Source organism: Engystomops pustulosus, chromosome 6 (genome assembly GCF_040894005.1).
Source record: "Engystomops pustulosus chromosome 6, aEngPut4.maternal, whole genome shotgun sequence".
NCBI lineage: Eukaryota > Metazoa > Chordata > Amphibia > Anura > Leptodactylidae > Engystomops > Engystomops pustulosus.
The window spans coordinates 13,514,784-13,586,872 of record NC_092416.1 but is presented as its reverse complement, the minus strand read 5'-3'; the positions used below and the strand labels follow the sequence as shown (position 1 = coordinate 13,586,872).

Genomic DNA, 72,089 nt, shown 5'->3' with positions numbered 1-72,089 from the left:
GACCGCTGTGTTTTGCGCTTAGTGACGCACATATCCATTGCAAAGACCGAAGTGGGAAAATTTATTAGGGGTTGGATTTCAATTAGGCACAGTCTGCCATTTCCTTTTTTATTTTACGTTTATTTTTTTAATAACTCAGCGTCATCTCATCTGGCATAGTAGTGTGCTTTCATACTTGGCTAGAAAATAGCCATAGCAATAGGATAGCATCGTTTGGTTTTAAAAACTCAAAAACACAAAAAAAAACAAAAAACACAAAAAAAAGTTAAAAAAAAATTAAAGTTATAACTCTCATTTTAAAAATGTTTAACCCGAGGGCTAGGGGTAGAGGACGAGGGCGGGGACGTGGGCGTCCAACTACTGCAGGGGTCAGAGGCCGTGGTCCTGGCCGGGGTGAGACACCACCTGCTTATGAGGGAGCAGGGGAACGCCGCAGAGCTACACTCCCTAGGTTCATGTCTGAAGTTACTGGGACTCGTGGTAGAGCACTGTTGAGGCCAGAACAGTGCGAACAGGTGATGTCGTGGATTGCCGACAATGCTTCGAGCAATTTGTCCACCAGTCAGTCTTCCACGCAGTCCACCCATGTCACCGAAATCGCCACTCCTCCAGCTCCTGCACCTCAGCCTCCTCCCCCCCAATCTGCCCCCTCCCAGGAAAATTTGGCATTTGAACCGGCATACTTTGAGGAACTGTTTTCTGGACCCTTCCCACACTCACAAACCACTTGTCCGGTTGCTGCTGAGCAATTTTCCGATGCCCAGGTTTTCCACCAGTCACAGTCTGTGGGTGATGATGACCTTCTTGACGTAGTGGAAGAAGTGTGTAAAGAGGTGTCCGACGATGAGGAGACACGGTTGTCAGACAGTGGGGAAGTTGTTGTCAGGGCAGGAAGTCCGAGGGGGGAGCAGACTGAGGGATCGGAGGATGATGAGGTGACAGACCCAAGCTGGGTTGATAGGCCGGGTGAACACAGTGCTTCTGAGACGTAGGAGAGTCCTCGACCAGAACAGGTTGGAAGAGGCAGTGGTGGGGCCAGACGGAGAGGCAGGGCCAGAGCCGGTGCATCAGCGCCAAATGTGTCAACTAGTGAAGCTCCCGTGGCGAGGGCTCTTGCGACGAGGGCTAGATTTTCAGAAGTCTGGAGGTTCTTTAACCCCTTCCCGGTCCCGGTGCGGGCCGAGCCCTCTCCATAGCCGGTAAGTCTTTGCTGCATATTGCAGCAAAGGCTTACCGGTAACACCCGCGATCGGTGCTAGCACTGATCGCGGGTGCTTTCACCGCGATCACCTCCGGCAATGCTGCCGGAGGCTTCAAAAAGATGGCGCCGCATGGGCGCCGCCATCTTGGCGCGGATCTTCGCTCCCCGATGACGTCACGGGGAGCGGTGATCCGTTGCCATGACAGCATCGGGCCTCACGAAGGCCCGAAGCTGTCTCGTTTTAACCTATTCATTACAATGTGCTATCAGCACATTGTAATGAATGAGGAGTAAAATCCCCATATACTGCCATATTGCAGTATGGCAGTATATAGTAGGATCGATCAGACAACCTAGGGTTAAAGTACCCTAGGGAGTCTGAAAAATAGTTAAAGTAAAAGTAAAAAAAAGTAAAAAAAAAAATATATATATTAAAAAAACCTAAAAATTCAAATCACCCCCCTTTCCCTAGAACTGATATTAATATTAATAAACAGTAAAAATCATAAACACATCAGGTATCACCGCGTCCGAAAATGTCCGATCTATCAAAATATAATAACGGTTTTTCACTGCGTTTAACCCCGTAACGGAAAATAGCGTCCAAAGTCAAAAATGACATTTTTTTGCAATTTTGGAAAATATAAAAAAATTAATAAAAAGTGATCAAAAGGTAGCACAGTCCTAACAATGATAGCAATGAAAATGCCATCAAAAGTCGCAAAAAATGACACCACCCACAGCTTCGTACACCAAAGTATGAAAAAGTTATTAGCGCCAGAAGATGACAAAATCAAAAAAAGAATTTTTGTACAGGAGGTTTTAATTTTTTTAAATGTATGAAATCATTATAAAACCTGTACAAATGTGGTATCCCTGTAATCGTAGCAACCCAAAGAATAAAGCAGACATGTCATTTGGGGCGCTCAGTGAAAGCTGTAAAATCCAAGCCCACAAGAAAACGTCGCAAATGTGTTTTTTCACCATTTTCACTGCATTTGGAATTTTTTTCCCGCTTCCCAGTACGCGCCATGGAACATTAAATACCGTCACTACGAAGTGCAATTTGTTACGCAGAAAATAAGCCATAACAGAGCTCTTTATGTGGAAAAATAAAAAAGTTATAGATTATTGAAGGTGGGGTGTGAAAAATGGAAGTGAAAAAACTAAAAAAGGCCAAGTCGTTAAGGGGTTAAGGAAACACCGGATGACCGACGGACTGTGGTGTGCAACATTTGCCAAACCAGGATCAGCAGGGGTTCCACCACTACTAGCTTAACTACCACCAGTATGCGCAGGCATATGAATGCTAAACACCCCACTCAGTGGCAACAAGCCCGTTCACCTCCGGCCGTGCACACCACTGCTCCTTCCCCTGTGTCAGCCCCCTGCCCAGGACCCTGCCACAAAAACCCCATCGTCGCCTCCACGATCCTCCACAGCATCCACCAGCGTTCAGCTCTCCATACCCCAGACGCTGGAGCGGAAACGCAAATATAGTGCAACCCACCCGCACGCCCAAGCCCTTAATGTCCACATCTCCAGATTGCTTAGCATGGAGATGCTGCCCTATAGGCTAGTAGAGACCGAGGCCTTTCGCAACCTCATGGCGGCGGCCGCCCCTCGGTATTCGGTCCCCAGCCGCCACTACTTTTCCCGATGTGCCGTCCCAGCCCTGCACCAGCACGTGTCAGACAACATCATCCGTGCCCTGACCAACGCCGTTTCTGACAAGGTCCACCTGACCACGGACACGTGGGCGAGTGCTGTCGGGCAGGGCCACTATATATCGCTGACGGCACATTGGGTTAACTTGGTGGAGGCTGGGACCGAGTCTGACCCTGCGGCTGGTCATATACTGCCGACGCCGAGGATTGCGGGGCCTACCTCGGTCCAGGTCTTTCAGGCCTACTATGCCTCCTCCTCCTCCCACCCCTCCTCCACCTCCTCCTCCGAACTACCATCCGTGGGCATGGCGCCATCAGTCGCTAGCTCTAGGCACAGCAGCAGTGCCGTCGCTAAGCGACAGCAGGCGGTGCTCAAACTGCTGATCCTAGGCGATAAAAGGCACACCGCCCAAGAGCTATTACAGGGCATCACGGCGCAGACTGATCTGTGGCTGGCACCGCTGAACCTGAAGCCAGGCATGGTTGTGTGTGACAACGGCCGTAACCTGGTGGCGGCTCTGCAACTCGGCAGACTGACACATGTGCCATGCCTGGCCCATGTGTTAAATCTGATAGTTCAGCGTTTCCTCAAGACATAACCCAATCTGTCTGATTTGCTCACGAAGGTGCGCCGCATCTGTGCGCATTTCAGGAAGTCCAGCACAGATGCTGCCACTCTCAGGGCAGCGCAGCGCCGCCTCCAACTGCCCGCTCACCAACTGTTGTGCGACGTGCCCACGAGGTGGAATTCAACATTAACCATGTTATCCAGAGTTTACCAGCAGCGCCGAGCGATTGTAGACTGCCAGATGTCAACTTCCACCAGAACTGGTAGTCAGGTCAGTCAGCTTCCTCAAGTCTACAATGAGGAGTGGACGTGGATGTCTGATATCTGTCAGGTGCTGAGTAACTTTGAGGAGTCAACACAGATGGTCAGTGGCGATGCCGCCATCATCAGCCTCACCATCCCGCTGCTTGGCCTGTTGAAAAACTCTCTGATCAGCATGAAGTCGGAAGCTTTGCGCTCGTCACAAGAGACGGGGGAAGAAGATTCCCTTGTTGATAGCCAAAGCACCCTTAGGTCTGTTTCTCAGCGCATATCGGAGGAGGTGGAGGTGGAGGAGGATGAGGGGGAAGAGGAGGAGAATGTTGGCGAGACACAAGAGGGGACCATTGTTGAGTCCTTCACTGTTCAGCGTGTATGGGCAGAAGAAGAGGAGTTGGAGGAGTTGGAGGAGGAGGAAATGGACAGTCAGGCCAGTGAGGGGAGTGAATTCTTGCGCGTTGGGACTCTGGCGCATATGGCAGATTTCATGCTAGGCTGCCTATCCCGTGACCCTCGCGTTCAAAGAATTTATTCCAGCACCGATTACTGGGTGTTCACTCTCCTGGACCCACGGTACAAGCAAAATCTTTCCACTCTCATCCCTGGAGAGGAAAGGAGTGTGAGAATGCATGAATACCAGCAGGCCCTGGTTCACAAGCTGAAACAGTATTTCCCTTCTGACAGCGCTAGCGGCAGAGTGCGTAGTTCTGCGGGACAAGTAGCGAGGGAGAGTAGGCGAGCAGGCAGCTTGTCCAGCACTGGCAAGGGTACGCTTTACAAGGCTTTTGCCAGCTTTATGTCACCCCAGCAAGACACTGTCACCTGTCCCCAGTCTCGGCAGAGTAGGGCTGATCTTTACAGAAAGATGGTGAGGGAGTACGTAGCTGACCATACCATCGTCCTAAATGATCACACAGCTCCCTACATCTACTGGGTTTCAAAGCTGGACATGTGGCACGAACTGGCGCTGTACGCCTTGGAGGTTCTTGCCTGCCCTGCCGCTAGCGTCTTGTCCGAGCGGGTTTTCAGTGCAGCTGGTGGCATCATCACCGATAAGCGTACACGCCTGTCGACTGACAGCGCTGACAGGCTGACGCTTATTAAGATGAATAAAGCATGGATTTCTCATAATTTCCAATCTCCACCAGGTGAAGGAAGCTCAACCTGAATAATTTATCCACTCCTCCTCCTCCTCATTTTCCTCCTTCTCCTCCTCTTTGTACAGTAAAGCAGAGGAAACTGGCTATTTTTTGACAGGGCCCACTGGCTCTAGCTATAGTACTTTATGCATTTAATTTTTCTGGAGGGCCACCGACCCGGTCCTCTGTTTTAAACAATTTTTGGGAGTGCCACATACAGGCACTCAATCTATTCCATTTTTCTGGAGGGCCACCTACCTGCTCCTCTGGTTTGAAAACTTTTTTGGACTGCCACATACAGGCACTCAATCTATTCCATTTTTCTGGAGGGCCACCTACCTGCTCCTCTGGTTTGAAAACTTTTTTGGACTGCCACATACAGGCACTCAATCTATTCCATTTTTCTGGAGGGCCACCTACCTGCTCCTCTGGTTTGAAAACTTTTTGGGACTGCCACATACAGGCACTCAATCTATTTCATTTTTCTGGAGGGCCACCTACCTGCTCCTCTGGTTTGAAAACTTTTTGGGACTGCCACATACAGGCACTATCCAAATTAAATTGTCTCCATAGCAGCCTCCACACGTTGTCTCCATTGCTACCTCCAAAAGTCGTCCATATAGCTGCCTCCATACATCGTCCCTTTATCAAACGAGGTGTGTCAGGCAGAAATTTGGGTTGTTTTCATGGATTCCACATCAAAGTTGTTAACTTTGTCGCCACCCAGCTGTGTTATCCACAAAATATACTGGCAAACTTTTATCATTTACCAATATTATTTCAGCGCTTCTTGCGCATCTGTTTACATTCCCCTCACCCGCCATATCCCAAACTTATAAGAACGCTACTACACTTGATCTTATACAAAAGGTTCTTAGAAGTGCTGTTTGGGGAGTAGCCTAGAGACAGGGGCTTGGATTGGCGAAAGCTCGCCTGGCAGCGGAGCGCCAGCTCCATGCCAAGATCCAACTAACATAGTTTTAACTGCAGCACCTTTAATCTACTACTAGTTCACTGCCTCCATACATGGTCCCCTTATCAAACGAGCTGTGTCAGGCAGAATTTTGGGTTGTTTTCATGGCTTCCATGTTAACTTTGTCGCCACCCTGCTGTGTAATCCACAAAATATACTGGCAAACTTTGATCATGTACCGATATTATTTGAGCGCTTCTTGCTAACCTCCTCTCTGCCACCCATTGGTTTGAAGCCTGAGTCCATTTGGGGTATGTCGCCATGCCACTCTCTAGCCTGCCGCTGCTGCCGCTGCCTCTGCATGCCGTCCCCTATAGTGTCATGGTCAATTATTGGATGTTTTAGATGCTATCTAGCTTCATTCTGTCACTCTGTCATGGCCATGCTGTTGCCCATAATTTTGGCATAATGGTGCGATTATGCAGCCTCAGAGGCATCCATGCATGCTGCCCCTGCTGTTTCCTGTCCATTTCCGTGGTGTTTCCATCCTTTTCTGAGGTTCCCAGGTGTTTGGCCAAGCTTCCCTGTGCAGAGCCTTGGTCCCCTTGAAAAATGCTCGAGTCTCCCATTGACTTCAATGGGGCTCGTTATTGGAGACGAGCACTCGAGCATCGGGAAAAGTTCGTCTCGAATAACGAGTACCCGAGCATTTTAGTGCTCGCTCATCTCTATCAATGTTACCTATTTTATTAAATGGTGGAAAATGAAAATAAATTAATGAGGTTCAAAGAGGTAAAAGGAAAGAAAAGGATGGTTCATCTTACTGTTAGGATATCAGTAGTATAGCGTACATACCTTGGTTACAGGCCTCCACCTTTTGCAATCATCCCCCACATAACCACATAACCCTGCCCCCTTCTGGTATAGCTTGATCATGTGAAATTTTCGTACTGGGCTGTTCATTATACAGGACCGGAACCCCTTTATTTCAGGGGTCCCCCAAATCAGCTTGTTCTGAGCAGTGATGTTTTGACTTTTCTCCAACTGATTTCTATCCTTTTATACAAGTTGTAATTGGCTACAAAGTCCCCCAAATCAGCAAAATTCTTACTTTTATTTTATATTTTTTATAAACTAGCTGTAGCTTCTGGCTTTGCCTGGAATAGTAAATAACTGCTCTTAGCTATAACAAAATAGAATTGGTCAACCAAAAATATTTTATATCTATCTATAGATTGTCTCAGGCTATCTCTGACCGTCCCTTTTTAATAAAGTCTTTTGACCGTCTCTGGTAGTCTGTTTCAGTTACTGTCTGTCTGTGGTAGCCTCTTGCAGTGACTGTCTTTCTCTGGCAGTCTTTTAGTGACTGTTTGTCTCTGTTAGTCTCTTTCAGTGACTGTCTGTCTCTAGCAGTCTCTTTCAGTGACTGTCTCTGTCAGTCTCTTTCAGTGACTGTCTTTGGCAGTCTCTTTCAGTGACTGTCTCTGACACTCTCATATGAGTGACGGTCTCTGACACTGCCATTCAAGTGACTGTCTCTGACACTCTCATTTGAGTGACTGTCTCTGAACCTCTAATTTGAGTCACCGTCTCTGACACTCTCATTCTAGTGACTGTCTTTGTCTCCAAATGTCACTTCGTCTATGGGGAGATTTTTCAGAAGTATCCAAGAGCAAAACTGCCCACGGCAACCAATCATAGCTCAAGTTTCATTTTTGCACAGTTGTTTATAAAATTACAGCTGATCTCTGATTGGTTTCCATGGGCAACTTGAACAGTTATACCTCAGACATTTCTGATAAATCCTTCCCCCTTTCTTTGTATCCCTATCTATCTTACCTCACACATAAGCGTCTTATACTCACTGCCTAAAGTAACCAATGAAAGCTCAGAGCTCATATTAATGACCTGTGGCAGAACAGCAACCAATCATGGCTCAGCTTCCAACTGCCACAGAAGCAGCAGATAATGTCTCCTGTATATGATGGTTAATAAGTGGATTTTGGAAAGCGTGGGGTGAAAATTTTGGCTCAAAACTGAATCTATGGTGTTCCCTAAGTCATAGAGAGCAGCTGTGCATACACACATATGCAATACACACATGCATGCATACATACATACATACACACACACATATATATATATATACACACACACATACATACATACACACATACACACATATGCAATGCACACATACATGCTTACATACATACATACACACATATATATATATATATATATATATATATATATATATACACACACATACATACACACATACACACATATGCAATACACACATACATACATACACTCAGCTTTATATATTAGATATTTATTTTATTTTATTAAATTTTTTAAACTTATTTAATGGTCATTTACATCAGATTCTATAAACCCCTTTGATGCATTATAAAATATGTTTTATATAATTTTTATACCACACCTAATATGTGGTTTTATTTAATGATAGTAATTGATTTAATATAGAATAATGACAGCACTAAATGATTTTTTGTTTTCCGTCTATAATTATTGTAGGTGATCAGCAGAGGGTTTTCAATAAAGTAAGCAATTCTATTTATTCCAAAATCACAATACAGGCCGTCCCCGGGTTACATACAAGATAGGCTCCATAGGTTTGTTCTTAAGTTGAATTTGTATGTAAGTTGAAACTGTGTATTTTATCATTGTGGTTCCAGACAAATTTATTTTTTGCCCCAGTGACGATTGTAGTTTCAATTTTTTTTGCTGTAATTGTACCAAGGATTATCCATAAAGCTTCATTACAGACACCTTACAGCTGATCAGTGCAGCCTGGGACTATAGTAACATCCAGAGAGGTCACCAGAGGTCACAGGGGGCAGAAGGGTCCGTCTGTAACTAGGGGTCATCTGTAAGTCAGGTGTCCTTGAGTAAGGGGCCACCTGTACATAATATAATATGTTACACAGCGTATAGCTGTATATAATAGTAAGAAAAATAATAAAATAGCGGCACTCCAAGGATGTAACGTGATCAGGTGGATTTATTCCATGTCAGCAGCAACGTTTCGGGCTTTGTCAACATGTTTGAGAGAGTCTCAACACTAAAGCCGAAACGCTGCTACTAACATGAAATAAATCCCCCTGATCACTTTACAGTAATAAATTGTGCTGCTATTTTTTCTTTTTCTTATATTTGGAGGACCCGTCTCCTGGCCTTGAATAGGGTGCACCTATCTTTTTCTTGCATTTGTGCTGTAGAAGATTTTCCTTTTGTATATACTGTATTTTTTGGACTATGAGGCACACCAGATTATTGGGCGCACCATCAATAAATGCCTGCTAAAACATTTAGGATCATATATAAGGCACACCGGATTGTAAAGTGTATCAGATTATAAGGCGCAGTGCAATAAATGATCAGCAGGTGGCAGACCTGTGCACAGTTCAAGACACTGGGGCAGATTTACATACTCGGTCCATTTGCGATCCATGTGTCGCGGAAATTACACTTACCTTCACTCAGCCCGGTTCGGTGTATTCCAGTGCGTTCCGGGGAACTTCAGCGCAGCAGCGCCACCTGGTGGACATCGGAGGAACTGCCTTAATGAATCCCGGCCGGACCCGAATCCACCGCAGAGAACGCCCGCGAATGGACCGGGTAAGTAAATCTGCCCCATTATCCAAGCGTTGTCACACAAGTACATAAAATGTCACCTCTTCAATTTCAATCCCCTTAATCTTATCCAAAAAAAATCATCAGTATCAGTATCAAAAGCAACATGGTCGACATCTAACCACTTTTTGCAGAAAAGAATCAGTATATATCGCTCTATGCTGCAAAATGGAATTAACCCCAGAGGTGATAGATCTTCTCAAAGGGTTACACATATTTTTCTGAATCTTAAGAAGGAGGTATAGAATGGGGATCAGAGGGCATCTGTTAAACCCTTATAATTCTTTGGATATGAGACCTTCATTATGTGCATTGGTCAAAGCTTGTTCTACTTCTCTGGCAACAAACACTGTCGAGACGAGAATGAATGTCGGGACTGAGACACAGGCGCACACAGGCTGCAACAACCAACTTCCGGGACTCACCACAAGCTGCTGGTAGGAAGCCCGGTAATGTGAAATAAAGTTTTATAAAGTCGTAACATAGCACAGGCTGTTGGAATTTTTGACAAGCTAAAAATGATGTTCCTGCTGATAGGTTCACTTCAAGGTTTTCACTGTGCACTTCAAATATGAGATGCAATAAGGTAGTGCATTAAATAACTAGTGGCTTTTCGCTGTATTACACAATATGGACGACTGAGTTATGACATGTGCTACATGATATCGCCGACTTACAGATCTCTGAAGGCAAAATTATGAAATGTCCAACATTTAACTCCGAGATGATATCGGTTGTAATTGGAGGAAACCAGAAACAGACAAGGCAGAGATAAAATCGGCGCCTCCTCAGTCGCGAGCTACAAACCACGTATGGCGCTGACACGGATGTTACAGCGGTTCAGCGTTGTGTTTTGATCTGTTCTTTTATTGAGTTTCTTTTTTGAATGTTCTCATAGACATTATATGTAGCTTCTTCTCCTCCTCTTCTCATGGGGAAATGTGTGGAGATCCCAGGCTGTAAGAGAAGATCAATGATCAATACACAAGGACAACAGCTCCGGTACATGTCACTATAAGGAGCGACAGCAGAGATATCATAAGTAAATGGTGGACATTTAAAGGGGTATTTCCATTTCAGCAAATAAATGCTATTGGTTTTACAATGAAAAGTTATGCAATTTTTAAATATACTCTCTGTATCGGTTCATGGGTTTCTAGATCTCTGCTTGCTGTCATTCTATAGAAAGCTTCTATGTTACTTCCAGTGGACAGAAATCTGACCGTGGTCAAAAAGGTGAGCTCTGCCTATTCTCTAATACTAAGAAGCCATGCACTGGAGTGACCATGGTCACATTTCTGTCCACTGGAAGTAAACATAGAGGCTTTCTATAGAATGACAGCAAGCAGAGATCTAGAAAACCGGGAATTGATACAGAAAGTATATTGGAAAATTGCATAACTTTCATTAAACAAACAATAACACTAATAACACTGAAATGAGAAAACCCCTTTAATTCCTTTAAGAAGTCTATAGGCAATAATTCTAAGTGCACAGTTTGGATTGACAGTCAAAACCCAAAGAGTTTCTACACCAGAATGACCACTGTGGTGAGGAGCAGCTTTATAAATGCACATAATATGGGGAAATGAAATTCAGTTTTGGGGTTCTACTTTTAAAATGGAGAGCGAGAAAGAGTTCAATCATGTGTTTTTCTTTATTATAACTTTATTTATCAAATTTTCACTTACCAGAACAAGTAAACATAATATACCATATATAATCAGGCGTAAAGTAACCTGCAAATATAATCCCTAACTCCACCCCTGAACTTAAAGGAGTTTTCCCACGAAAGAAAATTCTCAAATCTCAATTCCCCAGTGATAAAATAAAGATCATTTCAACCCATTACTTAACAATGTCAGTTTTATTTCTGTTTTAGCTTCTATCACTCCCTAGGCTGGTCAGTGCTAAATTTCTGGGTGTAAGCGAGGACACTCTAAGCAGACACATTATCATCCATCTAGTTCTGTGAGCTGACAATGTGCTTAGATTATCAGGGTACAAGGTTTATATACACTTTCATTTAACTTCTGAACATTGTACTTGTATCCGACACATAGAAAGAGAGATGAGACAGAACAAAGATAATGAGATGTATGAAATGCCTATTACACACTGTCAGCCCTGCTACATCTCACAGATATGTGCCTGCCTCCCCCTTCCCCCGGATAACTTATTTTCCTGTAGCTTGCAGCTTGTCTCTCCTCATGATGTGTTTGCTTGCATGAAATGAGTGAGTGTCTGTGAGCTGCATCCTGGACTGCAGGAGGCGGGGCTAGAGTGCAGGAGGCGGGGCTAGAGGCACAGAGCTGAGAGAGAAACTCGGCAGCATGGCTGTAACACAGATATCCAAGATGGCTTCCCCGATTCCCATTCAGAAGTAACATGGTCGGGTGTCTATGGCAACTGAAATTGTGTACAGCAGGACTGATAGAGACAGGTTGGAATTATATGTGTGAAATGCTGCATTTTTGTTAATAACAGTGAATTAGAGAATGTGATACTTTGTTATCCTGAGTACATATAAGAAACTTGTCTTCGTGGGAGGAATACCCCTTTAATATACACACGTAAGCAACAAGCAACCTGATGGTCTCAGCTATCAATAAACCATCAGACTCTGGGATAAATTAATATAATTAATCAACTGACAACTTCATGGAGTCCCAGCACATTCATCCTGATTTTCTGTGTAGTATATTCCGAGGTACAAAATCACAAAGAAATGGGGTAGTGGTATAGATATAAATAGTTAGTCACTAGAGATGAGCGAGTATACTCGTCCGAGTATACTACTCAGTCAAGTATTAGCATACTCGGACCGGCTCGTTACTCGGACGAGTATTTCCCCTGCTCGAGCATTAAATTAAGCGAAGAACAGTGTTTTTATTGTTTAATAAAATATTCCAGATGTTTCCTGATGTTTTGCTTGTTACAACACATTGAAATAACACTATTCTTCACTTTGCAGGTGTGCGCTCGTGTCTCCCGCTAGGTTCGGAGATGTGCGGAACATCTGGAATGTGAAGAATATTGTTCTTTCAATGTGTTCTGCACTTAAATGCTCCTGTGTTCACTGTTTTTAATGTTTTTATTCTATTCTTCACATTGCAGGTGTGCGCTCGTGTCTCCCGATAGGTTCGGAGATCCGCGCGCACACCTGGAAAGTGAAGAATAGTGTTATTTCAATGTGTTCTAACAAGCAAAACATCAGGAAACATCTGGAATATGTAATTAAGCGCTGTGTTCTTTTACTGTTCTGTTTTAGCAAAAAAATGCTCGAGTCTCCCATTGACTCCAATGGGGCTCGTTATTCGAGACGAGCACTCGAGCATCGGGAAAAGTTTGTCTCGAATAACGAGCACCCGAGCATTTTAGTGCTCGCTCATCTCTATTAGTCACACATCCAAAATGGTAATGTAAACATGAACAAATGCTCTACCTCTGAGCTATACCCGCAATGTACATGGATATTCCGATGGATTCAATTTATGGAGTTAGTTCTCTGCACCACAATAACAAAATGACCCTTTTAAATTTAAACAATTTTTATAAATAGAAATAAGAACAATAAATGTTCCTTATCCACATATAAGGGACGGAGTAGAGGTCATGTGTGGATGTACTGTACCTCTAGTTGATCATAGACATTCCCAATATCTGCTTTCACCAGGTCGGTGTATATAGCATCTGGAGACGTCTCAGTCTACAGAGAAAAATAATAACATGGATAAAAAACTAATTGTAAGATTGTGGGGAGCGGGAGGGGGGGGGTATCAGCTATGAATCTCACTGATATTACACCATGTCCTTCCTTACATCTCAGGTGATAAAGAGGAAGGTGATCCAATCTATGTGCCACTTACCTCATCGCTTTTCTTTTTCCTGACTCTTTTTCTATAAAAACAGAAAATACATAACAATTATTGCAAAAATACAATAGAGATGTGTGAAGGTCACCTCTCTGCAGTTTATTTATTTATTTATTTTTATTTTATTTTTTAGTGCTCTTGTCCTATTGGAACCTGGGTGACGGGTGGGGTCTTTAAAGGGAAGAGGGTAATGAGGAAAATAAATTTTTTGCTATGTGTGGATATTTTTGTAAACTTTTTTTTGTATGTAAAATAAAGTATTCATTGAAAAAAAAAGAATCTTTTGGGTTTGCCTCTTGACCCTCTTTCCCATGAGCCCCTTATCCCAGTAGACCCCAGGACTGGCCGGATTTCTTTGGTGCTGATGACATCTATTAATACCGGAACCTACAGTTGTAATAATGAAATTCTGCACCATGACACCATGTAATGTATGGCTGCTGTGTGTTTTCTGTGTATTTTCCCCTAAAATGAACATTCAGCAGGAAGTATTTTGGTTATTTCCTTATATTAGTGGGCCTACAATAAAATGACTGTACTGTCAGATATATCCCTGATATATTCCATAGAAATAGCCGTATCCGTGCACATACAACAATGTGGAACTGGAGAAAATCCAACCAACCAAAAGGGCAAAACTATTTTTGTAAAAAAACTGCCTCTTTTCTGGTTGCTGGTTAATATGAGACACAATAACACTATGGGGCACATTTACTAAGGGTCCGCGACTGTCAGGATTCCTGACTATTTCTGTTCTGCGCTGAATCGCACAGGGGATTGTGTCACATCAGTGGCGCATCAGCACCGACTTTCATGCAACACAAATGGGGGGGGGGGGAGGGGCGTCGGACAACCCGACTGATTCGGACAAACCGCGGAAAATACAAATTGTGTCGCAAGATCAGCACTCACATACACCGGGAAGAAAATGGGGAACTCCGGCGGACCTCAGCGGGGAAGCGACACATTCAAGTAATCGGGCGCACGCTGTAAGTGAATCGCAGCAGCTTCGAATCCTCGTCGGACAATCCGGATCGGCGGACGCAACGAGATGGGTATGTAAATGTGCCCCTATATATATGGTCCTTCAGGTCCACAAGGTCCATATAAGGTACATCTGATATAGCCAGAATTGCACAAGCAGAGAAACCGCATCTAATTCATCCAGATGTAAATTGTTAAAAAAAAGCATCAAGCATCAGTACATTTGTTTTTTTTTTCAGTTTCTGGTCAAAATATGAATTTATTCTTCCAATATTTAGAAAAATGAAAATAAATGTTAATGAAAAATACACATCACCTCCAACAGAAGTAGACAAGCAATGACAGCGGGAGTAGACAGACCACTACGATCACGACCGGAAGGAGAATCTTACTGATACCGGAGCCTCCATCTGTAACAATACAACATGAACAATGGAGGAAAATAGAAACCACAGACTGTAAGAAGTTCCTACAGTATTAAAAAGAGGACAAGTTATTTCCCAGTAAATGGACACATCTTAGTAAAGAACAAAGTGTCAGAAATACTGTACATAGAAGGAACTGTGTTGGCCAAATCAGAAGAAAACGAGGGACTAATATGGGATCACTGATATATAAAAATGTATTTTTCACAACTTCACAAAATTTGTAGATATAAAATATAGATTACGTTTCAGTTTGTATACTTACATATGACAGGGATCTGTATGGGGGCGGATTCTCCTCTCCCCACAGTATTTCGGGCAGCACAGGAATAGGGCTCCATGTCCCTGGTCACATTCCTCACTGCCATCTCCCGTCCTCTGTCTGGTAATCTGGTTTCCCCTTTGTACCATTCATACTCAGATACATCAGGCCTGGAGACGCTGTTACATTGTAACGTCACGTCACTTCCTTCTGTTACTTCATCCATCCCGATCACTGTGATGGCTACATTTTTTGGTAAATCTGCAGAGAAAAATAATTTTTGGGCTTAATTTTAATTTGACATTTTTTTGTTCACGTCCCTTCTCAAAAAACATGCCCATTTTCCAAGGCCACAGAACTACTGTTGCAATAGTTGTAAAAGAATCTAAAAGTTGCCTAGAACTCTTGATGGACGTGGAACAGAGCATTTTAGACATTTCCAAAAAGAAATTTAGATGACTTTCTTCCATATCGAAAAATAAACTTGGGACAGTGGAGAATAACGTCACTTTTTTAAAACAAAATCTCCCAGTGTCATGTTTATATCAACGTCTCCCACCAAGAGGAAAGGTAATGAAGGACACTATATATACTTACGTATCACAAGGATGTGTATGGGGGCGGATTCTCCTCTCCCCACAGTATTTCGGGCAGCACAGGAATAGGGCTCCATGTCCCTGGTCACACTCCTCACTGTCATCTCCCGTCCTCTGTCTGGTAATCTGGTTTCCCCTTTGTACCATTCATACTCAGATACATCAGGCCTGGAGACGCTGTTACATTGTAACGTCACATCACTTCCTTCTGTTACTTCATCCATCCCGATCACAGTGATGGTCACATTTTTTGGTAAATCTGCAGAGGAAAATAATTTTTTGGCTTAATTTTAATTTGACATTTTTTTGTTCACGCCCCTTCTCAAAAAACATGCCCATTTTCCAAGGCCACAGAACTACTGTTGCAATAGTTGTAAAAGAATCTAAAAGTTGCCTAGAACTCTTGATGGACGTGGAACAGAGCATTTTAGACATTTCCAAAAAGAAATTTTGATTACTTTCTTCCATATCGAAAAATAAACTTGGGACAGTGGAGAATAACGTCACTTTTTTAAAACAAAATCTCCCAGTGTCATGTTTATATCAACGTCTCCCACCAAGAGGAAAGGTAATGAAGGACACTATATATACTTACGTATCACAAGGATGTGTATGGGGGCGGATTCTCCTCTCCCCACAGTATTTCGGGCAGCACAGGAATAGGGCTCCATGTCCCTGGTCACACTCCTCACTGTCATCTCCCGTCCTCTGTCTGGTAATCTGGTTTCCCCTTTGTACCATTCATACTCAGATACTTCAGGCTTGGAGACGCTTTTACATTGAAACATCACGTCACTTCCCTCCATCACTTCATCCATCCCAATCACAGTGATGGTCACATTTTTTGGTGCATCTTTGGAAGAAAAATATTATTGTGATTGGGTAATATAAAATAAGTGACATTGTGTAAGAACTGCTGGAAGAGCTAGCTCAATAGGCTGAGTACCCAAGTATAAAGTCCTGTGGAGGGCTGGTTGTTTGACAAGTTACTATCCTTTTCAGCCGGAAATATGTGTGCATACAGTCCTTTGTGAGTGCTGGAGCACTGCACCAATCAGCTTCTGGGGCGGTGTCCAGTAACTCCGTATATTGCTGCTGAATCCATATACAGGTGCCTGTTTATACTTTTCTTCATTTTTTTTAAGGTTCTGCAATTTTTTTGCTATTATACTGACCTTTTCCATTACCTAGAGAGTGGGGACGCGCACATGGCCTAGCCCGGGAGAAGAACAGGATCGTGTAGAGGTAGAAGCAGGCCGGGAACTAGGGCAGCGTCGCCACGGAGAGGGCCAAGGGCTTGCCCGCGATCTGAGACATGGTTCGCGGAGGCACCCATGATGCTCTAGTTTGGCATATGACATGTAGCGTCATAGCCATTAGTGTAGGGACCCACTAGATCAAGGTCACATGGTCACAAGGTCACAAGTGTGTAATCAATTTATACCATTTAATCATAACTGTTCCTTGGCTGTGGGAGGGCCACTAGTGGCACTAGGATCAGTCCTTGGCAGTCATTGGCAGCTAGCCTGAGCGTAACAGATGTGAAACAGGTGTGTAGCATCAGTGGTCAGTGGGCAATGGCCCGGACACTCAGAGCAGATACACAAAATCCAATAAGCAAGTCAATAGTCAGAAAAAAGAAGCCAGATATTAACAGCTGAAATAATAACAATAATGATATAATCAAATTAAACATAGTAAATGAGGGGGTTCTGAATAATATATCTGAAAAATGAAAATTCTGTTTTTTGGAATGGCAAGTAAAAAATGGAGATGCAAAAATGGAAAAGGCCCAAGGGCACAAACAATGAAAGAGCAAGTGTACACTAAAGAGAAAAACGGGATCAAAATGTCCATGGTCAGAAGGAGATGTGGCAGAATGTGAGTGCAATGGGTCCTTCAGAGCAGTCTAAGCTCCTTTTTACTCTTGAGAAAGTGTGGCCAGTGGTGGAGTGGGGCAGCGTGGAGACCTAAGCCTCTTGATGTATCTGGCGGTGACAGAAGGACGGGGTTTCCATGCTACGATGGAGCACAAGCGCCAGTGTATGATAGATCTCTACCAATGTATGTACAGAGAAATATACATTTTCAACATGTTGTATGTAATATAAAATGTGGTTTTATTGCATCTTTTTTCATTTTCACCTATACTTATATATACGTACAAGTCATGTTCAGAATTCTTGACGTCACATCAAATACATTATTATGATGCTGAACCTTGCATTCAATAGCACTCCCATCATCCTCATAGGAAGGAATATAAGTCAGTGTTGATTCTTCTCTCCACAATCCATACTTTAGATCCAATGACTTGTTTATAACATGACCGGGTTTGCTCCATTGTAGATCAGGAGGACTGGAGCCGCACGTGTGATATGCAGTACATCGTATGGTGGTGGCTTCTCCTTCCGTCATAATGTCAGACACAAGAAGCTTCATGTCCACTTTATCTTTGGATTCATAAAGAAGACAAAATTATTCAAACTTAGTTATAGAAATTGTTGTATTGTTAGTGATGTATAAAATGTCTTATTGTTAGTACAGTACAGGCAGGGCCGGATTAAAGGAGGGGCTCCCGGGGCTTGTGCCCCAGGGCCCCCACCACTTTCACGTTTAAAGGGGCCCTCACCAGCTTCTGACAGTCAGAGACTTAGCTCAGCTGAGTCGCTGACTGGCTCTGTGTGTAATCTGCATGGGCTGGCAGTCTATATTCTAAAGGGGGATGGTGGCTATATACTACAGTGGGCTGGCAGGCTATACACTACAGAGGCTGGCAGGCTATATACTACAGGGGCTGGCAGGCTATAAACTACAGGGGGCTGCAGGCTATATACTATAGGGGGCTGTAGGTTAAATACTACAGGGGGCTGCAAGCTATACATGATAGAGGTTGGCAGGCTATATACTACAGAAGCTGTCAGGCTTTATACTACAGGGACTGGCTGGCTATATATTTCCAAAAACATTGTTGGAAGGGCCCACACCAGTTTGGGCCAGGGGCCCCCCCCACCCTTAATCTGGCCCTGAGTACAGGGCCTACTTAAGAACACCCGACTTATAGACGATCCCTAGTTACAAACTGACCTCTGGATGTTGGTAATTTACTGTACTTTAGCTCTAGGCTACAATAAACTGCTGTAATAGTTATTATCGGTGTCTGCAATTAAACACTATTGTTAATCCTGGTTCTTATGACAACCCAACATTTTGTCACAGAGACCAAAAAAATTTTTTGGCTGGGGTTACAATTATAAAATATACAGTTCCGACTTACATACAAATTCAACTTCAGAACAAACCTATCTTGTTCGTAACCCAGGGACTGCCTGTATAAAGATAACAGACCCAACTACGATCAAGAAGCTGCCAATATATACACAGTATACATTGGCTTCCATAGGGTGCACAATAGTCACCATCATGTGATCAGTCTTACCATAACAGATTAAAGCTTTTGCCCATTATGATTGACCAAAATCTGCCAACAATTACCCAATGATTAAAGGAAATAGGTTCCCAAACAATAGTCACCAAAATATCCTGTATGTTTATAGGGGAAGATGCTGCTCTGAAGGCAAATTATAACGTATAAGATCCTCCATGATCAACTTTTTCAACCAATATCTGCCAACTGGGAACATTTACTATACAACTACTACTACTACTACTACTAATACTACTACTACTACTACGACTACAACTAATACTACTACTACTACTACTACGACTACTACTACTACTACTAATACTACGACTACTACTACTTCTACTACTACTACGACTACTACTAATACTACTACTACTACTACTACTACGACTACTACTACTACTACTACGACTACTACTACTACTACTACTACTACTACTAAGACTACTACTACTACTACTACTACTACTATGACTACTACTACTACTACTACTACTACTACTATGACTACTACTACTACTACGACTACTACTACTACTACTACGACTACTACTACTACTACTACTATGACTACTACTACTACTACTACTACTACTACTACTACTATGACTACTACTACTACTACTACTACTATGACTACGACTACTACTACTACTACTACTACTATGACTACTACTACTACGACTACTACTACTACTACTACTACTACTACTACTATGACTACTACTACTACTACTACTACTACTACTACGACTACTACTACTACTACTACTATGACTACTACTACGACTACTACTACTACTACTACTACTATGACTACTACTACTACTACTACTACTACTACGACTACTACTACTACTACTACTACTATGACTACTACTACGACTACTACTACTACTACTACTACTACTAATAATAATAATAATAAAATCTTTATATTGCGTCATCATATTCTACAGATCTTTAACCCCTTAACGACCTGGTCCTTTTTTGTTTTTTTCATTTCCTTTTTTCACTCCCCACCTTCAAAAAACTATTACTTTTTTATTTTTCCATGTACAGAGCTGTGCTAGGGCTTCTTTTCTGCGTAACAAATTGAACTTCATAGTGATGGTATTTAATTTTATATTCCATGTCATGTACTGGGAAGCGGGAAAAAAATTCCAAATGCAGTGGAAATGGTAAAAAAAATTGCATTTGCGCCGTTTTCTTGTGGGTTTAAATTTTACGGCTTTCACTTTGCGCCCCAAATGACATGTATACTTTATTCTTTGGGTCGGTGCGATTACAGGGATACCAAATTTGTATATAGGTTTTATAATGATTTTATACATTTACAAAAATTAAAACCTCTTGTACAAAAATTAAAACACCCTGTACAAAAAATTTGGGGGGGGGGGGGGTTGCCATCTTCTGGCGCTAATAACTTTTTCATACTTCAGTGTACAGAGCTTCCTGTGGTGTAATTGTTTTGCAAATTTTGATGATGTTTTCAATGCTATCATTGTTAGGACTGTATGACCTTTTGGTCACTTTTTATTGAATTTTTTATGTATTTCAACACGGCAAAAAGTGCCATTTTCAAATTCCATTACGGGGTTAAATACATTGAAAAATCGTTATTTTATTTTGATAGATTGGGCATTTTTGGACGTGGTGATATCTAATGTGTTTATGATTTTTACTTTTTATTTATATTTATATCAGTTCTAGGGAAAGGGGGGTGATTTTATTTTTATTTTCACTATTTTTCAGACCCCCTAGGGTACTTTAACCCTAGATTGTCTGATTGATCTTACCGTATACTGCCATGCTACAGTAAGGCAGTATATGGGGATTTTCCTCCTCATTCATTACAATGTGCAAATTACACAATGTAATGAATGGGTTTAAACGAGAGACAGCCCCGGGTCTTTGGAAGAGCATGAGCATGTAGAGTGGCGTGTGTTATAGTATAATGTGATTAAATATTACATAGAGGAAAGTGTAAGCATGCATTAAAAGACTTTGGGGCTCATTTACTAATGGCTCCACGGCCGCACTTTTGTCGGGTTTCCCAAATTTTTTCCGTTTTGTGGTGAATTCCGCCAGGATTTTGGCACATGCGATCCGATTTTGGCGTGTCGGCGCTGGCTTTCATGCGACAGAATTCGGGGGTCGTGGCCATCGGACTACCCGATGGATTCGGAAAAACCGCGCAATTTAAAAAACGTAAAGTGTCGAAAGACCAAGCACTCACATGCACCAAGAAGAAGAAGGTGAACTCCGGTGGACCTCGGAGCAGCAGCGATACCTGGCGGATATCGGGCGCACGACCTTAGTGAATCCCGACAGACCCGAATCCTCGTCGGAGAATGCGCCGCTGGATCACGACTGGACCTGGTAAGTAAATGTGCCCCATTGTTTTAGGTTGATTAGATTATTTGATAAACTTTCCTTGGGGTTTTTAGGGCAAGTTTGAAGCTTAAGTCGTTACATATTAGCCAGATAGTCTGGGATAGGCCATTCCAGAGAACTGGTGCAGCATGAGAGAATTCCTGGAGAAGTGAGTGTGAGGTTCAGATCTGGAAGAAACGGGTAGGGCAATACGCTGAGATAAGAGAGGAAAGGAAAACATGTAAAGAACTGTGCAGAGCTATGTGGATGAGGGTGATTAGTTTTGTTTGTATCCGGAACATGATGGGCAACAAATGCAGTTATTGGCATCATCAGTGACAGACTGTGACTATTCTTGGCATTTTCTAGGAAGCCTCCCAATAATTTTGTCCCTAGAGTTCTGCAATGGAGTATACTGAAATCAAGAACAGAAGGAATAAACACTGTCCTTGCTCCCTTCCTACATGAAAATATGTGAATACCTTGGTCCTAACTATTTTAGAAAAACAAATAATCCTACCATATTCATTTGGACTGCATAACAGAACTCTTGCACCAGACATTGGGGCAGATTTACTTACCCGGTCTATTCGCGATCCAGTGGCGCGTTCTCTGCGGTGGATTCGGGTCCGGCCGGGATTCATTAAGGCAGTTCCTTCGATGTCCACCAGGTGGCGCTGCTGCGCTGAAGTTCCCCGGAATGCACTGTTCTTCACCAAGCCAGACTGAGTGAAGGTAAGCGAGAGTCACGCGACACTTTTTTTTTTTAAATGCGGCGGTTTTTCCGAATGCGTCAGGTTTTTGTTCGGCCACGCCCCCTGATTTCCATCGCGTGCATGCCAGCGCCGATGCGCCACAATCCGATCGCGTGCGACAAAATCTTGGGGCAATTCATGGAAAATCGGCGCAAATTGGAAATATTCGGGTAACACGTCGGGAAAACGCGAATCGGGCCCTTAGTAATATGTGAACGGGGAGCTAGCCAAGCAAATTGTGGTCTATAATCCATGGTGCACATACTCCATTCTTTAGTGTGGAAGGTCAGATGATGGGGCCCCCTAACACTGCAGGCCCCATAGCAGCTGCTATGGCTGCTACCCCTGTAGATACACCCCTGCTTTGTTACATTCCTATGCCTATGCCTTGTTGTGGGATTTTCTCGACCATGGGGCTATTTCTGCTGCTTCATGATAGTGGATTGAGCGCAGCTACTGCAACTCTGTGTAAGACTTGATGCACCTAACCACGTGCACAGAAGGGAAGCCTTTGAAAGTCACTTTCACATACTGTCACATAAAAAATACAAATTGATAACCCCTCCCATTACCCCCCCCCCCCACACCACATATTTGTTATTGCTGCATCTGTAATAATCTGTATAATTGGACCTGCACGGTGAACGCCGTACAAATGAAAAGGGAAGGGGTTGTGCCCTCTTCATACAGCAAGGACGCATATTGCAGCAAACACTTGTGGCTAACACCCCCGATCAGTGCTGACGCTAGTTGCAGGTTTTAACCACTTAAATGCCTCCGGCAAAACTGGGGACTCAGGTCATCGCTGTCATTTATGCAGATCTGTAACAATGTGGCAGTGGCATATTGTTACAGATACAAAGCAAAACTGCCTTATGCTGAAATGCAGTAGTATTGCATTATATGTTAGGAACCCAAAGGTTTTTACTGAAAACAGTAAAAAAAAACCTGAAAAATTCAAACTCAGAGATCCCTATTTAAAACTGACTATTATGTAGTAGTTCAATTAAAATGGCCTTGCCAATTGAAGGCTTCAGCACTTGACCATGCACACTCCCTCCTCCTACCACGGCATGTCACGACTGCTGGCAGGTAACAGGTAAAGGGGATGTGTTAACCCTTTGTGTGCTGCAGTGCTCCTCCTCGTAAATAGCACATGGACATTGCTAAGAAAACCTGATAGAAGTTACTCGACACTAAAATAAATCTTGAACTGTATCCTGTGCCCTTGTCTGCCGTGTGAAGGGGCTTATACACCACCAAACTCTGGCACAGTAGGACCATATATGTAATATACTGATATATACTCATCTCCACTTTACTTGCTTATTCAATCCCTGTATAACCAGTCCCAGTTCATGTTGTTAATGCTGCTAGGCTTCCTGAAAGTCACACTTGAGGTAAGGGGCTGCCTTTCCTGTCCTGAAAAACGTATTTGAATATTGCCAAGAATGTCCTAGTGGAGCATCAATGGCTAGAAGTCTTCACATTCCTGCAAGGCTGCTGCAAGTGGCAAAATCTCCACACAGAGAACTCTTATTTCTAGACCTAAGTACATACACATATCACACACATGAACTCTAAGAGAAATACATATGTAACTAATGACTATTATTATGGAACACAATTGAGAGATTTCCAGTGGTTCCTGGTTCATATTTTATATATTTACCTGTGACATAGAGGCGCAGTATTTCATATGGTCCATCATATACATTTCTATCTATCCCTGGATAATAGTAACCAGTATCCTCTCTTGTCACAGGGTCTATCCGCAGGGTGCAGCTCTTATCTCCGGGCACCAGGGAGGTTCTGCCTCTATATTCCTTTATCACTGCTGATGAGTCCTCGGTGTTTAATATTTCTGTATATCTATATAAGTACCATACAGTGCCGGATGTATCTGATGTCCTGGCCGGATGATATGTACAAGGGATCTCCACACAGGAGCCGAGCAGAGCCGTAATCCTAGAAGGGAACGTCCATCGCTGACACACAGACCCCAGATAGAAGCCTGGAAGCAACGAGCAGAACATGAGGCCACAGTCACAGATTCTCATTATATCCGATTATTCTCTCATTGTGAGACAACTTACCCTGACAGATGAGGAGAAGATAAAGCTGCTGCAACGCCTCCATTTTGGATCAGGTAGGTCAGTGACCAATGTAACAAACTAAGTCACATGTAAATGGCTACAATTAGACAAATATAAGATGCAATACAGATACAGAAACAAGTAAGTTTTACTATATTATTCTCCATGTACTGGTTATTATTATCTTGTTACAGTAATACAGAGAGATGCGTGTTAATTAGAGATGGGCGAATTTGTTAAAATTCAGTTCGTCCCGATTCGCCAAATGTTTTGTAAAACAGTCGAATCAAAATCAATCACGTTACAAAACAGGTATTTCCTGGCTGCAGAGAGCCTGTAGGGTGTTGTAGAAAGCTGTGCCACGCTTAAATATGCATAAGGAGCGTGGTTTGGTCTTCAAACAATGCTGTGTTTTTGTATGACACGCACATGACAGCCGCGGATCTTAGAATCGCTTCACTCTTCACTTCCATGTGCACTTACAGAGGCCCACATCCCCAAATAAGCAAAGTAGGAACGCAGCCTGACAAGGTAACGTCTGTGCCAGCTCGAAAGGACTGAGCTGAGGGCCAAGATCCCACTATAACATCACAAAGTGCACTCTTTTTACGCTGACATCAGATGATTCCATATATTACGACAGAACCTGTTCTGTTAAACGTGGATACATGTAGAAACCCCCCAAAAGAGTGGAGAGGGTGTCGGCAGTAATTATGCATTGACGTCACTGATCATTTTGCCCTTCTTTTCATGCATCAGTGTCCTCTTTCAATCGGTCAATAATCCATCATTATTGCAAAAGCCAAAAACAAACAGGAGTTGATCCAAAATATGATCCAGAGAGGAGCAGTAAATGGGATACTTGCATGTCCTCTGTGTTCTGTATCCACTACTGATTTTGGCTATGAATTCTGAAGCTTTTCATCCTTTTGGCAGATGAAATGAAGGGGAAAACCAAACACTGGCAACGTCATAGAGTGGTGGAGGGTGAAAACAGCATTTTGGAAATCACAAGGTGTTCCAGGGAGACATCGGTCAGTTGGCAGCAGCATGAGTAGGCTGCAGAGTGGCACAATGACAAATTATGGAGGTGGCAGAAACATGATAGGCCACAAAGTGGCACAATGATGAAAGTGTTGAGGTGGCGGGAGCAGCATCAGCAGCAGCAACAGGAGGCCACAGGTGGCAGCAAAATGAAAAGCCACAGGAAAGCCGTTTGGAGGTGGCGGAAGCAGCAGCATCAGCAGTGGCAACCGGTGGCCACAAAGTGGCACAATGATAAGAGTGTGGAGGTGGCGGCAGAAGCAGGAGCCCACAGGTGGCAGCAACATGGTGGCAGCAACATGGAAAGCCACAGAGTGGTCTAATGACAGAGTGTGGAGGAGGCAGCAGCAGCATCAGCAGCGGCAACAGGAGGCCACACAGTGGCACAATGATAAGAGTGTGGAGGTGGCGACAGCAGCAGGAGCCCACAGGTGTCAGCAACATGGTGGCAGCAACAGGGAAAACCACAGAGTGGTCCAATGACAGAGTGTGGAGGTGGCAGCAGCATCAGCAGTGGCAACAGGAGGCCACAAAATGGCACAATGATAAGAGTGTGGAGGTAGCGGCAGCAGCAGGAGCCCATAGGTGGCAGCAACATGGAAAGCCAAAGAGTGGTCCAATGACAGAGTGTAGAGGTGGCGGCAGCAGTATCAGCAGCAACAGGAGGCCACAAAGTGGCACAATGATAAGAGTGGGGCGGTGGTGGCAGCAGCAGAAGCCCACAGGTGTCAGCAACATGGTGGCAGCAACAGGGAAAGCCACAGAGTGTTCCAATTTCAGAGTGTGGAGGTGGCGGCGGCAACAGCAGCATCAGCAGCGGCAACAGGAGGCCACAAAGAGGCACAATGATAAGAGTGTGGAGGTGGCGACAGCAGCAGAAGCCCACAGGTGTCAGCAACATGGTGGCAGCAACAGGGAAAGCCACAGGGTGGCACAATGATATAGTGTGGAGGTGGCATCAGTAGCAGCAGATTGGAGACGCCACATCTATTATACATTACAGTTTTCCTGAAAAAATCAGGCCTTTGACAAAAAAGCACTCCAAAGGTGGCACCAGCGACATCAGCATGAGGTCAGAGGTGTGGAGGTGGTGGCAACATGGTAGGCCACAGAGTGGCACAATGATATAGTGTAGAGGTGGCATCAGTAGCAGCAGATTGGAGACGCCACATCCATTATACATTACAGTTTTCCTGAAAATATCAGGCCTTTGACAAAAAAGAACTCCAAAGGTGACACCAGCAGCAGCAGCATGAGGTCAGAGGTGTGGAAGTGGCGGCAACATGGTAGGCCACAGAGTGGCACAATGATATAGTGTGGAGGTGGCATCAGTAGCAGCAGGAGCCCGCAGGGTGACACAATGATAGAGTCTGGAGGTGGCATCAGTAGCAGCAGTAGCAGGAGCCCGCAGATTGGCACAATGATAGAGTCTGGAGGTGGCATCAGTAGCAGCAGCCCGCAGAGTGGCACAATGATAGAGTCTGGAGGTGGTATCAGTAGCAGCAGCAGCAGCAGGAGCCCGCAGAGTGGCACAATGATAGAGTCTGGAGGTGGTATCAGTAGCAGCAGTAGCAGGATCCCGCAGAGTGGCACAATGATATAGTGTGAAGGTGGCATCAGAAGCAGCAGCAGGAGCACGCAGGGTGGAACAATTATATAGTGTGGAGGTGGCATCTGCAGCAGCAGGAGCCTGCAGAGTGGCACCATGATATAGTGTGGACAATTCCAGTCCCTGGTAAAGATGGTAGGAGGCAGATGGTGCAACTGGCAGCAGATGTGTGGCATCAGGCGGATGGCAGCATCAGAATAGTGGCTGAGGAAGGTAGTTAGAACCCCAACTAATTTTTCAACGTTTGGAGGAGGCGTCATGGCTGATCTAATCTGATGCATTAGGCATTGGCGAGTTGAAATCCTGGCCGATCCAAGCCTTATTCATCCTGACAAAGGGCAGTCTCTCCACATTATGAGTGGACAAGCGATGGCCCCCACCGCACTGAACACCCGCTCTGATGTCACACGCATCAAGTTTGGCGGCCCAGGATCCATAGAATCCTCTACCTGAGGTGGTAAAGTGCTGTCCAAGTAGGCTACCCTCCTCACTAGGCGGGTGAAGGAATTTGCTCAATAAGGAATCCAGACTTAAGCTGCTGCTGATGGAGCTGCTACTGCTCCTACCCCCCCAGCTCCCCACAGCAGCCGCGGCAGTAGTACATGAGCGATGACTGCCAGGAATCCCTCGGTCACACCTGACAGAGGATGGACAATGGCACACATAGGCAGCGGCCAACTCTGTGCACAGTATTTCTCTATAGTATACCAGTTGTTTCTCCCTCTCAGCAGCTGGAAAAAAGTCACCCATTTTTGCCCGGTAGCGAGGGTCCAAGAGGGTAGAGAGCCAAAAGTCATCCCTATGGCTATTCGGCTGTCACTATTCGGCTGCCTCCATCTCCACAGTATACTGCCATGGTGCTTCTGGGTCATCAGCCTCGTCCTCTACCTCCTCCAGATGCTCCTGCTCCTTCTCTCTTGTCACCTGAGTGGAAAAAATACTGATTTCACCAGACTCTGCTTGTGCTCCAATGTCCTCCTCCTCCTCCTCCAGTTCAGCCCCCACAGGACTCATGTGGCCATGAGATGTAGTCTCCACTTCTTCAGTGCCCTGACCAGACAGATTTTGCAGCATGAGTTCCAGGACATGAAGCAGTGGAATGACGTTATTCATCCCGCAGTCCTAGCGACTGACAATTAACGTGGCCTCTTCAAAGGGCCTGAGCAAATGGCAGGTGTCACGCATGAGTAGCCAGTGGCTGACATCAAAGTTACACAGGGGAGTACTAAGGTCCGCTTGCATCATCAAAAAATCATTAATGGCTTTTCTCTGTTTATACAGGCGGTCTAACATATGGAGGCTGGAATTCCAATGGGTGGAAACATCGCATATCAGACTATGTTGGGGTAGGCTGTTCTGAAGCTGCAACTCGAGGGGGGGGGTGCTTGGCTTTGTAAAAATGGCTGAAGTGCGTGCGCAGTGTTCTGGACATTTTTAGAATGTCTTGCAGATGGCTGGAAGACTTCAGGAATTTGTTCACTAACAGATTGAACACGTGCGCCATGCAGTGCGCATGGACCATCCCTCCTCGGTGCAGCGCGGACACCATGTTCCTCTCATTGTCTGTCACCATGGTTCCGATTTTTAGTTGTCGCGGAGAAAGCCACACATTGATTTCTTGTTGCATGACACGGAGTAGTTCCTCCCCTGTGTGACTTTGTTCGCCCAGGCAAACCAGGTGAAGAACTGCATGATACCGCTGTGCCCTGCACATGTGGTATGTTGGAGCAGCAATTGTGGAAGCTAAGGTGGTGGTGGAGAAGAAGGAGGAGAGGCGAAGACTGGCGCAGGAGCATCAGTTTGACAACGTGATGGAGAAAGTGCCATCTCTTGTATAAGTTGTTGGTGTGGCTGGGAGGGAAGCACATTCAACCAGTGGGCTGTAAAGGACATGTACTGGCCGTGACCATAGTTACAGATCCACACGTCCGTGCTCGCGTGCACCTTGGAAGAAACTGATAAGCTCAAGGACTGCCCACCTTCTGTTGTACATATTGGTGAAGGGCTGGCAGTGCCTTTTTGGAAAAAAAATTGCGGCATGGAACTCTCCACCTCGGTTCGGCATAATCCATTAGCTCTCTGAATGGTGCAGAGTCCACGACTTGGAAAGGGAGAGACTGCAGAACCAACAATTTCGACAAGAGCACGGTCAGCTTCTGCACGTTAGGATGACTGGACGCATAGAGTTGTCTCTTTGTAATCGCCTCGCTCAACGACTGCTGGTGCCATGCGTAGCGAGGAGCAGGAGCATCTGGACCTGGAGATGATGTCAAAGACAAACAGCTCACCTTGACTTGCTGAAACAGCATGTGTGCCACTAGGTGCTGCTGCTGTTGCTTCGCCTGCAGGATGGACCACTTCTGACACCAATTTCTCCCAGGCCATTGAATGGTGATGCTGCATGTGTTGGCGCAGGGCCGTGGTGCCAAGGTTAGCTCCCTGGCTACGCTTCATTTTCTTCCCGCAGATACGACATATACCCACACTTGGTTCCTCTGGTGTCTTTACAAAAAATTGCCAAACCGCCAAGGTGGTAATTTTACCGCCAACACTCAGATCTGAGTGACTACTACCGCCGCTGCCTCGCTGAACCCCTGTGCCACTGCTTATTTGGACCTGCGAGTCGGGATTTGTACCCCGCGGACATTTGGCTTCAGTTCTCACACTGCTTCCTCCCTGCTGACTCACGGCTACAGTAGGAACTTGCTACTTGCTCCACTGCCTGATGCGCAAGCTGACAGTCTCTTCACCTGACGATGATGAATCCCCTGCTACACCCAGCACCAAAGTGCGATCAGCTATATCATCCTCAATTTGCTTTTCCCGGTCACTGCTACTCTCCACACTGGTGTCAGTATGCACAGCCTGCCTACTGCAGGAAGCAGAGGATGTCTGCCCCACCTCTTCACTGCCAAGCAGCTGCTGACTGTCCTCAAACACTTTGTCCTCGCTGAATAGTGGCGCAGAGCCCAGACCACCTAGTAGCTCTCTGGCTGCGGGAAAGGAACAGGACAGAGGCTGGTTGAGGACAGGTGAGGGCCGCTGACCTGCTCCTGGGCCATGCCAACTAATTGTTGTATCTGAGGAACCCACAGACTCTTGGCTGGGGTTGTCAGATGTTAAATTTGAGGAATTGGATGACCTAGTCAACCATTCAAAAACCTTTGGGTTGTTGATCAACACACTGCCACTAGATGACAACGGCAGTTCTGGCCTCACAGAGTCACCCCTGCTGCAACGTCCCCTTACTGTGCTGCCACCTCTGCCTGCTCCACCTGCCACCTGTCTGACATAATGGTTTATAAACTACGTGGATTTGACACGTAAATCTGGCTGTATACTATAGCCCAAAAACGTATGGCAATGTGTGTTATACAGATACCCCACAACTGACCCCCAGTGAGAGGTCCACAAATCACTACAGCAGCTGCGTAAAGAAATTGCTACTGCAGATGCATGAAAGTCAAACAGATTTCTTCCTATTCGATTTTGTCACTAAATAGAACTGCTATTTGGGGTATACAGAACCCCCTTAGAGAACAGCGAGGGATTGCAGCAAGAATCGTTACTACACAGAACAGTAGCAGCAACTACACGCTACAGGCAGCACAGGAAGTGTGAAGTACTGAGATAGAAAATGGCTGGATTTTATAGGGCTGTGTGACATCACATAAGCCTGCCGGTCACTGATTGTCTTACAGGTCTGCAGATGTCATCGGGGGTGATCTCTACTGAGAATTTATAATGGGGGCCTCCAGCATTGGCGGTAAATTGTGGGTCTATAATATAAATAAATCATAACAAAAACTACATGAGACTCCCCTCCTTCCACCGTTCCTCCAAACCAATTAAGAGCTTGAGCAACCTCACATTACCAGGTTCAAAAACAATATCAATTTTGCGTAATTTCATCTTAAAAAAATTAAGCTGCAACCACCACAGTACAAGATCTTTAATTATGTACAAATTTCCTCCTGCTCTGTAACATGCTGCCTGCAGATAGGACACTGTGTACAATCTGCTCAGATCCTCCTGCTCTATAACATGCTGCCTGCAGATAGGACACTGTGTACAATCTGCTCAGCTCCTCCTGCTCTATAACATTCTGCCTGCAGATAGGACACTGTGTACAATCTGCTCAGCTCTTCCTGCTTTATAACATGCTGCCTGCAGATAGGACACTATGTACAATCTGCTCAGCTCCTCCTGCTCTATAACATGCTGCCAGCAGATAGGACATTATGCACAATCTGCTCAGCTCCTCCTGCTCTATAACATGCTGCCAGCAGATAGGACATTATGCACAATCCGCTCAGCTCCTCCTGCTCTATAACATGCTGCCTGCAGATAGGACACTATATACAATGTGCTTAGCTCCTCCTGCGCTATAACATGCTGCCTGCAGATAGGACACTATGTACAATCTGCTCAGCTCCTCCTGCTCTAAAAATGCTGCCTGCAGATAGGACACTATGTACAATCTGCTCAGCTCCTCCTGCTCTATAACATGCTGCCTGCAGATAGGGCACGATGTACAATCTGTTCAGCTCCTCCTGCTCTATAACATGCTGCCTGCAGATAGGACACTATGTACAATCTGCTCAGTTCCTCCTGCTCTATAACATGCTGCCAGCAGATAGGACATTGGGGCACATTTACTAAGGGTCCGCAGCCGCGAATCCGTTGGGTTTTTCCCGAATATTTCCACTTTGCACTGTATTTCACGGGATTGTGGCGCACGCGATCAATTTTTGGCGCAATCGCGCCGACTTTCGCGCGACAGAAATCGGGGGTGTGGCCACCGGACAACCCGAAGGATTCGGAAAAACCGCAGAATTTATAAAGCCATTTGTGTCGCAAGATCAAGCACTTACATACACCAGAAAAAAGCAGGTGAACTCCGGCGGACCTCGGCACAGCAGCGACACCTGGTGAATATCGGAGCACGGACCTTAGTGAATCCCGGCAGAACCCGAATCAGCGCCGGAGAACCCGCCGCTGGATCGCGACTGGACCGGGTAAGTAAATGTGCCCCATTATGCACAATCTGCTCAGCTCCTCCTGCTCTATAACATGCTGCCAGCAGATAGGACATTATGCACAATCCGCTCAGCTCATCCTGCTCTATAACATGCTGCTTACATATAGGACACTATGTACAATGTACTCAGCTCCTCCTGCTCTATAACATGCTGCCTGCACATAGGGCACGATGTACAATCTGTTCAGCTCCTCCTGCTCTATAACATGCTGCCTGCAGATAGGACACTATGTACAATTTCCTCAGCTCCTCCTGTTCTATAACATGCTGCCTGCAGATAGGACACTATGTACAATCTGCTCAGCTCCTTCTGCTCTATAACATGATACCTGCAAATAGGAGACTATGTACAATCTGCTCTGCTCCTCCTGCTCTGTAGCATGCTGCAAGCAGATAGGACACTATACACAATCTGCTCAGCTCATCCTGCTCTATAGCATGCTGCCTGCAGATAGGACACTATGTACAATCTGCTCAGCTCCTCCTGCTCTATAACATGCTGCCTGCAGATAGTACACCATGTACAATCTGTTCAGCTCCTCATGCTCTATAACATACTGCCTGCAGATAGGACACTAAGTATAATATGCTCAGAACCTCCTGCTCTATAACATGCTGCCTGCAGATAGGAGACTATGTACAATCTGCTCAGCTTCTCCTGCTCTATAACATGCTGCCTGCAGATAGGACACTAAGTATTATATGCTCAGTCCCTCCTGCTCTATATGTACAATATGCACAGTGGAAACAGGACTCACCTATATGAAGGCCGATGAAAAGTAAATATTTTGCAAAACAATCTTCAGTTTTCTTCAGCCTGACAATATTGAGTCTGTGCTCTCCCTCCGTACATCACATTGTGGAGACACCACGGAAGTGCAGAGGAGAGGTAATACTAGACGGGTGACAGGAGGAAGAAGAGACTGTGCAGACTACAGTATGTGATAGAAGTGTTGTGCTACAGATGATTTTGTGATGGAAGAGTCTAATACAAAGAGAGTAGAGATGAAGCTCTGCAGAATTTTTCTAAAGATTTGGTTTGGATCAGAATGGAATCAGTCCTGGCCCAATTGTTATAGAATATCCTCTAAAACATTGGATTTTTATGTAAAATGGTTCTATGTCATTGGGGCACATTTACTTACCCGGTCCAGTCGCAATCCCGCGGCGCATTGTCCGACGAGGATTCGGATCTGTCAGGATTCACTAAGATCGTGTGCCCGATATACAGCAGGTGTCGCTGCTGCGCCGAGGTCCGCCGGAGTTCACCTTCTACTTCCTGGTTCATGTAAGTGCGTGATTTTTGCAACACAAATCATTTTTTTAATTCTGGGTTTTTTTCCGAATCCATCGGGTTGTCCGGCCACGCCCCCCAATTTCTGTCGCGTGAAAGCCGGCGGCAATCACGTGCACCAAAATCCCGGGGGAATTTGCCGCAAAGCAGAAATATTCGGGAAACCCGACAAAAGTGCCGCGTTTGGACCCTTAGTAAAGGAGCCCCATTGTGTTTGTTTTCCACAACTTCCTTTGTTAGGGTCAGGGCTCCGCTATTCCTTATGAGAATTTTCATATACGCGACCCACTGCCAAATTCCTACTGAATCTATGAATATATGAGCCGAGTTGCTCATCTCTATTTAGGAGTAAGTGTCACTGGAGTTCTCTCCTCCTCTTACATGTAAGGTCCTGAGCTAACACATAAAGTCAACAGCAGCTGATAAGAACGTGAGATAAGAGAAGCCTCAGCCACCCCTGGTCGGAGGTCAAATAATCCCGACCTAAGGTTTGCAAGTTTTCGAGTGAAGAAAATGGCTAAAAATTGTTGACTTTGCCATAAAATGTTTAGTACTACAATGCAGCCAGAAAGCAATGCCCTGTGCCAGACTGTACATGATAGTAGACGGTGGCAAGAGAGAGGACAATGGGGAAGCGCTAATAGTGTCAGAGCCAAAAGGCAAAGTAAGGGTGGAAATGTGATCAGCGTTTACGGTTGTGCTAAGGATAGGCACAACGCTATTTGCAACATCAATGAGGAGCTGTTTGGTGCTGCCTTCGGACAGAGGACACCTGTTTACAGTAGCCAAACTGAGCAGGATGCATCAGGAAAATATATGGTTGCGGGCTAAACAAGCGGCACACTCAGACACATAAGGGAAATATTATTTATAAGGGAATTTTATTGAATAAAACGGCTTAGCATCACAACGCGTTTTGGGGAAGAGTGCCACTTTCTCAACTGCAAAAAGACTGATGCCAAGAATGTAGGTTATGTGAATCTTTACCTACATTGGCAACATTCTCTTTGCACTTGAAACGCATTGTGATACTAAGCCGTTTTATTCGATAAAGATCCCACTATTTTCCTTATGTGTCTGAGTGAGCCACTAGATTAGACCACGACCAGGTACTGTACATGGTGTGATGTATCATTCCATCCTGCACTGTATTCCAAGAAAACATGAGGAGGAACAATGAACCACTCACAGAATAAATAAAAAACATTGGGGCTCATTGATCATAGACTGGCTCTAATTGTGCCAACGTATGATGCTTGCCCTGCCACTGGCACTCGCCGCATCTATCAGGATGCTTTGACCATAAACCAGGCGGCCGGCAGTGATGCGCTGAACAGCCAGGCCACCTCTACTCCAGTTTTAACCTGGTGTAGAATAGCGCCATAGTCTGCGATTGATCAGATGCCGGCTCTAGGCAGTGCGCAGGCACAAGGCAGCAATGTCCGGCACTGGCCCCCTGCATGACGTAACACCACCCCCTACATGCCCACCTGGCAATCAGGAGGTAGAAGCCCCTATTCCCGGCATCCAAAATGAGAATTGGCCAAAAATCACAACTTGTATGCTTGTTTTCAGACGTACAAGTCATTCACTGCTTGGAGATGAGCACATTCACCTCTCTATATCACAAAGTATTTACTAACTGGGGAAACGAGAAAGAATACTTTCAGGCACAGAAGCTCTGATAAATGTGGCTCATTGTGTTAATATTTACAATAATAATATAAAAATGTTTGTGAAATATCTGACATATAAGTAATTTTATGAAAACATAAAGGCAGATTTACTAAGAATATAGGAAACTGCACTAAAAGTGCTTTGTAAGTGTGTAATGCTGGGTGCGGCGATTCATTAAGATCATGCACCAAAAATTATGAATTGTTTGCTTCCCCGCACTGGTCTGACAGAGTTCACCAACTTTTTTGTGGTGCACCTTTAAAATACGGCATGCGACAGACTTTACATGTTAAATGTGGCGCTTGGTCCGACTGAGCACCGGAACGGCTAATTTGTGTTGCATGTAGGCTAGCGCAGCCGCCCCACAAAAGGGTCCCGTGTGACACAATTGTGGTGCAGACACTTCTTAAATACTTTTGCAAGCAGTTTACACATAAAACAACGTGCAAAGTCCGACAGAAAACTGGCACAAAGCCCTTAGTAATTGTGCCCCATGTTCTCTTCATGAAATCTAGTTTAAAAAATTTAGAATAAGACATTGAAGCTACATTTCCAGGAAATTCTTCTCTGTGTTGTCCTCATAGTACCGATTAGTCACCGATTTGTAGGAAATGGAGTTTAAAAGAAGAAACGAGAAGTTAGTAAGTTCTCCTTTCTTCCCTATATGACACATTGACCGCACCTCAGGGTCCTCATCCCACTTCTCCTTCTATAGTTGCTTTGCCTTATATATTGAAAACTATTAAAAAACACTTGAAAGGTATTTTTTGTTGTGATTGTAGTAGAGTATTTTACTACTGAATACTAGAGAAATAAGTGGCACCCGGTCTTCACCAGAGCCCGCTGCAAAGCAGGATGGTCTTGCTGCTGCGTGGTGCCACCAGGTTGTTCCACAGGCGCGGCCAGCCAAGGTCAAAGTACCAATACAGAGGGCAGTCTCGGAGTCAGGCACTGGGCAGGCGGCAGAGATGCAAATTCAGAGGTCAAGTCCGGAGTCACAACAGGAGATGCAGAAACAGGAATGGGAATGGAAACAGGAACAAACATCAAGGGAACGCAATGGAAGCTTTCTTTAAGACTGGTAGCTCAAAGATCTGGCAGGGCTTGATGGGAGCAGCCGACCTTTATGGAAAACCCAGAAGTGGCCAGCGCCAATCAGCGCCACTGGCCCTTTGAATCTGCGAGTGCCCGGCGCCCTAGGGAGTGGGGACGTGCGCATGACCTAGCCGGGATGGGACCAGGAGCGTTTAGAGGTAAGTGAGGTCCGGGACGTTCAGCACCATGGAGAGGGGCAACGGTGTGCCCCCGTGACAGTAATGGTGCATAGCTCCTTTGTTAGCCTTCAAAATCAAATCACTGATGGGCTGCAGCAGCACACTTCTCCAGGCTCTTACAAGGAAGAACGTCTAAGTATGAAGCATGGGAAGGGAAAAACTCTAAGAATATTTCACCACGCTGACTCACAGAAGAAACCGGAGTTTAAATTCTCAATGATTTTATTTGCAAAACCAAATGAAACCACGCGTTTCACATGGGAATAAAAGTACCTTAATTTTTGCACCCAGGTCATTCCTTTAATACAGGTGCTGCTTTCTCTCTTTGTGTTCAATATATATATACACAGTATAAGGGTGTGAAGAATAAACGCTTTTTAAAGTATGGTAAAATATAAAATGCAAAGGTTGAAAAACGCATCTCAAGCGCTACTTGTGACCACACCCTTAGAAGTAACCAATGAGTTTTATGAAAATGCAAAACCAAAAATTTATAAAATGGAAAAAAAAACAGCACAAGCTTTCGATGTCCAACAGGTTTATGTGCAAAACTTTAAGTACTTAAAGCATGTGAAATAATCCTTTTTACATCCTGAAAATAAAAGATACATAAGGCACAAGGTGCAGACAAAGGTGTACTTGAGAAACGATGGCAAAAGTCACAGTGAAAAGTCGGAAAAAACAAGAAAAAATTGTACAGGGATATAGAAACATGTCCCCCACTGATTATGCTACTGCTGCTACTCAACGGGGTGTTTTCTCTGATTTTTCCATCCAATGTGCTCATGGGCAAGTGCCAGACCAGGAAATATAAAAAAGCTGAAGAAGGTGAGTAATACCAAGAATAAGTTCATGAAAAGCCTGAATTCTGGTTTCTTCTTTTTGAGGCAGCGTGGTAAAATATTCTTCAATCTTTGCCCTTCACATGTTGCTACTGAACACAGACACAGAAGTCCTGGATTCAAAGCCTCTCCCCATCGATTGTGATCCCTCAAGGGTGAAATGCCGCCATTTAAAGGGAACCTGTCACCTGGAATGTTATTTTTAGCTGGTGACATTAAATAATCTACGCTATGCTGATTTTAACAATGCCTTTGTCAGCATTCTGCATCATTTTAGTAGTTTATATTAGTTTATTTCACATTACTGGCTCCCTACAAGCAGCATGTGGTGAGTCCTAGGGAGGAGCTTTTGTGTACCTGTCATGTGCATTAAGCAGGCAGGACGGAATTTGGTGTGGATAAGAGAGAAAATGTATGAGGAGACCGAGACAGAGGCAGGTTGCTACAGCTGCCCTGGGACTTACCACACACTGCTGTCAAACCCCTTTCACTAGCCCCAGTGAAACAAAGACCTGTCAGCCCATGAGACTTCCACCAGTTGCTTGTTCGAAACCAGCCTACATAGCATATAATGTTATACCAAGAACTTGGACATGTACAGTTGTGAATTCAGACCAAAGAGAAGCCCGAGTTAAGTTGAATATTTATTTGCCTTAAGAACACACTAGACAAACTAATTTATGCACAATGGAAATATATAGTATATACAATGCTCCGATATGCAAAATACAAATACTGGTACAATAAGCAAGTAAAAGATAAAGTCAGTTGCTCTTTAGGCCTTGCTAGGTGCTGTACAGCCACTGGAAGGTAACAGGGTACAAGAACATTATAGATTTCCTCCATCACGATGTTTTGTATAACCTCCCCCCAGAAAAGAACATTGGTACAAGCCTCCCGGGAAACTTGACCCCATGATTGGACACTCCCAAAAAGTAACTGAAAAAACACTAGGATGTACCATAGATCCATAACACCTTTGGAGAAAATATGCATTTCCCCTAGTTTCAATGAGGCTGCTACAAAGTTTGAGATTTTTCCATTTTTGAAGCCAGAGAAGCAGCTGAGCCAGATGTCTGGACACTCAATATCCCATTTCTAATTATTTATAATTCAGAACATTTTTGTATATAAATAAAGGGAGAATTGTCAAAACTTCAAGGAGGCAAATTATCACATCCAACAATTTCTCCAACTCTAAAGGTCTTCCGTGGCAGATCAGTAGTACCTTAAATTTCCCCCTTGCCTTCTCCCATGTTTCCTGGCAAGTTTAGGGCATTCCGCTTCACTAGAAAGGAAAAAAAAGGCAGAGAGCAACAGAGGGACTTCCCCCAATGACTGACTGGTAACGCACGCAACTAACACTTTACCTTTCCTCACTTCCTTCCCCATAAACCTCCAAAAGAACACACACATACTTTGAAACACTCTATCCCATGCAGGGCCACACAAGGGGTGTACTATTCACATTCTACCAAGATGGTGTCCTCTCCCCCGGTGGGCCACATCCCCACGTTCCTGCAAAAGTGGGAAAGAAACCTGGACCTCACTCTTTCAGCAGAACAGAGGATACAAATCTTGACACTGTCCCATAAAGCTTCAACTTCCAACTCATATCAAGAAACTATCTTCAAAATTCTGAGTAGATGGTATATGGTTCCACATGTCCACCATAAAATGTTCCCAGACACATTTCCACTGTGTTGGAGATCTGGTTCCTTAGAGGGGACCATACTGCACATCTTTTGGGAAATGTCCTAAAATATGTCAATTCCGGACTCACAAAATGATAACCTATCAGACAATCTTGCACTGGCCCTCTTGCATATCTCAGAACTGTCACTACCTTAGTACAAAAAATCGTTGACGCAACAATTACTAAATGCAGCAAGGTCCTGTATCCCGACAGGCTGGAAGTTGGTGGGACATTGGTTAAGCAGAGTTAATGATATACACTACATGGAGCGCCTCTACCACTCAGATCCAGCAGCCATAAACAGACTCCATCCATATGGGCACCACAGGTCTCTTTTTGCTCTACTGAGGAGATCAGGAAGCTCCTCAGCGTCACAGATTTGGATGACCATGATGACTTGGTGGCAACTAAATGAGCACCAAAGAAAATCAATCACAATGACCCCTACTAGTAGGGTTCAGCAAATTAAACGAGACACATAGCAAAAAGCTTATAGGAGTAATACAAATAAACAGGATAGGTCCCATTTCTTAGCCTAGAATTTGGAGACTTTGTCATTTAAGGCCGACTTGCGGGCATGTAGAGCCATTGATGTTCCACTAATGGGTTCTGGGAAATATGCAGATAGGTTTTTCTGGATGGAACAAGAAAAACAATGGGGCTCATTTACTAAGGGTCCGAATCGCGCACTTTTGTCGAGTTTCCAGACGACTTCCGATTTGCGCCGGATTGCCCCGGGATTTTTTCGCACGCAATCGGATTGTGGAACATTGTGGCGCCGGGTTTCAAGCGACAGAAATCGGGGGGCGTGGCAGTCGGACAACCCGGCGAATTTGGAAAAGCTGCGGAATTTAAAAAAGGATTTGTGTCGCAAGTCGAGATGGGCGAATTTGTTAAAATTCGTGTTGTCCCCATTCGCTGAATTTTTCGAAAAAAATCGATTCGACCCAAATCGAATCAAAACGAATCACGTTAAAAAACAGGCATTTCCTGGCTGCAGAGAGCCTGTAGGGTGTTGTAGAACGTTGTGCCATGCTCAAATATGCATAGGAAGCGTGGTTTTGTCTTCAAACAATGCTGTGTTTTAGTATGACATGCACATGACAGCCGCGGCTCTTAGAATCGCTTCACTCTTCACTTCCATGTGCACTTACAGAGGCCAACTTCACCAAATAAGCGAAGCGGGAACACAGCCTGACAAGGTAACGTCTGTGCCAGCTCGAAAGGACCAAGCTGAGGGCCGAGATCCCACTATAACATCACAGAGTGCACTCTTTTTACACTGACATCAGATGATTCCATAGATTACGACAGAACCTGTTCTGTTAAACGTGGATACACGTGGAAAGCCCCCCAAAAGAGTGGAGAGGGTGTTGGCAGTAATTTTGCATTGACGTCACTGATCATTTTGCCCTTCTTTTCATGCGTCAGTGTCCTCTTTCAATTGGTCTATAAACTACGTGGATTTGACACATAAATCTGGCTGTAAACTAGAGCCCCCAAAAGGCATTGCAATGTGCGTTATACAGATACCCCACAACTGACAGCTCACTACTGCAGATGCATGAATGTCAAACAGATTTCTTCCTATTGGATTTTGTCACTAAATAGAACTGCTATTTGGGGTATACAGTTCCCCCTTAGAGAACAACCAGGGATTGCAGCAAGAATCGCACAGCACAATAGCAGCAGCTGGACGCTACAACATGAAGTGTGAAGTGCTGAGATAGAAAATGGCTGGATTTTATAGGGCTGTGTGACATCACATAAGCCTTCCGGTCGCTGATTGGCTTACAGGTCTGCAGATGTCATCGGGGGTGTTCCTTTCTCCTTCCCAGAATTCTCTGCCCCATATAACACGTTGTTCTCGCGCCCATTTAGCAGAAACATGAGGGGAAAAAAAACAACTTTGTTCCCGCGAATCAGCATAAACTTCGGCTTCGTGACCAATACAATTTTTCCTGAAATTCTAACCGAAGTTAGAATCATTAGAATCGATTCACCCATCTCTAGTCGCAAGATCAGCACCGGGACGAAGAAGGTGAACTCCGGCGGACCTCGGCACAACAGCGACACCTGGTGAATATCGGGCGCTTGGACCTTTGTGAATCCCGGCAGACCCGAATCCTCGTTGGAGAATGCGCCGCTGGATCGTGACTGGACCGGGTAAGTAAATGAGCCCCAATGTCTCTTTAGTTAACCTTTAAGGCAACCCCCTTAACATCATACAGGTTTTTTAGGAAGCCTAAAGGCATGTGGTTTGTTTAAAGTTAAACCTATAAGGTACAGATTCCCAACCTTAGACAGCAGTGAGAAGTGAGTAGTTAGGAGGAAATTAACTCTTATGGGAAGTGACTTACAAAAAATATCCAAAGTTAAAGTGTTTGGCCACTTTATATTAATTGTTCCGTATATTTAGAGAACCTGGTATTAACGCCTTAAGGCCTTTTTACATTTCCATTTTTCATTCCCCACTTTCAAAAATCCTTAACTTTTTATTTTTTATTTTTCTCATACACATTTGTATGAGAACTTGTTTTCAGTGAAACAAAATATACTTGCTAGTGAAGGTATTAAATATTCCATGCAGTGTACTGGTAAACTGGAAAAAAAATTCAGAATGCAGGGAAACTGACCAGAAAGCATATTTGCGCCATTTTCTTTTGGGCCTTGTTTTTAGGACTTTCATTGTGCTCTCCAAGTAACACTTCCCATTTATTCTTTGAATCGATATGATCAAGGAGATACTACATATATATACAGTATAGGTTTTATTCAGTTTAAATAGATTTTTAAAAAATATTATGTTTTGGATGAAAAAAAAAATAATTTTTCCATATTCTGAGGACAATAACTTTTTCATGCTTCAGTGTTCAAAGCTATGTAAGGCTTTGCAGGACGAGGTAATATTTCCATTGCTACTAATTAGGAGACTGTATATCTTTTTGATCACTTTTATTAAAATAATTATGTGCTGGAAAATGGCAAAAAATAGTGTTTCAGACATTTGGGCACTATCTTCTGCTATAGGGTTCACGGCCAGGAATTTTTTTTTATATTTTGATAGATCTGGCATTTTAGGATGTGGTGATGCCTAACATGTTTATGATTTCATTTGTTCATTTATTTTTAGAACAGTTCTAAGGGAAGGGGAGTTATTTGAACATTTAGGTATATACTTGAGCATAAGCTGACCCGAGTATAAGCCGAGACCCCTAATTTTGACACAAAAAACTGGGAAACCCTATTGACTCGAGTATAAACTGAGGGTGGGAAATGCATTGGTCACAGCCCCCCCAGTATATAGCCAGCCAGCCCCCTGGAGTATATAGCCAGGCAGCCCCATCAAGTATATATTCTGCCAGCCCCCTCAAGTATATAGCCTGCCAGCCCCCTGAAGTATATAGCCTGCCAGCCCCCTGGAATATATAAGCTGCCTGCCTGCCCCCTCGAGTATATAGCCTGCCAGCCCCTCCCGGTCCATCGCAGGCACCATGACGTCAGCCACAAGCTGACATCATAGTGGGGGTCATTTACTAAGGGCCCGATTCGCGTTTTCCCGACGTGTTACCCAAATATTTCCGATTTGCGCCGATTTCCCCTGAATTGCCCCGGGATTTTGGCGCGCGCGAGTGGATTGTGGCGCATCGGCGCCGGCATGCATGCGATGGAAATTTTGGGGGCGTGGCTTACGAAAACCCGATGGATTCGGAAAAAACGCCGCAATTTAAAAAAAAATCTGTTGCGGAGCTTGCGCTTACCTTCACTCTGCCCGGCCCGGTGAACTCCAGTGCGTTCCGATGCTCTTCAGCGCAGCAGCGCCACCTGGTGGACGGCAGAGGAACTACCTTAATAAATCCCGGCCGGACCCGAATCCAGCGCAGAGAACGCGCCGCTGGATCGCGAATGGACCGGGTAAGTAAATCTGCCCCAGTGTGTGCCAATGCGGGTGACGTCACGAAGACTGTGACGGACCAGGACCCAATGTTGGAGCCGAGTATAAGCCGAGTTAGTGTTTTTCAGCACATTTTTTGTGCTGAAAAACTAGGCTTATTCTCGAGTATATATGGTATTTATTTTTTTCTATTTTTTTTTTTTAAAACCCTTGCTCTATATGTAGACCACCTAGGATGCTTGAAACCAAAAGTGTCTGATCAAACCTAAGATATACTGTAATACTAATGCATTATATATTATATACCATATTATTTTATATTATATATCATGCTGAATGACCAGCCTGGGAGTCTCAAGAAGATTCCTGATTGTCAGAGCAATGGATCGCTGCCCTCCAATGTTGTCATGGGGGAAGGGTGGGGGGGGGCCAACCAAGATGGTGGCGCCCATGAGCCGCTAGCATTTAAATGCTCCAGCATTGCCAGGGGCCTTTAAATGGGTAACACCCACAATCGGTGCTAGCTTCTATTGTGGGTGTTTGTTAAATTATCAACCACTAGTTGAAAAAATAAAAGCTTTATCTGTAAGGGGTTGTCTACTTTCAAAATCCCATTTAAAGTTGAAGGATCTTTAAGAAATAAGTTGACTGCACGTCGGGGATCCCCGATCTTCATCTGTAAAATTAACTTCATCAACGTCCCTGAAGATCAGGACATGGTTAATCATGGGTATTATAGAGTTTTCATTGACACCAATATACAGTTTGTTGTAATGCACCGGCATGCTGGGACCTCCAAGAAGAAATCTAACCTCTCCGGCCATTCAATATGGGTCCCACAATTTCTGTACCAAAAAACATCCTTAATATTTCAAAGTTGCATAATCCACAAGATCTGCATCGATGACTCTAGAAGAGGTAGGTCTACTCCGGTCCTCCTGTCTATGGGAGATAACAGAATACTCAACTTCATTCGATGGCTGCATGGCCTGAAATATAATAAAAGAAAAATAATTCTAAGAACAAAATTACCGAGTTTACAATAATTATCAGGGGGTCCCAATGGCCAGGGCCGGGAGATACCATAAGAGATAACATAAGGGATACATTTCTGACTTTCCTTCCTCTGTGTGTGGGAGGGGTTTAGTGTCTTTTAAGGAAATTGAAGAACTACTTACTGCACTATTACTGTAAATCACATGATTTTCTTCAAGGGCCATGTCCACTGAAGGCCTAAAAGAAATTGGACTACAATGTATTAGATATTACAATTTGTGATTAATGGGGGTTACATGCCCATCGTTCTTGAGCCCTCATTATGAGATCTAGTTCTAATTATGTGATTGCTGGTGGCTCACTTATTGCAACCGATACAGATCATAATATCAATGAACCATTGTGGTTTCTTCGGATAAAATATCAAAAATAAAGATTGTGAAAATGGATCTCTTTCTGGTAATGCAGAGAGAGAAAGTAAATGTGGCTCATTCACTTAGGGTCCGAATCACACTTTTTCGTTAGGTTTCCCGAATATTTTCGATGCCCCGGGATTTTGGCGCACGTGATCGGATTGTGGCACACTTTTATTTAGCTTCTGAACATTCTATTAGTATCTGTCACATAAAGATAAGAGATGAGACAGATGAGAGATGATGAGATTCATGAGATGGATTAAAAACATAATGACACTTTCAGCTCTGCTAAGTAACTTATAACACACACAGCGTCAGCTATGCTATGTCTCCCTCCCGGATAAAGACATTATCTGTCTGTAGCTTGTAGAGTAAGTCTCTGCACTCTGCAATTTGCCGTCATGTTTGTCTGTGTCTGAGCTGGTCTTGTGATGCAGGGGGGAGGGGCAGGAGGCACAGAGTACTGCCATGCGCAGACATATTAATGAGATGAATGAAACCATAGACAGAAGATTTACAGATATCCAAGATCAACCATAATTGTGTACACGAGGACTGATAGAGACAGGTTGGAATTATATTATGTTGTGAAATGTTGCATTTTTATTAATAACAGTGAATTAGAGAATTTGTTATTTTGTTATGATGAGTATATTCAAGGATCTTGTCTTCGTGGGAATAGCCCTTTGGTGGCAGTGGGCCTATTCAGTCAATGGTTTTTAATCAAGGATTTTCCGATGCAAAACTGCTCTCACATTAAATTCCATAGAAGAACATTCCAACAACAGAAGCTACTCAGAAAATAGTGCATGAAGGTCAAAATCCATGTCCGAAAGCTGCCATGTGGACAAGTCTTTAGCCAGTTTTAAGGAAAACTTTAGTCTTAATTTTAAGGACAATTATTAGAGCTAATGCTTGAAATTTTCTTTTTGAAATTTTCAGAGTGAACAAGCATTTTCCTATTGTCTTAAACTAAAGGGGGTGACTAACACATTGGGGCTCATTTACTAAGGGTCCGAACGGCGCACTTTCATCAGGTTTCCCGAATATTTCCATTTTGCGCTGAATTACCCTGGGATTTTGGCACACATGATCGAATTTTGGCGCATTGCCGCCGGCTTTCACGCGACATAAATCGTGGGTGTGGCCGTCGGACAACCGACGGATTTGGAAAAAACGTGGAATTTAAAAAACTAAATTGTGTTGCAAGATCATCCCTTACATGCACCGGGAAGAAGAAGGTGAACTCCGGCGGACCTCGGCGCAGCATCGACACCTGCTGGATATCGGGTGCACGACCTTAGTGAATCCTGATAGACCCGTATCCACGGTGGACAACGCACCACAGGATCGCGACTGGACCGGGTAAGTAAATGTGCCCCAACGTCTAGTTTCTGTTACTACATTTTGAGACTTGCCCCAGTAGAGACATATTTTAGAGGCATTTTTCCTAGTTGAGAGTTATTTGTCCCAGTTGTGATGTATTTATTTCAGTTGAGACATATTTTTCCCAGCTGAAGTATATTTGTCCCATTTTACATTTATTTGTCCCATTTTGAGACATATTTGTCTGAAATAAGATTTATTTGTCGCAGTCTCAACTGAGACAAATAAGCCTCAAAAAGCATTGTTTCCATTGACTTGGAACATATTGTAGCCTCAGGAAAACTGCCTTGGACCGTATATTATTAAATTTGTTTTCAATTATGTTCAAGTTTTGGTAAATGAAAAATTCATTGTGGCAAATGTATCAATGTGTTAAACTTAATCTTCACCGTAGGTTTGGTCTTAATTGATTTCAAGGACAAGAACATTTTCTGGAAGCCTAATAAAATGAAACACGTGAACTGATAATTTCAGACAGGAACTTACTCTGATTCAATGGAAAGTGGTTGAGTGTGGTGATTGTTCCGGATATTTCCATACTGATTTTCATCCATAGTCATTGTGACCTAGAAAACAGAAGGTTTATTTAGAAAACGGCTTGGGTCATGGACATAGGAAAAACTTGCACCAGATCTGCTAGACCTCAGTTCAGTTTACAAAGGATGACCCAAGACAGTGGTAGACAGTGAATTCACACTGGTCTAAAGAGTAAATCAAAGGGTAATGCACGGACAGAAGCATAGACCATTCAAAATAACTTACGCTATGAGGACTACTGGTGGAGACTCTTCCATAATTTGCAGAGGTCTTAAGAGTGGACTTCTTCTTTCGCCTATTGAAAATAAAATAAAAAAAAAAACAAAAATAGAAGTGAACTTTTCCTTGCAAAGAAAAAACATTTGTAAGTAAATCCTATTACCCTTTTACAAATATTAAAGTTTGCCATCCTTCAAGTTTTTAAAGATGGTTGAGACTACTCAAAGCCCCTCTCCCACCTGCTGGCCATCTTCTGTCTTCTCTAACTTCGTGCTGGGCGCCGCCATTGTTCTCCCCCGGACGGCGCCTAGTATGACGTCAGCAGCGGTCCGTCCGGGGGAGAATAATGGCCGCGCCCAGCACGAAGTTAGAGAAGACAGAAGACGGCCGCGGAAGCCAGAAGAGGAGCCGCGCGGACATCGGAGGAGCAGCGCTGCACGTCGGGGCCACCGGAGGGTGAGTATATAAGTTTATTATTTTTTAAATATTTTTTATGACTGTATGACTCATGTATAAGCCGAGGGGACGTTTTTCATAGATTTGGATCTCGGCTTATACACGTGTATATACGGTATATCTTGTCCTACAAAAAAATAAATCCCCATTTAAAAACAAAATTGGATTTTGAAAATTGATAAACATAACTGCATCTGAAGTCTATAATAAGGGTAGAACAAGCTAATTAAAATTTTAAAAAATATATTTATTTGGTATCCACTCTAAAAAATGTCTATTTTCCAAATCTTTTTACTATTTGCAAAGGAACCCAGGGTATAAGTCACATACCAGGGACAAAAACCTTTGAAAGGAAAAAAGAATAAAAATAACCAATATTCCCCCTTGAAATGTAGAGTTGATTCAAAAACCTAAGAATATGGACCAATATTAAAGCCCCCTATAATTTTACATTTTAAAAATAAAACTTTGTTTTACAAAGTTGCTTTATAAAATAATCATTAATTTGATGGAGGGCATTAACAGTGATTATTTGGAAAACTGTGGACTATAAGGTACTGCGTCCCCAAAAATATTGGAGACAAGGAATAAAGAGACAAAGCCCAACAATGGGGCAGATTTACTTACCCGGTCCATTCGCAATCCAGCGGCGCGTTCTCTGTGGAGGATTCGGGTCTTCCGGCGATTCATTAAGGCAGTTCCCCCCGACGTCCACTAGGTGTCGCTGCTGCACTGAAAGCACTGGAGTTCACCAAGCCGGGCCGAGTGCAGGTAAGTGCGTGTCCAGCGACACTTTTTTTTTAAAAAACTGCGGCGGTTTTTCCAAATTCGTCGGGTTTTCGTACGGCCACGCCCCCCGATTTCCGTCGCGTGCATGCCGCCGCCGATGTGACACAATCCGATCGCGTGCACCAAAATCCCGGGGCAATTCAGGGAAAATCACCGCAAAACTGAAAAATTCGGGTAACCCGCCATAAAAATGCGAATCGGACCCTTAGTAAATGACCCCCAATATTTTCAGATTCAGACAGTGACAAGTAAATACCTTATGTAAACGATTAGAATCAAAAACAGCAGAATGAATATTCCAGCCACTATCCCCAAAATCATAAGTAAATTGACTTCACCTGAAAGAAATAAAAAATTGAGTAAAAGTAATAGTAAAATGATAATATTAGAGTATAAAATATGTAAAGTTATACAGGAAACTCATCAGTCATTTTCCAGTTATACATCTTTTAGCAGCATTAGAAGAATAACAAATTTACTTGGTTCATGTTTTTATGGAAAAATGGATCTTATTTATCATATAACAACTTGTTAAGATATATTCTACTTCACAGGAAAATAAATCACCAGTCTGTATGTAAAAGGGGTTGTCCGAGTTCTGAAAAAAACTCAGGGAGGCCGGGATGGAGCTCCTTAAAAAAATAAAGTCCTACTTACCTTCCGATGCCCTCCGGACTAAGCTTCCGACCGGTCCCGACAACCTTCCGGCCCGCATACACAATGCTGTGTATAGTGACGGATAGGAGTGCCCGACCACGGCCGGCCGGAAGCTGAATCCAGCGCTGCTCCGGCGGCCATGTTTGTTTACATGGCGCCCGGACCGGAGCAACAGCAGCGCTGGATACCGGAGGGCACCGGAAGGTAAGTAGGACTTTATTTTTTTAAGGAGCGCCCTCCCAGCCTCCCTGAGTTTTTTTTTTCAGAACTCGGACAACCCCTTTAAAGCATTGACTAGAGTACCAAAAAAACGGTAACAACCATTGTTGGAAATATGTCAGATGTTCACGGAACACATTTTGGATGGCAATGCCATAAACATGAGCTGCTAATTTCCCTTCACTACTGCAATTATCATGGACCCTGACCCATTGTATTGCAAGAACCTGGCTGAAACATCTGATGAATTTAGTGGCTTAGTGGTTAAATTTTTTTTAATGTGGCCAAAAAAGGAATAAATATTTACTCATCAGAGTCTATATTGTAGACATTCAATTCAATGATTCATCTTACCATTACAACCTAAGGCTACGACTGTTTTCATTACATATTTTTTACCCATTGAATAGCGGATACATTTCAGATTGCTGAGTCTCTGACATTGGGAATAATTTAATCAGTATAATAGAAAATCTCAATGAACTGCCAAGAGTAAATTTTCGGCAAATTTTCAGATCTGTCCTGTTAGTCATGCCACGTGTCCAATAGGAGTCAATAGAAATATAGGACAGTCAATTAGTCTTCCATTTAATGCACCCCGTGTTATCAAGGGCAGTACTTAGGTAATGTGGCCTATGGTACTATAATTAATAGGCTAAACACAACACACGCATTTGATATATGTTTTTTGTTATGGACCATCATGACTCTCCCTATAGCAGTGATGGCGAACCTTTTAGACACAGAGTGCCCAAACTACAACCAAAACTTACTTTTATGTTGCAAAGTGCCAAGATGACATTTTAAGCAGTAACATATTGATCCCAACTGTATCATAAGTCTTAATCGTATTGGTGTTCTGAGGACACCAATACAATAGAAAGAAAATTTGGATTCTTCCAGGGTCCACTGAAGAGGAAGAATCAGGAGACCCAGTGTAGGAGCTCCAACCATAATCCATCTCTATCCATACCTTCTCGCTTCTTGTGTAGTCCTGGCAGCCAAGAAGGTGTTGCTTTAAAATAGTTTTGGACTGCAGGAGGAAACCTTAGGTCATGTCTAGCAAATTTTGTGCTGGGGTGAAGGCCTGGGTGCCCACAGAAAGGGCTCTGAGTGCCTCCTCTGGCACCCGTGCCATAGGTTCGCCACCACTGCCCTATAGGATACTAACGTTGTATGTGGATCTCTTGTGAGGAGGAATTCCCAGCCGTGTTGTGGGCAATACATGAATAGCGGCCGTAGCGCTCCCCGTTGTTGTCTATGGTCAGTGTCTTCCCTGTCTCATTGTGTAATATGGATCCATCCTTCATCCAGGTGTAGTGAGTTACATCAGGACGGCTGCTCCGGAAATCACACACCAACTCATGGTCATTCCTCACAGTGATGTGGACTCCAGCTGGCGCATCTAAAATTGAGATCAAAGTCTGTAAAATCTTCTCAATGATAATGTGCAACATAAATATTTACCTTGCGATGGAAAAACAGAAATCTAATCTTTGACAAACTATAACATAATGTTTATCCAGAAGCATAAATCATGCAATTATGAGATCCTGTGCAAAGGGCCTCATTTTTATAAAGCAAAAATATTTTTTTTTATTATTTATGATTTTGGTGATTCTTGATTCAATCCCTGATCTTGAGAAGCTTTGATTTTCTACATTTTTCTATTTTTTTTTTTTTTTTGCTCTGTGATATCTTAAAATCTTGCCTTGAGGGTTGCCACATAATGAAGATTACTTTTATTTTTATCATATCATAGTGGAATCTACAATTTTTCCTTTTTTGAAGGCTAACGCAAAGAAAGAAAAATGGCAAACAAAATCCCTTTACTGTGCAATCTAAAAACCTACTGTATGGGAAATCCATTAGTTTCCCTTGAAAAAAAGACTGCTCTTCTAATAGAGTCTGAGAGCAGTGAACCCCAGTTTAGTTTCTTCTTCTGTGTTTGTAGTAGACTAACTTGAAGATACCGGGACAAAAAGGTAAAGACTAGAGATGAGCGAGTATACGTGTACCAGCTTGATGCTTGTTCGAGTATTAGAGTACTCGAAACTGCTCGTTGCTCGGACGAATATCTCGCCTGCTCGCGATCGAGCATTTACTTAACGAAACACAGTGAAGAACAGTGAAGAATACAATGAAAACAGTGAACACAGGATCATTTAAGTGAAGAACACAGTGAAGAACACATTGCAGATGTTTGCAGATGTTTTCACTGATAGAACAGATTGAAAGAACACTGAAGAACACATTGCAGATGTTCCGTACATCTACTAACTTATCCGAAGACACGCGTGCCGAACGGTGTTCTTCACAATAGTATGTGAAGAACAATATGTGTGAAGAACACATTGCAGATGTATGGATAGGTTGGTGAGCTCCGGCGAACTCCGGCGGACCTCGGCGGGCGCAGCGACACCTGGTGGACATCGGGCGCCTAGTGGACACCTAGTGAATCGCTGTAAGACCCGAATCCTCGTCGGAGAACACGCCGCTGGATTGCAACAGGACCGGGTAAGTAAATGTGCCCCAAGGTGACACTAGTGAGAGATAAAAACGAAGTAATATGTACTAAAGTACACACAGGAATTATATGTATGTGTAATAGTAATATCAGGTTTATTAATTTAGTTGAAATGTGTGTTGGGGCTGATGCTATGCCGGCAACTGTAGACCATGTAGAACATATTTATGGGTGAGTGTTTAATGCTTTATATTGCTTAGTTTATCATGGTTTTGACATGATATCTAATATATAAAGCTGAGTGTATGTGTGTGTGTATGTACGTATGTATGTATGTGTGTATGTATGTGTGTGTGTATGTACGTACGTAAGTATGTATGTATGTGTATATGTATATCCACTAAAGGAATCTGCACAGACGCATTTATAGTCACCAAATTTTGCATAGCCGCTCTCTGTGACTCAGGCAACGTCAAAAATCAGGTTTCACCCCGCGCTTTCCAAAATCCACTTAATAACCACCATACACCGGAGCCATTGTCTGCTACTGCTGTGGCAGTTAGAAGCTGAGCTGTGATTGGTTGCTGTTCTGACACAGGTCATTCATATGAGCTCTGAGCTGTTATTGGTTACTGTAGGCAGTGAGTATAAGACACTTATGTGTGAGGTGGGTAGATGGATTGGGATACAGAGGTATCAGAAATGTCTGAGGTAAAACTGTTCCAGTTGCCCATGGAAACCAATCAGAGATCAGCTGTAATTTTGCAAACAGCCGTGGTAAAATGAAACTTGAGCTCTGTTCTGCTCTCAGACACTTCTGATAAATCTCCCCATAGACATAGTGACAGTCAGAGACGAAGACAGTCACTAGAATGAGACTGCCAGAGACAGACAGTCACTGAGAGACTGCCAGAGACAGACAGTTACTAAAAGAAACTGCCAGAGACAGATAGTCACTAAAAGAGACTGCCAGAGACAGACTTGTCACTGAATGAGACTGCCAGAGACAAACAGACAGGCTGTTACAGGGACTGACTGACAGACAGACTGTGACAGGGACTCACAGACAGGCAGTAACAGGGAATGACAGACAGGCTGTGACAGGGACTGACAGTCAGTGATCAAATATTTTTATTTCTATTCTGCTATAGCTAAGAGCAGTTATTTACTATCCTGGTTAATCACGGGAGCTACAACTAGTTACTAATATACATACATATAATGCCTCTGTGCACTTCAGTACATAGTTGTTTGGGTTATTTGTGTAGTGGTCGTCCTTTTTAATCCATTTGCGTTATTTCATCATTAAAGATTGTAAATTTTGCATTGTACTATTTACTCCAATAACTTAGGTTCTTTTTGTGAAAATTGGTTCCAATCTTGTTATACTTAGCATATGAAAGTGTATGCGGTAATGTGATATAAGCAAGAAGACCAGCTCGACTCCCGTTCAGGACACGCCGAGCGAGGCACGGGCCTCCCCTCTGCCAGGGTTAGGAATCCAAATGAACGAAAATAACGGCTCAGCCAGGCTCCAGGCAATGCATTTAACGTCCTTTATTTATGCATAAAAGTGCAACATCCACTGTGTGGGGAAACAGCAACAGCTGACGCGTTTCGGGCGGGTTAACCGTCCTTAGTCAGCTATGACTAAGGACGGTTAACCCGCCCGAAACGCGTCAGCTGTTGCTGTTTCCCCACACAGTGGATGTTGCACTTTTATGCATAAATAAAGGACGTTAAATGCATTGCCTGGAGCCTGGCTGAGCCGTTATTTTCGTTTATGCGGTAATGTGAACAATGCAGAAGTCACAGCACTTTTCACAGTATTGTGCCCTGTATCAAATCTGATAATCAAGAGTATAAGATTAGATTAACCTCTAAAATACTTTCACAACTCCAATCCCTTTACAGTATATCATAGTATATCATATATCACAGTATATCATAGTATATCATATATCACAGTATATCATAGTATATATCATATATCACAGTATATCATAGTATATCATATATCACAGTATATCATAGTATATCATATATCACAGTATATCATAGTATATATCATATATCACAGTATATCATAGTATATCATATATCACAGTATATCATAGTATATATCATATATCACAGTATATCATAGTATATCATATATCACAGTATATCATAGTATATATCATATATCACAGTATATCATAGTATATCATATATCACAGTATATCATAGTATATCATATATCACAGTATATCATAGTATATATCATATATCACAGTATATCATAGTATATCATATATCACAGTATATCATAGTATATCATATATCACAGTATATCATAGTATATATCATATATCACAGTATATCATAGTATATCATATATCACAGTATATCATAGTATATCATATATCACAGTATATCATAGTATATATCATATATCACAGTATATCATAGTATATCATATATCACAGTATATCATAGTATATCATATATCACAGTATATCATAGTATATATCATATATCACAGTATATCATAGTATATCATATATCACAGTATATCATAGTATATCATATATCACAGTATATCATAGTATATATCATATATCACAGTATATCATAGTATATCATATATCACAGTATATCATAGTATATATCATATATCACAGTATATCATAGTATATCATATATCACAGTATATCATAGTATATCATATATCACAGTATATCATAGGAGGCCAAAACATAAAAGAGAATCACTTAAAGATCAAATCTTCTTAGAAGCACTGGCAGAGATACCGTACAGAACAGTGGGCCACATTTATCACTTTTGTGCGCCTAAGTGTAGTAGTTGCGCCTAAATTCGGGCGCACTGTTTTGCCAGAATTATCACAAGCTACAACCATCTGTGATAAGGTAATTTCCTGCCTCTTATTAATCACTTTACTTTAACACAGTTTAGGCGCAATGTTAGATTCAGGCACTTACATGTGATCCTGCTACAAGCTCCTCTCTGCTTCTCCCACAGCCCAGAATGAAGATAACACTCACAGCAGCACCCAGGTGTGTGACACCCAGCACCCAGTGACCTCCTCAGCAGTGGCTTCTCCTGGAGGGGATCCCCCAGTGCTGGTCTCCTGCTGCACCCCTGTAATTCTGCACAGTATCCCCCTCAGACACACTGGTGATACTGTGCAGAATTACATGGGGGACACTTGTTTGTAGTATCTGCAAACTTCTGCAAACTTGTGCAAACTTGTGCAAAGTTCTCTTCTCTCTTGCTGTGAGCTCAGGATTCTGCAGAATGTTTTGTAAATAGAAGGTGATGAACTGTAAATAGAGTCTGCAGCTCCTGTCTGCAATGTATCTAATGTATCTATCATATGTTCCAGTGTCTGGCTGAGCTCTGCTGCTAGAAATGAGCTCTTCTGCAAAGGGGCTCAGTGCTTTCTTCTCAGATAACGCCACCTTCGGGCTGGAGTGTTTTTGCTCCCGTTTTTGCGCCTAAATGCAAAAGTCGCACGTGACGAATATCATTAGGCCCAGCAAAACATCTGGAATTGAACGATAGATGAGGGAAAGGTGGTTATTTTAGCTGCGCGGCTAATTTGACGTTTAATCGCAAAAATGGCGCAAAAACGGTGCGCCTAAACGAAAAGGCGCAAAAACAACAGAAAAAACAAGTGATAAATTTGGCCCAGTAACTACAAGTTATACTGCTACATACATACATGTCACAGTGATCTGTATGGGGGCGGATTCTCCTCTTCCCACAGTATTTCGGGCAACACAGGAATAGGGCTCCTTGTCCCTGGTCACATTCCTCACTGTCATCTCCCGTCCTCTGTCTGGTAATCTGGTTTCCCCTTTGTACCATTCATACTCAGATACATCAGGCCTGGAGACGCTGTTACATTGTAACGTCACGTCACTTCCTTCCATCACTTCATCCATCCCGATCACTGTGACATTTTTAGGTGCATCTGTAGAGGCAAAATATTATTATGTTTTAATTAATATAAAAATAATTGGGATGAAATACTTTAATTTCCACAAAGTATAAGAAAAAATGAATTGAAAGTCAAAAACTAATTAAAAAAAGAACAACCAGTGAAAGCCACTTCTATAACTACCCTAATTATAAAATTGTAAAGCCAGTTTGAGACTGACACAACCCATTACTTAGCAGGACTACAAAGACTGAGTGGGAGACAGGACCATGGAAGGCAAAGAACAAAGACATAGGGGCTCATTTACTAAGGGTCCAAGCCGTGCACTTTTGTCGGGTTTCCCAAATTTTAGCGTTTTGCCCTATAGGCAGATTTACTTTCACGGTCCCGTCGCGATCCCGCGATGCGTTGTCCGACGAGGATTCATGTCCAGCGCAATACACTAAGCCCGTGCGCCCGAGTTCTTGCATCCGTCGCTGCTTCGCCGAGGTCCGCTGGAGTTCAACTTCTTCTTCCCGGTGCATGTGAGTCCTTGATCTTGCGATACAAATCCTTTTTTAAAGTCTGCGGTTTGTCCGAATCCGTCGTGTTGCCGATGGCCACGCCCCCCAATTTCTGTCGCGTGCAAGCCGGCGCCGATGCGCCACAATCCAATCGGGTGCAATCCTAGGGCATTTCGGAGCAAAACGGAAACATTCGGGAAACCCCAACGAAAGTGCCTGATTCGGACCCTTAGTAAATGAGCCCCATAGAGGGAATCACTGGCGTCAAGGTCAATTTTCACAGGATAAATAAATGGTAGATTTTTAAAAAAATTTCTTTTTGACAACTAGTAAGGAGACGATGATTCCGTACAAAAAGTGTTCCCACGCAATACTTTCTTGTATAAACATGGCTGAATATTGGTAATTCTGAGAGGTGTGTAAATACAGAGATGTGATGAGATACATGTGGAAGGGAGAGAGTAAAGGAAACCACTAAAGTTACCCAATGTGTACAGTTCATCTGATATCATAAAATATATTATTTTTATTCTACCCAGTCCCCGGTAATACCTACAGAGGATGCTCAGAGTCTTTGTTCTCTTTCCAGCTATAGGATGTGTAGCCGTGCACTGGATAAGACTCCCATCATCCTCATAGGAAGGAGTATAAGTCAGTTCTGATTCTTCTCTCCATGATCCGTACTTTAGATCCACTGACTTCTTTATAACATGACCGGGTTTGTTCCATTGTAGATCAGGAGGACTGGAGCCGCACGTGTGATCTACTGCACATCGTATAGTGGTGGCTTCTCCTTCAGTCATAATGTCAGGCACAGAAAGTTGAATGTACGATGTTCCTGTGAATTTGAGAAGGAAGACTACATAACTCATTCTTCATTATAGAGGTTGGTCATTTCCTTTTGACCAACATTGATCTAATGTATTACGTGCAAAGGTTTCCAAATCCCTATTTCCCAAACATCTCTGTATTCTGAAGCCAATGAGAATACATGCCCAACTATCATTTCTGCTAAAATATGAAAACAAAGACTTGACAGAATACCCCAATACAAAGCCTATGAACAGCACGGTGGCTCAGTGATTAGCACTACAGCCTTGTAGCACTGGGCTCCTGGGTTCAAGTCTTATCCAGGTCAACATCTGCAAAGAGTTTGCAGGGGGACAGGGACCGATTTGGCAAACTCTGTTTAATCTGTATGCGCTTTATAAATAAAGGAATTATTATTAAAGGACACCTGTCATCAGGTCTCTGCCACTAGTCCTGTCACCTCTTCCTGTTGGAGCAGCTCACAAGGATCCCATCCCAGCCTTTATCTAATCATTTCATACATTATTCATTGTAAAATCATCTAGTCTTTATCATGTAAATGAGGCTGGTCACATGGTCAGAGGCAGTGATGTCACCCCTGTTCCCCCTCCCCTCTCCTCCCCCTGCTCAGGTCTGTGTGTAATGTATAGTAAAGCATGGCTGGTGTGTGTGCTGCATCTGCTGACATGCTCCCTCCTAATACACAGAGACACAGACATCAGCTACACATGAATCTGACATGCTCTGCTATAACATGGCTGCAGCCTGGAGCTGTTGTATCTCTCCTATACACACACATGCACACACAGGCAGCAGGGGGCGTGGCCACCAGCAAGCACATGGAACAGCCTTTGCATGGAGCAGCTGTCAGTCAAGCACTGGGGGTGTGGCTGTGCCTCCCACTCATGAATAAGCTGGACAGCATGAATATGCTAATAACTCATTGGACATTTCACAGGTCATTTGCATACAGCTTTTAGGACCTCATTGCTTAGGTTTACAGGCATGTAGAGGGACAATGAAGGGATAGAGGCAATGCTCTCTAATGGCAGTTTATGAAAATATATTTAGTTTAGGGGGGTTATTTTGCCTGACGGGTTCTCTTTAATTATTACGCGTGTTTATTCCATCCAAATTTGGTGGGTTAGCCTTAATATCTACATAGTTAACTTTCTTAGTGCTTGTTCTCTGCCCAGCAACCTATGTGGCTATGTGATTACGCGGAGTGTGATGAAAGGGGGATCATAATAGAGAGGGATGGGGCCATGAAGGCAAGTACATGTGAATAGTTGCATCGCAGAATATTGTATTGTATATTGACTTTTTCAATTATGTGAAAAGTTATAAAAAACCCGATATTTCAAGAACCCACCATAAGGAGATCGCACTGGTTTCGGATGCCATCTTGACTACTGTCCGCCATTTAAAGTATTATCCAGGGGTCACGCCGGGGGTCAAGCACTGTCCGGTTGTCATGTTTCAAACTTCATTTTATGTAACCTGTTTGCTCGTCTGCCAGCTAATACCCTTTGAAATTTAATGGAAATCCAGTCTGTCCTTCATCTTTAGTTCTATATTTTGATTCTAGAGCCAGCTTATCTCTTTCTTCTCAGGGAAATTAGTATAAACATGTCTGTGAACAAGCGCCTGTTGACCTTTTCGGAGAATGTGCAGGTGGATTCATTGTGGCCAATAGCATTGCAGTATTCTATTCACGCCTCTTTGATGATTCTGTGTCTTTTGATATATGCGTTTGTGTGTGAAATAAACGTTGAGAGGATCTTTACATACACTAAGAGACTAACGTGTGTCTTGGTTTGTGTTCAAGCCCCGGGGCAGTTATAAAAGAGTTAATTTGAAGGACACCTGTACAACTGAAGTAAGGGCAGTTAAGCCCTAGATAAAAATCCCTATCAGTATCTGACTATAAAAAAGATAAATATGTCGTAAAGACAACACAAGTGACAATTGATGGGTCAGAATAGTCAATTAAAAGCCAACACTCATGACCGAGCCAGAAGCTTTCCCGGAATACTGCAATGCTATTGGCCAAAATGAATCCACCAGCACATTCTCCGAAAAGGTCAACAGGCCTTGTTCACAGGAAGTCTGTGGCACATTGTTTTCTCTCTCCTTCCTTCATTAGATTCTCCGGGAAGACTAGAAAATCCCTTTTTACAAAATAACATCCCGGATGTGCTAGGATAAAGCATTACTGTACTGTAAGTAGATGTCTGATGTCGGAGACCCCTGATGATTCCAGTAAATAAGGGGCCGCAGTGCAGTGTCCTCCTCACTGTATCTCCCTGTACATCCCCAGTTCCAAAGATTAAAGGGACATTATTCCTCTACGGTCCGGAATCCAATCATCCCACTATATGCTAATGATAACACAGACACATACAATGAATCGAATCGAAATAAGTATCTTACAAAGATATTCAATTGAGACATTTGTGGTTCCTGGTATCACATTCTGTATATTTACCTGTGATATGGAGACGCACTGTTCTAGATTGTTTATCTTGTGCATTTAAACTGGTATCTATCCCTGGATAATATTCACCACCATCATCCGCTTTTCTCACAGGGTCTATCCGCAGGGTACAGCTCTCATGTCCGGGCACCAGGGAGGTCCTGTCTTTGTATTCTGCTATTACGGATGATGAGTCCTCGGTGTTTAAGATGACAGGATCAAAGTCATAATGTTTGTTACTGTACCACACAGTGCCGGATGCATCTGATGTCCCGCCAGGATGATATGTACAAGGGATCTCCACACAGGAGCCAATCAGAGCCGTGATCCCAGAAGGGAAGGTCCATCGCTGACACACAGACCCCAGATAGAAGCCTGGAAGCAATGAGCAGAACATGAGGCCGCAGTCACAGATTCTCATTATATCGGATTATTCTCTCATTGTGAGACGACTTACCCTGACAGATGAGGAGAAGATAAATCTGCTGCAACGCCTCCATTCTGGATGAGGTAGGTCAGCGACTGAAACATGAAATACAGTCATAGACACATGGAAGATGTCACATAGATATGGTAACATGTAAGGTGTGATGTAGAGACATTAGGGTTGTATATAATATATGTTCTGATCCATGTTCCAGTTATTAGTGATCTAGAGGTATTACAGAGGCTGCAGATCAGGAATCAACATTCAACCCTCATAAAATCTTCATTGTTAACAGATTATTTTCACTAAATGTGACATATCATGATGAGGCAGCAGCGTAAATTACAATATATTGCTCTTTTTATCTATAACATGCTGCCTGCAGATAGGACGCTATGTACAAACTGCTCAGCTCCTCCTGCTCTATAACATGCTGCCTGAAGATAGGACACTATGTACAATCTGCTCAGCTCCTCCTGCTCTATAACATGCTGCCTGCAGATAGGACACTATGTACAATCTGCTCAGCTCCTCCTGCTCTATAACATGCTGCCTGAAGATAGGACACTATGTACAATCTGCTCAGCTCCTCCTGCTCTATAACATGCTGCCTGAAGATAGGACACTATGTACAATCTGCTCAGCTCCTCCTGCTCTATAACATGCTGCCTTCAGATAGGACAATATGTACAATGTGCTCGGCTCCTCCTGCTCTATAACATGCTGCCTGAAGATAGGACACTATGTACAATCTGCACAGCTCCTCCTGCTCTATAATATGCTGCCTGCAGATAGGACACTATGTACAATCTGCTCAGCTCCTCCTATTTTATAAAATGCTGCCTGCAGATAGGACACTATGTACAAACTTATCAGCTCCTCCTGCTCTATAACATGCTGCCTGCAGATTGGACACTATGTACAAACTGCTCATCTCCTCTTACCCTATAACATGCTGCCTGCAGATAGGACACTATGTACAATCTGCTCAGCTCCTCCTACTCTATAACATGCTGCCTGAAGATAGGACACTATGTACAATCTGCTCAGCTCCTCCTGCTCTATAACATGCTGCCTTCAGATAGGACAATATGTACAATCTGCTCAGCTCCTCCTACTCTATAGCATGCTGCCCGCAGATAGGACAATATGTACAATGTGCTCGGCTCCTCCTGCTCTATAACATGCTGCCTGAAGATAGGACACTATGTACAATCTGCACAGCTCCTCCTGCTCTATAATATGCTGCCTGCAGATAGGACACTATGTACAATCTGCTCAGCTCCTCCTATTTTATAAAATGCTGCATGCAGATAGGACACTATGTACAAACTTATCAGCTCCACCTGCTCTATAACATGCTGCCTGCAGATTGGACACTATGTACAAACTGCTCAGCTCCTCTTACCCTATAACATGCTGCCTGCAGATAGGACACTATGTACAATCTGCTCAGCTCCTCCTGCTCTATAACATGCTGCCTGCAGATAGGACACTATGTACAATCTGCTCAGCTTCTCCTGCTCTATAACATGCTGCCTGCAGATAGGACACTATGTACAATCTTCTTATCTCCTCCTGCTCTATAACATTCTGCCTGTAGATAGGACACTATGCACAATCAGCTCCTCCTGCTCTATAACATGCTGCCTGCAGATAGGACACTGTACAATCTGATCAGCTCCTCCTGCTCTATAACATTCTGCCTGCAGATAGGACACTGTACAATCTGATCAGCTCCTCCTGCTGAAGTAAGTATCCCAACATTTCCCGCAGGTTTCAGGGGAAGTCTGGACAGTCTGCAGTATCTCTTTTAGGGTTGTTTGGAGGAGGAAACCAAAAGAGGAAGAAAAGACTGTGTGCACACTGACTGATAGAGGGTTGATTTTGTAGATGCTGTGGAGTTGAGGTCATATAAATAAAAGAATCAAAAGGTCATTAAAATAAAAGAATAGATATAAACAATAACATGCAAAAATATCTTGAAATCTGCTATTTGGTAACTCTAGATCTTTGGCAAGCAAAAAACACACTTTTGAACTTGAGAACACGTTCCAGGGTAGCAGGACATGGAATCCTGGACCGTCCTGCTGGATCCTGGTTGTTTGAGAGGTTTTATCATTGGGATGATGGTCTGTGACGCTCTCATATAAGGTCTAGCTCTTCTTTTTCTATTCAAATCTCTTTTTATTGCATTTTTGAATATTTAAATAACATCCTAGAGTCTCCTATAGTAGCAATTAAAAAAAAAGTATTACTGAAATATTTATAAAATGTAAGACCATATTTTAGTCTAAAATATTAAAGCTTAATTTCTAAGGTATTTCACAGCTCAGTGATGCACCAATTGACCTGGATATATTGTAATCGTTTTTGGCTTAGACATTTCGGTTGCTACACTATTTTTATTTTCCTACATATTTGTACTAACTGGTTCCAGACTTCCCACTGAATATTCACGGTAGGCGATTCGGGTCTGTAAAGCCTGTGCCATAGCATATTTATAGTGCAGGCTTACGGCAATTGGTTCGATTAGGTAATGCAAAATTAGCTCCACCCACTGCAGGTAGCCGCAGGGGACCCATCGGGAGTAGACAGAATCATTACCGGTAACTTCTATTTCTTTACTTCTACTTCTTTCATACAGTAGAGCAACTACTGTTACAGTGGAAATGTTAAGTGTAAAAAAAACCCTAAATGTAAAAATAAAATACCCAAAGGATTTTTCCGACTTTTGAGCGACATAAAGTTAAAATAAAAATTCAAAAAAATCACATAATAAATAAATACACAGATTAATAATACATAAAGACATACAAAAACAAAATATATACCGATAAATACTATTATAATGTCTGTTTTAAAATGACCACAAAAAAACTGTTAAAATTAAAAGAAAAAAAAATATATTTTTTCAGCCTATTTTTCGTTTAACCCCTTAACGTCGTGTGATGTATAAGGACTAGAGATGAGCGAACATACTCGTCCGAGCTTGATGCTCGATCGAGCATTAGCGTACTCGTAACTGCTCGTTGCTCGGACGAGTATTTCGCCCGCTCGAGAAAATGGCAGCTCCCGCCGTTTTGCTTTTTGGCGGCCAGAAACAGAGCCAATCACAAGCCAGGAGACTCTGCACTCCACCCAGCATGACGTGGTACCCTTACACGTAGATAGCAGTGGTTGGCTGGCCAGATCAGGTGACCCTGGGATAGACTAGCCGCTGCCCGCGCTGCTCGGATCATTCTCTGTCTGGATGCCGCTAGGGAGAGAGCTGCTGCTGGTCAGGGAAAGCGTTAGGGTGTTCTATTAGCTTACTGTTAGGCAGGAGTGATTCTACAAGAACCCAACAGCCCTTCTTAGGGCTACAATAACGTTATAATTTTTTTTTTTTTTTATTTGCAGCTAGTACCATATTGTGAGGAATTAGCAGGGGGACTTGCTACCGTTGTGTTTAGCTCTTAGTGACACACATATCCACCTCAAACACCAAAGTGGGAAAATTTATTAGGGGTTTGAGTAGAATTAGGCAGAGTCTGGCAGTTTCTTTTTATTTTACGTTTATTTTTTTCATAACTCAGCGTCATCTCATCTGGCATAGTAGTGTGCTGTAATACTTGGCTAGAAAATAGCCATAGGAGAATACAAACGTCTTAATTACGCCTACAGTAGCGTTATATATATTTGATTTCTGGTTGATCTGCTGGTGGCTGTACTTGCTGCAGTGCATCTACTATCAAATTGGGAGCAATTTGGAGTCAGACTTGCGACCACTGTGTTTTAGTGACGCACATATCCATCGCAAAGACCGAAGTGGGAAAATTTATTAGGGCCCGGGGTTGGATTTCAATTAGGCACAGTCTGCCATTTCCTTTTTTATTTTACGTTTATTTTTTTCATAACTCAGCGTCATCTCATCTGGCATAGTAGTGTGCTGTAATACTTGGCTAGAAAATAGCCATAGCAATAGGATAGCATCGTTTGGTTTTAAAAACTAAAAAACACAAAAAAAAAAAAAAAGTTAAAAAAAAAATACAAGTTATAACTCTCATTTTCAAAATGTTTAACCCGAGGGCTAGGGGTAGAGGACGAGGGCGGGGACGTGGGCGTCCAACTACTGCAGGGGTCAGAGGCCGTGGTCCTGGGCGGGGTGAGACACCACCTGCTTATGAGGGAGCAGGGGAACGCCGCAGAGCTACACTCCCTAGGTTCATGTCTGAAGTTACTGGGACTCGTGGTAGAGCACTGTTGAGGCCAGAACAGTGCGAACAGGTGATGTCGTGGATTGCCGACAATGCTTCGAGCAATTTGTCCACCAGTCAGTCTTCCACGCAGTCCACCCATGTCACCGAAATCGGCACTCCTCCAGCTCCTGCACCTCAGCCTCCTCCCCCCCAGTCTGCCCCCTCCCAGCAAAATTTGCCATTTGAACCGGCATACTCTGAGGAACTGTTTTCTGGACCCTTCCCACAGTCACAAACCACTTGTCCGGTTGCTGATGAGCAATTTTCCGATGCCCAGGTTTTCCACCAGTCGCAGTCTGTGGGTGATGATGACCTTGTTGACGTAGTGGAAGAAGTGTGTAAAGAGGTGTCCGACGATGAGGAGACACGGTTGTCAGACAGTGGGGAAGTTGTTGTCAGGGCAGGAAGTCCGAGGGGGGAGCAGACTGAGGGATCGGAGGATGATGAGGTGACAGACCCAAGCTGGGTTGAGAGGCCGGGTGAACACAGTGCTTCTGAGACGGAGGAGAGTCCTCGACCAGAACAGGTTGGAAGAGGCAGTGGTGGGGCCAGACGGAGAGGCAGGGCCAGAGCTGGTGCATCAGCGCCAAATGTGTCAACTAGTGAAGCTCCCGTGGCGAGGGCTCCTGCGGCGAGGGCTAGATTTTCAGAAGTCTGGAGGTTCTTTAAGGAAACACCGGATGACCGACGGACTGTGGTGTGCCACATTTGCCAAACCAGGATCAGCAGGGGTTCCACCACTACTAGCTTAACTACCACCAGTATGCGCAGGCATATGAATGCTAAACACCCCACTCAGTGGCAACAAGCGCGTTCACCTCCGGCCGTGCACACCACTGCTCCTTCCCCTGTGTCAGCTGATAGTCAGCCCCCTGCCCAGGACCCTGCCACAAAAACCCCATCGTCACCTCCACGATCCTCCACAGCATCCACCAGCGTTCAGCTCTCCATACCCCAGACGCTGGAGCGGAAACGCAAATATAGTGCAACCCACCCGCACGCCCAAGCCCTTAATGTGCACATTTCCAGATTGCTAAGCCTGGAGATGCTGCCCTATAGGCTAGTAGAGACCGAGGCCTTTCGCAGCCTCATGGCGGCGGCCGCCCCTCGGTATTCGGTCCCCAGCCGCCACTACTTTTCCCGATGTGCCGTCCCAGCCCTGCACCAGCACGTGTCAGACAACATAATCCGTGCCCTGACCAACGCCGTTTCTGACAAGGTCCACCTGACCACGGACACGTGGACGAGTGCTGCCGGGCAGGGCCACTATATATCTCTGACGGCACATTGGGTTAACTTGGTGGAGGCTGGGACCGAGTGTGACCCTGCGGCTGGTCATATACTGCCGACGCCGAGGATTGCGGGGCCTACCTCGGTCCAGGTGTTTGAGGCCTACTATGCCTCCTCCTCCTCCCACCCCTCCTCCACCTCCTCCTCCGAACGACCATCCGTGGGCATGGCGCCATCAGTCGGTAGCTCTAGGCACAGCAGCAGTGCCGTCGCTAAGCGACAGCAGGCGGTGCTGAAACTGCTGAGCCTAGGCGATAAAAGGCACACCGCCCAAGAACTATTACAGGGCATCACGGCGCAGACTGATCTGTGGCTGGCACCGCTGAACCTGAAGCCAGGCATGGTTGTGTGTGACAACGGCCGTAACCTGGTGGCGGCTCTGCAACTCGGCAGACTGACACATGTGCCATGCCTGGCCCATGTGTTAAATCTGAAAGTTCAGCGTTTCCTCAAGACATACCCCAATCTGTCTGATTTGCTCACGAAGGTGCGCCGCATCTGTGCGCATTTCAGGAAGTCCAGCACAGATGCTGCCACTCTCAGGGCAGCGCAGCGCCGCCTCCAACTGCCCGCTCACCGACTGTTGTGCGACGTGCCCACGAGGTGGAATTCAACACTGACCATGTTATCCAGAGTTTACCAGCAGCGCCGAGCGATTGTAGACTGCCAGATGTCAACTTCCACCAGAACTGGTAGTCAGGTCAGTCAGCTTCCTCAAGTCTACAATGAGGAGTGGACGTGGATGTCTGATATCTGTCAAGTGCTGAGTAACTTTGAGGAGTCAACACAGATGGTCAGTGGCGATGCCGCCATCATCAGCCTCACCATCCCGCTGCTTGGCCTGTTGAAAAACTCTCTGGTCAGCATGAAGTCGGAAGCTTTGCGCTCCTCACAAGAGACAGGGGAAGAAGATTCCCTTGTTGATAGCCAAAGCACCCTTAGGTCTGTTTCTCAGCGCATATCGGAGGAGGTGGAGGTGGAGGAGGATGAGGAGGAAGAGGAGGAGAATGTTGGCGAGACACAAGAGGGGACCATTGTTGAGTCCTACACTGTTGAGCGTGTATGGGCAGAAGAAGAGGAGTTGGAGGAGTTGGAGGAGGAGGAAATGGACAGTCAGGCCAGTGAGGGGAGTGAATTCTTACGCGTTGGTACTCTGGCGCATATGGCAGATTTCATGCTAGGCTGCCTATCCCGTGACCCTCGCGTTCAAAGAATTTATTCCAGCACCGATTACTGGGTGTTCACTCTCCTGGACCCACGGTACAAGCAAAATTTTTCCACTCTCATCCCTGGAGAGGAAAGGAGTGTGAGAATGCATGAATACCAGCAGGCCCTGGTGCACAAGCTGAAACAGTATTTCCCTTCTGACAGCGCTAGCGGCAGAGTGCGTAGTTCTGCGGGACAAGTAGCGAGGGAGAGTAGGCGAGCAGGCAGCTTGTCCAGCACTGGCAAGGGTACGCTTTACAAGGCTTTTGCCAGCTTTATGTCACCCCAGCAAGACACTGTCACCTGTCCCCAGTCTCGGCAGAGTAGGGCTGATCTTTACAGAAAGATGGTGAGGGAGTACGTAGCTGACCATACCATCGTCCTAAATGATCACACAGCTCCCTACAACTACTGGGTTTCAAAGCTGGACATGTGGCACGAACTGGCGCTCTACGCCTTGGAGGTTCTTGCCTGCCCTGCCGCTAGCGTCTTGTCAGAGCGGGTTTTCAGTGCAGCTGGTGGCATCATCACCGATAAGCGTACACGCCTGTCGACTGACAGCGCTGACAGGCTGACGCTTATCAAGATGAATAAAGCCTGGATTTCTCCTAATTTCAAATCTCCAGCAGGTGAAGGAAGCTCAACCTGAATAATTTATCCACTCCTCCTCCTCCTCATTTTCCTCCTTCTCCTCCTCTTTCTACAGTAAAGCAGAGGAAACTGGCTGTTTTTTGACAGGGCCCACTGGCTCTAGGTATAGTACTTTATGCATTTAATTTTTCTGGAGGGCCACCGACACGGTCCTCTGTTTTAAACAATTTTTGGGAGTGCCACATACAGGCACTCAATCTATTCAATTTTTCTGGAGGGCCACCTTTCCGGTCCTCTGTTTTAAACAATTTTTTGGGACTGCCACATACAGGCACTCAATCTATTCCATTTTTCTGGAGGGCCACCTACCTGCTCCTCTGGTTTAAAAACTTTTTTGGACTGCCACATACAGGCACTCAATCTATTCCATTTTTCTGGAGGGCCACCTACCTGCTCCTCTGGTTTGAAAAAATTTTTGGACTGCCACATACAGGCACTATCCAAATTGAATTGTCTCCATAGCAGCCTCCACACGTTGTCTCCATTGCTACCTCCAAAAGTCGTCCATATAGCTGCCTCCATACATCGTCCCTTTATCAAACGAGGTTTGTCAGGCCGAAATTTGGGTTGTTTTCATGGATTCCACATCAAAGTTGTTAACTTTGTCGCCACCCTGCTGTGTTATCCACAAAATACACTGGCAAACTTTTACCATTTAGGGATATTATTTCAGCGCTTCTTGCGCATCTGTTTACATTCCCCTCACCCGCCATATCCTAAACTTATAAGAACGCTACTACACTTGATCTTATACAAAAGGTTCTTAGAAGTGCTGTTTGGGGAGTAGCCTAGAGACAGGGGCTTGGATTGGCGAAAGCTCGCCTGGCAGCGGAGCGCCAGCTCCATGCGCATCATGCGCTTCTTGCGCATCTGTTTACATTCCCCTCACCCGCCATATCCCAAACTTATAAGAACGCTACTACACTTAACTTGGTGCAGGCTGGGACCGAGTCTGACCCTGGGGCTGGTCATATACTGCCGACGCAGAGGATTGCGGGGCCGACCTCGGTCCAGGTCTCAAAGGCCTACTATACCTCCAAATCCTCCCACCCCTCCTCCACCTCCTCCTCCTCCGAATTACCATCCGTGGGCATGGCGCCATCAGTCGGTAGCTCTAGGCACAGCAGCAGTGCCGTTGCTAAGCGACAGCAGGCAGTGCTCAAACTGCTGAGCCTAGGTGATAAAAGGCACACCGCCCAAGAGCTATTGCAGGGCATTCCACATCAAACTTGTTAACTTTGTCGCCACCCTGCTGTGTAAGCCACAAAATATACTGGAAAACTTTTTTCATTTACGGATATTATTTCAGCGCTTCTTGCGCAGATGTTTACATTCCCCTCACCCGCCATATCCCAAACTTATAAGAACGCTACTACACTTGATCTTATCCGAAAGGTTCTTAGAAGTGCTGTTTGGGGAGTAGCCTAGAGACAGGGGCTTGGATTGGCGAAAGCTCGCCTGGCAGCGGAGCGCCAGCTCCATGCCAAGAACCAACTAACATAGTTTTAACTGCAGCACCTTTAATCTACTACTAGTTCACTGCCTCCATACATCGTCCCCTTATCAAACGAGCTGTGTCAGGCAGAATTTTGGATTGTTTTCATGGCTTCCATGTTAACTTTGTCGCCACCCTGCTGTGTAATCCACAAAATATACTGGCAAACTTTTATCATGTACCGATATTATTTGAGCGCTTCTTGCTCACCTCCTTTGGTTCCTCTCTGCTACCCATTGGTTTGAAGCCTGAGTCCATTTAGGGTATGTCGCCATGCCACTCTCTAGCCTTCCGCTGCTGCCGCTGCCTCTGCATGCCGTCCCCTATAGTGTCAGGGTCAATTATTGGATGTTTTAGATGCTATCTAGCTTCATTCTGTCACTCTGTCATGGCCATGCTGTTGCCCATAATTTTGGCATAATGGTGCATTTAAGCAGCCTCAGAGGCATCCATGCATGCTGCCCCTGCTGTTTCCTGTCCATTTCCGTGGTGTTTCCATCCTTTTCTGAGGTTCCCAGGTGTTTGGCCAAGCTTCCCTGTGCAGAGCCTTGGTCCCCTTGAAAAATGCTCGAGTCTCCCATTGACTTCAATGGGGCTCGTTACTCGAAACGAGCACTCGAGCATCGGGAAAAGTTCGTCTCGAATAACGAGTACCCGAGCATTTTAGTGCTCGCTCATCTCTAATAAGGACGTCACATGTCGTCTGGCAATGTTTGTCGTCTGGCAACTACATATTTACAGAACCCACCGGTAACAACCGAGATCGGTGTCAACACTGATTGCGGGTGTTCACATTGCAGCATTGCCAGGGGCGTCAAAATCTCGCGAAGATCATTGCTTGCCTTGACGTCATCGGGGAGCGCCGTGCTGGTGACATTGCCTAAATTTAACCATTTTGTTACAATATGTTACAAAATCCCCATATACTGCCATACTGTATGTATACTGTAATATGGTAGGATTAATCAGATAACATAGGGTTAAAGTACCCTAGGAAGTCTGAAAAATATTTAAAAAATAAAAATAAATTAAAAAAAAATTAAAAATTCTTTCCCTAGAACCGATATAAATATTAATAAACAGTCAAAATCATAAACATGTTAGCTATCGCCGCGTCCGAAAATGTCCGATCTATCACAATATAATAACGATTATTCCCAGCGGTTTACTCCATAATAGAAAATAGCGAAAATTCCACTTTTTTTTCCATTTTGATAAATATAAAAAATGTAATAAAAAGTGATCAAAAGACTGTACAGTCCTTAAAATGGTAGCATTAAAAAATGTCATCAAATTTAGCAAAAAAATGACGCCACACACAGCCCCGTAAATTGAAGTATAACAAAGTTATTAGCACCAGAACACGGCAAAATGAAAAAAAAAAAAACATTTTTGCACAGAAGGTTTTAATTTTTGTTTGTATGAAAAAATTATAAAACCTAAATAAATTTGGTATCCCTGTGATCGTGCCGACCCACAGAAAAAAGTTAACATGCACAGTGAAAGCCATCAAATCTAAGCCCACAAAAAAATGCCGTAAATGCATTTTTTCACCAATTTCACTGCATTCAGAATTTTTTTCTCGCTTCTTAGTACACGGCATGGAATATTCAATACCGTCACTGTGAAGTGAAATTTGTTATGCAGCAAACAAGTTCTCACACAGCTCTGTACATGGAAAAACAAAAAAGTTATTGATTTTTGAAGATGGGGAGTGAAAAATGGAAACACAAAATCAAAAAATCGGGGCTAGGTCGTTAAAGGGTTAAAGAAAATGATGAGCCCTAAAAATAATAAAATAAGAATCATTTATTCCTCCTGAAAAAAAAAAAAATTCAAAAATCATGCAACTAGCCCAAAATATGAGGGCCAATAAAAGATCATGTGCAAACATGGAAAAATTGTATCTGGATCTGAAGGTGCCTATTAGCCTGGTCCTTAACCGGTTAAAGACAAACCAATGTGAGAAAAAAAATAAAATTTGGTATAGTTATGTAAAAAAAAAGTTCCCCTTCGTTCCTCTGTTATACCACAGTGCTATATCCCTCTTTTATGATAACTTTTTTAATACCGGCGGTCCCCTACTTAAGAACGGACCTCAGGATGTTGGTAACTTACTGTACTTTAGCCCTAGACTACAATGATCGGCTGTAACAGTTATCACAGGTGTCTGTAATGAAGATTTATTGTTAATCCCAGTTCTGATGACAACCCAACCCCCCCAAAAAAATGGCTTGGGGTTACAATTATGAAATGTACAGTTCCGACTTACATACAAATTCAACTTAAGAACAAACCTGCAGAACCAACCTCTCCTGTACGTAACCCATAATACCCATCCACATATTCCATCCCCTTACACATTGTAGAAATCGTTACCCGTCTCATCCGTTGTATACAGCACAGAGCGTATAGACACCAGGGGATGACACTATATCAGGGGTCAGTCGTTACAGATATAGGTGATATGGCAGGGCAGGGGATCTAGAACCACAAGTCGTTAAAGATCTAATTGAAGTACAATTACTTACATCCCGAGTCCTCCGAGTGCAGCGAGACATCACTGTGTGGTCTGTATTAAGTGTTTGAGGAAGCTATTTGGTCATTTCCTGAAATGTGCGAATGTGTAATATCCTCTAATGCAAAGAGTTTATGACTTCTGTAAAACTGTAATTATTTATAAATACTGCAAAATATTAAGGGAGGAGACTGCGTTTTTTTGCCTTTTTTTGCTTTTGCCCCACCTTAATTTAAAGGTAAAGTGATTGGATTTCCTCCAAGGTCACTACAGAAATATTCTATGGGTTTCGTAAACTTAACCCCTTAACAACCAGGCCCCTTTTTTTTTTTTTTTTTTTTTAACTTTTTACTATTTTTCTGACTCCCTAGGGTACTGTAACACTGGGTTGTCTGATTGATCTTACCATGTACTGCCATAATACAGTATGTCAGTATAAGGGGATTTTCCTTATCATTCGTTATAATGTGCAAATCGCACATTGTAATGAAATGGTTAAGTTTAGACATCCTCCGGTCTTTGTACGACCTACGGCTGTCATGTGACCAGATTGCCACTCCCCAATGGGAGCAACGATCTTCACCAATGCGCCGCCATCTTTTTGATACCGGCTGTGATTGCACCCGTGATCGGTGCTAGGGTGTTACCGGTAGGTGTATAGATGTACGGCAATGGAAAGGGCTCAGCCTATGCGCCCTCTCCAAACATTTCCAGATGACATGTGACCTCTAATATGTCACATGTCATTAAGGGGTTAAAGGACATCTTCCACCAGGATGAAGGATTGTAAGCTAAAAACAGTTACATGCTGGTTTGAGCCCCATCTGGCAGGATCTGTTTTTCTTTTAGCTTCTTATTACCTGGCTTTTAAAATTTTGGAAATGAGCCCGAGGGGCTCCAGGCTCCACCTATCGAGTTTGGTGCCCCTGGGGCTCATTTAATTCATTTTTAAAGCCTTTAACTAAAAACAGGGAATTATAAGTTAAAAGAAAAGCAGATCCCACCAGAGGGGGTACACACCAGTATGTCAGTGTGCTTGGTTTACAATCCTTTATCCTTGTGGTAGATGTCCTTTGAACATTGGTCTCAAATAGAGATGAGCGAGCACTAAAATGCTCGAGTGCTCGTTATTCGAGACAAACTTTTCCAGATGCTCGAGTGCTCTTCTCGAATAACAAGCCCCGTTGAAGTCAATGGGAGACTCGAGCATTTTTCACTGAAAAAACACATTGAAAGAAGAACACTAAAGAAGAACACATTGTAGATGTTTGCAGATGTTTTCACTGAAAGAACACATTGAAAGAACACATTGAAAGAACACAGTGAAGCACACATTGCAGATGTTCGCTTACATCTGCAATGTGTTCTTCACACATATTGTTCTTCACATACTATTGTGAAGAACACCGTTCGGCACGCGTGTCTTCGGATAAGTTAGCAGATGTACAGAACATCCGCAATGTGTTCTTCACTGTGTTCTTTCAATGTGTTCTTCACTTAAATGATCCTGTGTTCACTGTTTTCATTGTTTCATTTGATGCTCGATCTCGAGCAGGGGAAATACTCGTCCGAGCAGTTTCAAGTACGCTAATACTCGAATGAGCATCAAGCTCGGACGAGTATACTCGCTCATCTCTAGTCTCAAACGATTAGTTTTTGCCTGCAAAGTTGCCGAAATTTGCAAAAAAAAGTCTAAATAAAAAGCCAAAAGTTTCACCTGCCAGGACAAGAAAAACTAGCAACACAGCCGAAGAAATACAAGCACTGGCTTCCAGTATCTGTACTTTCAGATGCTGCACATCTTGGG

At 43.8% G+C, this 72,089-nt stretch overlaps 2 protein-coding genes across 3 annotated transcripts; both read right to left on the bottom strand.

The window, feature by feature from the left end:
* Positions 1-12,896: 12,896 nt before the first annotated feature.
* LOC140065854 (B-cell receptor CD22-like) lies at positions 12,897-32,746 on the bottom strand. Its single transcript, XM_072113411.1, has 11 exons — positions 32,661-32,746; positions 24,209-24,286; positions 23,785-24,126; positions 17,717-18,004; positions 16,147-16,404; positions 15,553-15,810; positions 14,959-15,216; positions 14,585-14,678; positions 13,279-13,309; positions 13,044-13,118; positions 12,897-12,941 (listed from the first exon to the last, which is right to left on the bottom strand). Exons 2-11 carry the CDS (start codon positions 24,249-24,251, stop codon positions 12,897-12,899), a joined length of 1,692 nt encoding a protein of 563 aa, XP_071969512.1. The 5' UTR covers positions 24,252-24,286; positions 32,661-32,746.
* Positions 32,747-37,620: 4,874 nt separating this feature from the next.
* Positions 37,621-70,338, bottom strand: LOC140134585 (B-cell receptor CD22-like). 2 transcript variants are annotated; one of them, XM_072155011.1, is made up of 11 exons: positions 70,296-70,338; positions 58,912-58,976; positions 58,467-58,829; positions 55,725-56,006; positions 54,447-54,698; positions 49,427-49,660; positions 47,636-47,717; positions 46,141-46,210; positions 45,865-45,944; positions 43,759-43,813; positions 37,621-43,569 (listed from the first exon to the last, which is right to left on the bottom strand). In XM_072155011.1, the coding sequence occupies exons 2-11, from the start codon at positions 58,952-58,954 to the stop codon at positions 43,444-43,446; spliced, it is 1,587 nt and encodes a 528-aa protein (XP_072011112.1). In that variant the 5' UTR covers positions 58,955-58,976; positions 70,296-70,338; the 3' UTR covers positions 37,621-43,443. The 2 variants fall into 2 exon arrangements, with proteins under 2 accessions (XP_072011112.1, XP_072011114.1); XM_072155013.1 differs by lacking the exon at positions 43,759-43,813.
* Positions 70,339-72,089: the final 1,751 nt, after the last annotated feature.

Excerpts from the sequence above, each read along its gene's own strand:
- LOC140065854 (XM_072113411.1), bottom strand. The coding sequence starts at position 24,251 with ATGGAGGCGTTGCAGCAGCTTTATCTTCTCCTCATCTGTCAGG. Across the intron at positions 16,405-17,716 it reads AAGAATTCTGAACATGACTT|ATGCACCAAAAAATGTGACC; the intron begins GTACGTATATAT and ends TTTCTTCCAAAG. Across the intron at positions 12,942-13,043 it reads ATGTCTATGATCAACTAGAG|GGTCATTTTGTTATTGTGGT; the intron begins GTACAGTACATC and ends TAAATTTAAAAG.
- LOC140134585 (XM_072155011.1), bottom strand. The coding sequence starts at position 58,954 with ATGGAGGCGTTGCAGCAGATTTATCTTCTCCTCATCTGTCAGG. Across the intron at positions 49,661-54,446 it reads CATACAGATCACTGTGACAT|ATGCGCCAGCTGGAGTCCAC; the intron begins GTATGTATGTAG and ends TCTCAATTTTAG. Across the intron at positions 43,570-43,758 it reads TGATTTACAGTAATAGTGCA|GCCATGCAGCCATCGAATGA; the intron begins GTAAGTAGTTCT and ends ATTATATTTCAG.